At 34.8% G+C, this 55,300-nt stretch overlaps 6 protein-coding genes, 3 non-coding genes and 2 pseudogenes across 11 annotated transcripts; 4 read left to right on the forward strand and 7 right to left on the reverse strand.

Moving 5' to 3' along the window:
* Positions 1-3,878: 3,878 nt before the first annotated feature.
* Positions 3,879-3,952, reverse strand: TRNAW-CCA (transfer RNA tryptophan (anticodon CCA)). Its single transcript has one exon. It is a non-coding gene; the product is annotated as a tRNA-Trp (tRNA).
* Positions 3,953-4,126: 174 nt separating this feature from the next.
* TRNAP-UGG (transfer RNA proline (anticodon UGG)) lies at positions 4,127-4,200 on the reverse strand. The gene has a single exon. It is a non-coding gene; the product is annotated as a tRNA-Pro (tRNA).
* Positions 4,201-11,296: 7,096 nt separating this feature from the next.
* Positions 11,297-13,311, forward strand: LOC125198047 (glycosyltransferase BC10-like). Its single transcript, XM_048096508.2, has 2 exons — positions 11,297-11,955; positions 12,572-13,311. Exons 1-2 carry the CDS (start codon positions 11,320-11,322, stop codon positions 13,208-13,210), a joined length of 1,275 nt encoding a protein of 424 aa, XP_047952465.2. The 5' UTR covers positions 11,297-11,319; the 3' UTR covers positions 13,211-13,311.
* Positions 13,312-15,138: 1,827 nt separating this feature from the next.
* On the forward strand, positions 15,139-16,692 carry LOC125206770 (glycosyltransferase BC10-like; annotated as a pseudogene).
* A 64-nt stretch (positions 16,693-16,756) lies between these two features.
* On the reverse strand, positions 16,757-19,005 carry LOC125203752 (putative leucine-rich repeat receptor-like protein kinase At1g68400). The gene is made up of 2 exons (XM_048102183.2): positions 17,657-19,005; positions 16,757-17,474 (listed from the first exon to the last, which is right to left on the reverse strand). Exons 1-2 carry the CDS (start codon positions 18,945-18,947, stop codon positions 16,888-16,890), a joined length of 1,878 nt encoding a protein of 625 aa, XP_047958140.1. The 5' UTR covers positions 18,948-19,005; the 3' UTR covers positions 16,757-16,887.
* A 2,850-nt stretch (positions 19,006-21,855) lies between these two features.
* Positions 21,856-24,438, reverse strand: LOC125208491 (LEAF RUST 10 DISEASE-RESISTANCE LOCUS RECEPTOR-LIKE PROTEIN KINASE-like 1.2). Its single transcript, XM_048108123.2, has 4 exons — positions 23,638-24,438; positions 23,514-23,546; positions 23,049-23,282; positions 21,856-22,823 (listed from the first exon to the last, which is right to left on the reverse strand). Exons 1-4 carry the CDS (start codon positions 24,347-24,349, stop codon positions 21,982-21,984), a joined length of 1,821 nt encoding a protein of 606 aa, XP_047964080.1. The 5' UTR covers positions 24,350-24,438; the 3' UTR covers positions 21,856-21,981.
* A 12,834-nt stretch (positions 24,439-37,272) lies between these two features.
* On the forward strand, positions 37,273-40,612 carry LOC125204019 (uncharacterized). Of its 2 annotated transcripts, none has more exons than XM_048102555.2 (6): positions 37,273-37,886; positions 38,456-38,667; positions 39,413-39,683; positions 39,767-39,852; positions 39,935-40,026; positions 40,100-40,612. In XM_048102555.2, the coding sequence occupies exons 1-6, from the start codon at positions 37,626-37,628 to the stop codon at positions 40,330-40,332; spliced, it is 1,155 nt and encodes a 384-aa protein (XP_047958512.1). In that variant the 5' UTR covers positions 37,273-37,625; the 3' UTR covers positions 40,333-40,612. The 2 variants fall into 2 exon arrangements, with proteins under 2 accessions (XP_047958512.1, XP_047958513.1); XM_048102556.2 differs by having other exon boundaries at positions 39,416-39,683.
* A 559-nt stretch (positions 40,613-41,171) lies between these two features.
* Positions 41,172-43,799, forward strand: LOC125204021 (aerobic coproporphyrinogen-III oxidase (DUF1218)). The gene is made up of 3 exons (XM_048102557.2): positions 41,172-41,384; positions 41,469-41,677; positions 43,361-43,799. Exons 1-3 carry the CDS (start codon positions 41,292-41,294, stop codon positions 43,665-43,667), a joined length of 609 nt encoding a protein of 202 aa, XP_047958514.1. The 5' UTR covers positions 41,172-41,291; the 3' UTR covers positions 43,668-43,799.
* Positions 43,800-44,296: 497 nt separating this feature from the next.
* LOC148923747 (non-specific lipid-transfer protein 2-like) lies at positions 44,297-44,820 on the reverse strand. The gene has a single exon (XM_089060819.1). The coding sequence runs from the start codon at positions 44,757-44,759 to the stop codon at positions 44,466-44,468; it is 294 nt and encodes a 97-aa protein (XP_088916945.1). The 5' UTR covers positions 44,760-44,820; the 3' UTR covers positions 44,297-44,465.
* A 1,772-nt stretch (positions 44,821-46,592) lies between these two features.
* On the reverse strand, positions 46,593-46,664 carry TRNAT-CGU (transfer RNA threonine (anticodon CGU)). The gene has a single exon. It is a non-coding gene; the product is annotated as a tRNA-Thr (tRNA).
* A 909-nt stretch (positions 46,665-47,573) lies between these two features.
* On the reverse strand, positions 47,574-49,729 carry LOC125203652 (UDP-glucuronic acid decarboxylase 6-like; annotated as a pseudogene). The gene is made up of 7 exons (XR_016132236.1): positions 49,643-49,729; positions 49,204-49,277; positions 49,018-49,107; positions 48,631-48,722; positions 48,022-48,194; positions 47,881-47,921; positions 47,574-47,803 (listed from the first exon to the last, which is right to left on the reverse strand). The product of XR_016132236.1 is annotated as a UDP-glucuronic acid decarboxylase 6-like (transcript).
* Positions 49,730-55,300: the final 5,571 nt, after the last annotated feature.

Consider the following 55,300-nt stretch of genomic DNA (forward strand, 5'->3'; position numbering starts at 1 on the left):
ATTCCTTATGATAAGCAAGTGAAACAAGTCCTTGCTAATGGTAAGAAAGGGGGTTTGAATGTGGGGGCTGTTCTTATTTTACCGGAGGGGTTTGAATTAGCTCCTTCCGATCGTATTTCTCCCGAAATGAAAGAAAAGGTAGGAAATTTGTCTTTTCAGAGCTACCGCCCTAATAAAAAAAATATTCTTGTAATAGGGCCTATCCCCGGCCAGAAATATAGTGAAATCACCTTTCCTATTCTTTCCCCTGACCCCGCTACTAAGAAAGATGTTCACTTCTTAAAATATCCTATATATGTAGGAGGAAATAGGGGAAGGGGTCAGATTTATCCCGACGGAAGCAAGAGTAACAATACAGTTTATAATGCTACAGGGGCCGGTATAGTAAGCAAAATCATACGAAAAGAAAAAGGGGGATATGAAGTAATCATAACAGATCCATCGGATGGACGTCAAGTGGTTGATATTATCCCTCCAGGACCAGAAGTTCTTGTTTCAGAGGGTGAATCCATCAAATTGGATCAACCATTAACGAGTAATCCTAATGTGGGTGGATTTGGTCAGGGGGATGCCGAAATAGTACTTCAAGATCCATTACGTGTCCAAGGCCTTTTGGTCTTCTTGGCATCTGTTATTTTGGCACAAATATTTTTAGTTCTTAAAAAGAAACAGTTCGAGAAGGTTCAATTGGCCGAAATGAATTTCTAGACTCGCGGATTTATTGACACCAGGTTTGTAAAAAGAACAAAATTTTTGTTGTCAATTTTATATGATCAAAAAAAATAAATTCTGAAAAACCTTTTATTTATTTGCTCTTTTTCTACCAACTTCGGGGACTCCCTTGTAGCGCAATCTTAGTCATAACGCACGCTTAGTCATAAAAGGTAGATTTTTGTTTGAAGAAGACTATTTTATTTGACTTTATGGCTTTACCACCCTTTATCTTTGTTCAAATTGAATTGACAGGGCTGTGTTACTATTGCCATATTTCAATGCCATAAAATTGGGATAGAGATTAGCATAAATAAGCGGGGAATCGGATGAACCAGAAGCGTGGGGAACAAAAAATTCTAGGAGGCATTATTTGTTTTGTCTTCCTAGTCTTCGACACAAGAAAAGGAATTTTCCAAACCCCCCTTCTTGTGTCGAAAGAGTAATCTGTTTGTCAAAAACTCCTAGTCTTGTTTTCGTTTTTCCAGATGTATCGTAACTTTACTTTTTTTTTTGATTTATTACGTATAATAAAATATATAAAGTAGTGGGCAAACCATTGAGATACTCAAATCTAAAAAATATAGGGATAAGTAGGGTAAGAAAGAGTATCGAAAGTATTTGTGCGAGATCTAATCTACCGAAATAAAAAATATAGAATAATTCTATATATAAAATAGAATTAGAATCCAGGAAATTGAGTGATTCCCCCTTTGTTCTAACTTGGAAAGTACCCATAGATACTATCAAGATCAAGGAAGAGGTGTTCTGAATCAACCAATGAAGTTCATTTTTCAAAAGCATCATCAAAAAAAAATAGAATGGAGTTTTTTGAACCAGCAGAAAAAGAAATCCACTTTGTCATTTAGACAAAAAAAGACTCTGATTCTTAAGAACCCAACGGGCCCTTTCCGCTCGAATTAGACAAACTAAAGAAGGGAATCCCGTTGAGTTCCTACGCTTTCATGTCACAACTCCATTCATCCGATTACTACGGGGATGAACCTAATCCGGAATATGAACCATAAAAGAAAATGCCTACTAAACCGATCACAAGAATACCAGTTACAGTACCTATTATCCAAAGAGGAATCCTTCCAGTAGTATCGGCCATTTACTCCACTTCCCTCCAAATTTCATAAAGTGGTCGTGCTAGAGACATAAACAGTCAGGGATAATTATGAGATCCTTCCGAACGGGCTAAAAGAATGCCTAGAATTATTAGTTTTTTTCTTTCATTTGCCTAATTGAAAAAATAATTGGAAAATAAAACAGCAAGTACAAAAATGAGTAATAACCCCCAGTAGAGACTGGTACGATTTAATTCAACACTTTGTTCATTCGGGTTTGATTGTGTCATAGCTCTATAATTCGGGATTAGGTTTATCGTTGGATGAACTGCATTGCTCATATTGACCCCAAAAAAAAGACGGTAGGTACAGCCAGGCCATGAACAGCCAACCATCGCACTGTAAAAATAGGATAGGTTCGGTCTATAGTCATTTGATTAGGGCCTCCTAAAACGATCTACTAAATTCATCGAGTTGTTCCAAAGAATCAAAACGGCCAGTTATTAATGGAATTCCTTGTCAGCTCTCTGTGAAATACTCGTTTGGCCGAGGGCTTCCAAATACATCGTAAGCTAAACCGGTACTGACAAATAACCAACCCGCAATGAATAGGGAAGGTATAGTAATGCTATGAATGACCCAATATCGAATACTGGTAATAATATCCGCAAAAGAACGTTCTCCTGTGCTTCCAGACATGCTCAGCTCCACATATTCTTGTACAGTCAAAGGGGATCGATTCCGTAAAAGATGAGATCAGTAAAAGGCAATCACTGAAATGGGATCTTTGTAGGATCGTCAATATTGTACCAAGGGCATCTTTAGAGTATACCGAATCAGTATAGCTATGCTTCTTCTGACACAGCAATGCAATTTTAATCAGTATCGAAAGGAAATGCTAAAAGATTTATTTTTTCTTTTCCTTTACCTGTTGATGTAAAATGATGCTGTATTTAATATAAAATTCTTACAATGAAAGAGATTCTCATATTTCCACAATTCTATTTTAAGTGGACTCGAGATCTAGCAATTTATTTTTCATGGTTGTAGAGGCAGTTTTTGTTCGAATCCCTCCTTTTATTTTAATGAATTTTTTAATTGTCCGGTAACAAATATGATTCGATGAAGGAAAGTGAAGAAAAAATAATCAATAGTTGTAATGAATTCTTGGATTGGATCTCAATCCAAATTTGGATCTAGCTACAAGGAAGAGGCTTTATTTTTAAATATCGAACGAAAAAAAGGAAAACATAGTATTCCATAAAAATGGAATTCAAAATAATAATTCAAAAAGAGTTTCGTTTTTGAATGAAGTTACACGATCCAGTTCGTTTATTCTCGAAGGCTTGGTTGCTTGGTTGATAGGAATCGCGAGATGGCTAGATCTTAGAAATGAGGAAGCGGTTTCATTTTATATGCCTGTCACTTTTCTCTTTGTTCCTGCTGTCTGTAATGATAGATGAATCAAAAATTTTCAATTGAACTTATTCTTTCAATTGGTATTTTTGTATATCTTCTTATTTTAGGAAAATGGAAACTTAGGTAAATGCTTTAGAAACATATGTATAAAAATACCAGATTTCATTTAGCCCCTTTATGCTTACTCTAACTAGTTATTTTGGTTTTCTACTAGTGGCTTTAACTATAACTTCAGCTCTATTTATTGGTTTGAGCAAGATACGACTTATTTAAACTTTCTATTTAAAAGAAACTATTTAGAAAGGAAATCCTTCTGTGAGATTCTGTGTATTCTAGAGTTACTTACCATGTCAATTATCAATTCTTGGTCATTGAGATTCACATCAATTCGGATTAATATTTAGGTATAGATATTACCGCTTTTTTCTCCTTTTCAAAAATAAAATTGAAATGATTGAAGTTTTTCTATTTGGAATCGTCTTAGGTCTAATTCCTATTACTTTGGCTGGATTATTCGTAACTGCATATTTACAATACAGGCGTGGCGATCAGTTGGACCTTTGATTAATTCAAATTTGATTGGCCTCCTCCTTTCTTTAATCCACAGGAGGTCCAATTTGAATTGTTGTGCAAGCGACTGAATTCATTTCATTTTAATTGGATCCATGAAGAAAAAATCACGCTCTGTAGGATTTGAACCCACGACATCGGGTTTTGGAGACCCACGTTCTACCGAACTGAACTAAGAGCGCTTTCTTATCAGAATAGAAAAGAATGTAAAGAAAAGATTCTTTTTTTTTTAAAGAATCCATTTTTATTTTATATGCATATATGCTATAGTTTCATAAAAATGAACGATTCCGCGCAACGCAATTTGAACCGATCTTGGTTGATTCCTCGTTACTGCTCAAAGGGTCAGTAATAGGTAGGGATGACAGGATTTGAACCTGTGACATTTTGTACCCAAAACAAACGCGCTACCAAGCTGCGCCACATCCCTTCAATTGTTCTACAGTATAATTGTAGAGAATTCCTGTCTTGTTTTCCACATCCCTATTTACTGCATTGAGAAACAAAGTTTTCTGACCATTTCGTCTTTTTTTGGCCTCATTTAACATTTTTTAACATATAATAATAACAAAGGGAAATCTTATGGATCGTTGTACATTTCAATTGGAATTAGGGATTCCGTGTACAACTCTAAGTAACCCTTAACTACATATACATCTGATTATATATGCTTTATGTATTAAAAAAAAAAGGAGGTTTTTCAATGCGAGATCTAAAAACATATCTCTCCGTGGCCCCAGTACTAAGTACGCTATGGTTCGGGGCTTTAGCAGGTCTATTGATAGAGATTAATCATTTTTTCCCCGATGCGTTGACATTCCCCTTTTTTTCATTATAGCTATTGACACCGGAAGGAATGAAGAAGATTAGAAATACAATCAAATACCTTTGACTAATCCCCCCTTATTTTCTCTTTTTTCCCTTTTTTTCTAATTTAGAATAAGGGATGAAAGAGAAAGAATAAAAGTGGATTCAACCTCTGCGAGACTCAGTCTCAAACTCGAATTAAAAAAATGAAAGGTGGGGGTAGAGTAGGAAAGTCGCGGTCTAGGGTAAGAATACAAGATCTTTAACTGCCCTTCGGATTTAAATAGATTTTTGAACTCATTGTCTTACTTATTATTTATTATGTATGACTTTGGGCTTTGATTTCATTTATTTTTATCTTTTAAAGGTGGATTTCAAGTTAATAACTTCTATTTTTTCCTTCCTTTCTTTTTCTTCATTTCGAATTAAAATAGAAGAGTTGAGTAAATAAAAAATCCAAAGGAGGTTCATGGCCAAGAAGAAAGGTGCGCGGGTAACGGTCATTTTGGAATGTACCAGTTGTATACAAAACGGTGTTAAGAAGGTATCAACGGGTATTTCCAGATATATTACTCAAAAGAATCGGCACAATACGCCCAATCGATTAGAATTGAGAAAATTTTGTCCCTATTGTTACAAACATACGATTCATGGGGAAATAAAGAAATATATTGAACCAAGGATGTCTTATCCTTGAAAGGGGAGAAAAATGACACTATATAGAACACATTGAAATTGAAATAGAAGATATTGCATTTAAATAAAAAGAATCCTATTTGTAGTTCAAATGACAATTAAGGAATAGGATTTTCGGGATAAGAAATAAACTAAACAAACAAACCATGGATAAATCCAAGCGACCCTTTCTTAAATCCAAGCGATCTTTTCGTAGGCGTTTGCCCCCGATTCAATTGGGGGATCGAATTGATTATAGAAACATGAGTTTAATTAGTCGATTTATTAGTGAACAGGGAAAAATCTTATCTAGACGAGTGAATAGATTGACCTTGAAACAACAACGATTAATTACTATTGCTATAAAACAAGCTCGTATTTTATCTTTGTTACCCTTTCTTAATAATGAGAAACAATTTGAAAGAATTGGGTCGACTACTAGAACTACCGGTCTTAGAACCAGAAATAAATAGGCTTGTTTTTTGTTCACTTCAATCAGAATTCCAATCCGAACTCAAACATGGATTTGTTTTTTTTTTTTTTTTTTGACAAATCTTAGAATCCAGATTTTTGTGTCGTAAAAAAAAACGAATCGGAAAAAAATATTTTTTTATTGAACGTGTTCATTCATTTTGACTACTTTAAGCGCATTCTCAGAGTCATTTTGACTCCAACTCCACCCTCCCGGAGTGCATTCTCCGGGGAACCTCATTTAAATTATTTCGGTGTATTCTTTCCAATCCACTTTTTCTCTAATTTCGTTGGAAATCATATAAAGACAATTCCTATTTGATATAGCTATTTGGGCCAGTATTTTACGATTAAGAAGCAACTGCCTCTTATATAAATCATGTATTAATTTACTATAACTATAGGATACTCCCTTTTCTCGAATTACTGTGTTTATCCGAGTGATCCACAAACGGCGAAAATTTCTCTTTTGCTTATCCCTATCCCGATGAGCTGAAACCAAAGCTCTTATTTTCTGTTGAGTAATAGCTCGAGTAAGTCTTGAATGAGACCTCGAAAACTTGATGCAAATAAACGAATTTTTGTTCTACGTTTTCGGGCTATATATCCGCGTTTAACTCTAGTCATTGAATAAATAAAATTTTGACAAATAACTAATTGATTTTTTCTTTCAGTTATTATTTTTACCGTCATGGCCTATTAATAACCAAACGGATTTTTCCAATGTATAAAATAAAAATTCCAATGGCTTTGGCTACTATAACCTTCCCGACCACGATTTTTTGGTATTTTACTGCGAAATAGCAAAGAAATAATAAAATTTCTTTTACTAGGTGTCAAAAATTTAGTAAAAAAAAAAAGAAATAGAAATTAAATGAATAAAGAAAAAGTGGGTTTCCTCGTTTCTATGGTTACTTCTTAAAAGGCGAGGTCTTCTCTATACACCGGAGATAATTGTATTTGTATATACTCTAATCGGTGAAGAAGACTTCCCTATAAAATTAAATGCGGGAGACTTTTGACAATTCTACTATGATTGTTGATGGTTAAAATTAAACTCAACAATTAAGGTTGAATTGCTAAAGGTATCCTCAGTTTAGTTATCTAGAAACATCTCCTTCGCCGACTAAGAGTATATATATATATACTATTTATTTACATTTATAATTTATTGTTTTTTACTTCAACTTTTTTTATTTAAGTCTTTTGATTCTTTTGTAATTTCAATTTTCAACATTTGTATTTGTAATATTGACATTCACATATCGTTCAAATTTGTATGATTGTATGATTGTTTCAATAAAATTCCAATTGTTCCAACTCCAATGTCGACTTCTACTCCATTTGTCAATTGTCATTCTCGTTTTATTTATTTATTCGATAGTACAAGACTACAACTACAACTACAACTCTACAATTAGTACTATACCGGAATAAAATTTTTTAAAAAAAAATCGGCATTGAACCGGCGGTCCGAACCGGAACCATCTGGAAACCGCCGGTTTTGAACCGGCTTGGAACCGTGACTGAACCGGAACCGCCTGACCTCTAGGCGGGCCGGTTCAGGTTCCATATTTTTTTGAACCGGGAACCGGCGGTTCATGAACCGTGGTGACGTCTAGTTGCGGGTAGTTCGAAAGGGGATCCACTGGGGTATTTCAATTCTCCTCTTTTGGTGCTTCGACTCTTACATAAAGTTCTTGTTTGGATAAGAGTGAATGCCAAAATTGGTTTTGAACATATGATCATATTACCTTTTTGGTCCTAAATTTTATCTTTTGAATTTTTTTGTCCTGCACATTTGGAAATTTGATCATTTTGGTCCTCCGTCAATAGTTCCGTTAAAAACTAACGGTCAACCCGATTTTGACCAAATTAAACTTTTAATTCTGATTTTTACTTAACTAATTAATCTCCTAATTATTTTAACAAATATTCATTTAAAATTAAAATTAAAAATAATTCTAATAGAAGGAGATTAATTAATGAATTATTGACGGAGATCGTAAATGGATATACTACTCTACATTCAGCAACAGATTGATTGATTACACACCAAATTAATCTCGTAGCTAAGCTAGAGCATTGTTTATTGAAGTAAGAATTGGAAGATGGGCAAGAGAAAGATGAGCTTCGATAAAGATGAGGCTTCAAATTCAAGAGAAACGAAGTTAGCGAGAAGAAACCCCAATCAAGAAGAAGCAGCCCCAATTCCAGCAAACACCAATCCAGAAGAGGAAGCCCCAATTCCAGCAGAAGAAGAAGGCCAAATTCCAGCGCAAGATTTGTTATTCGAAAATACGCTTACAAATTCAGAAGCTACGTGCAGCGGCAGTCAGTTGAGGATCACCGGAGCGAACAGAGACGCGTTGATGGCGTTTCTAACTGACGCAGAGAGAGAAATATTGGCGGAAAATGATGGTGCTCTGATGGTTGGGACGACAATTGGAAATGGAAATGGAGTTGAATATGCATTGGAATTAAAGAGAAAGAAGAAAACATTTTTCAACGGATGGGCGGAGGTGGAGCGTGCAAACCGAATCAGGATGGGGATTCAGTTCAAGGCTTTGGGTATCGCGTCGCCGGTGAGTTCCGATTGCGCCTAATCAATCAATAATTCACTAATTAATCTCCTTCAATTAGAATTATTTTTAATTCTAATTTTAAATAGATATTTGTTAAAATGAATTAAAAATCAGAATTAAAAGTTTAATTTGGTCAAAATCGGGTTGACCGTTAGTTTTTAACGGAACTATTGACGGAGGACCAAAATGATCAAATTTCCATATGTGCAGGACCAAAAAATCCAAAAGATAAAGTTTAGGACCAAAAAGGTAAAATGGTCATATGTTCAGGACCAATTTTGGCCTATACTCTTTGGATAATTTAAAAGTGGGAGAAGGCCTTTTAATTTACTAATAAATCGATATTCAAAATCATTACATTCAGGGGTTTTTTATTCTATTAGAGCGTTGGCTTTCTAAATAACGAGCCAATAAATCATTTTCGTTTTGCCATGGAATCTCCCAATCAATTTCATCATAACACTCATAACGATCAACTTTATGAAGATCCCATTGTATTCCCCAGCACGTAGCATTGGCGCCGATAAACCCCAATTTAGTGCTTCTTTCTAAAACATGAACTATTCTAGAAAGCTACATGCATAATGCGACAAAAAATTGGTTGCAAAGTTACATTCTCCATACACATGACAAAGCACAACAGACTCGAAATTTTGAAGTAAGTCATGTGCACTATGGATTAGCCGTTGACAGAAATATCAAAACATCCTATAATGTCACTCCAATAATGCAATCACTATCCATTTCTAGCTTCTGAATTTCTCAAGACTTTGTCCACTGAATCTATATAATAAGCACCAAACTTCCACATTCAAAATGGAACATATTCCAACATTATTGACAACAAACCCAAACTTTCATGCTCCGAGAATCACAAAATAAACCGCGTCTAAATGCTCTTTCAGTGACTTCTCCAAGAGAGGCATTTGTATTCGCCTTTAGAGTATCATTTAATGGATGGAGGTAGCTAGCTTATCAACATATACGATCGCAGGATCCCATGCATGCTTAACGCTTTGCTAAAAATAATTTAATGGAAACCCACTCTTTCGTCCATTTTCCTCTGTGTAATTAGAGGTGGATTCAGAATTTAATAATGGAGAAGGCTGAATAATAGATACTCTATTTTACACAAACCAAAAAGAGATAAATCCAAAAAATTTGTGAAAAAGTGACTTATTTGGCATTAAAAATGTTTCCTAAAAAGTCGCTTATTGGAAAAGAGGAAGGAATAATATTTTCTAACAAACTTAGAATATTCTTCTCTTGATTTGTTAGTTTTTAGAATTTAGTCTGAAAAAGTAGTTACGATTCTTTATTTTCAATATTCAATTTGTATTTGATTTTTAATTAAACATTATAATTTATTAGTATTTTGAAACAAAGAAAATTTTTCTTTATACTGTATTACTTTTCTCAGATTTAAAATTTTTCAACGATTCGGAGTTTCCAACTTTTCTTATGTACTGTATTATTTTTCTAATATTTAAAATTTATATTTAGTTGACTATTTATTAGCACAATTTTAATTAATTTATACATTAAATAATATTAATAAGAAATAAGTAATAATAATAATAATAATAATAATAATAATAATATTATTATTATTATTATTATTATTATTATTATTATGTTATGAATAATATATATTTTAAAATTATTAATCACACTTGATTATACTCCCTCCGTCCCACTTTAGGAGTCCCGGTTTACCATTTTTGGATGTCCCACTTTAGGAGTCCCGGTTGGAATATTCCATAAATGGTATTAGGCCCCACATTCCACTAACCTTTTTACACTCACATTTTATTAAAAAACTAATATAAAAAAGTAGGATACATATTCTACTATCTTTTTTCACCAATTTTCCTTTGCTTTCTTAAAACCCGTGCCGAACTCAATCGGGACTCCTAAAGTGGGACGGAGAGTAGTTGTTATTATTAACTATATATAACAAAAAGATATTATTATTTAATAATCTATTATGATTATTATAAACAATTATTGTATTTACATAGTAGTAATATTATTATTATTGATAATTTTGAAATTTATGAATTATATATAATAATCAGAATACCAATTAATAAACTTTAGTTATACAGTTATATTTTTATCATAGTACTATTAAATTAATTATTATTACTATTATTATATTATCAATTAATAACTTATTAAGAAATTATTGATGAAATTTTTAAAACTCTGAACAATAATTATTACTATTATTCTAATATAATCACCATTATTGTGATTTCATCCATAGTTTAAATTTCATTTACTTTTATCATTTAGGTACACTCCAATAAATAATTATACATACATTCTACTAAAAACAAAAATATATAGGTGAGAGACTCACTTTATTCTTCTTCTAACTTTTTTTTCATGATTTCTTTCATTGAGTATTAGTTAAAATCTGTGTCGAGTCAAACAGAAACTTTAAATCGTGGATGAGATATTAAGAAAATCTTATGTAATTATAAACGTATTTATAATATTCTAATAATAATATTTATTAATTATTTTGTCAATTAAAAAACGTCTTACTTTAATTATTACATCAATAAATTAAAGTCCTATTGTCAATTACTAGCTGTTTGCAATTAATTCATTAACATAAATTCTAACAATTTTTCTTTATATTTTCAAACACTAGTACTTACTAAATAAATTTTTTTATCAGAAATAATATTTCAAAAAGTCATATTCTCTCTGTTCGTGAAAAAAAAAGATTAATGTTTTAACTTGATACGGAATTTAAAAAATTATTTGAGCTTATAAAGAAAATAAGCAAAGAAAATTTAATGAAAATAATAAATGTGGGAGTACCTTTTATTGCAAACTTCCCAAAATGTGAATTTATTCACCGATGAAGGATTAATTCTCAAACAATATTCTTTACTGACATATAAATTGCGTTTTATTCCCATCTCTAATATATGTAGAATAAACCTTCCTCACATACTTGTGTAACTCCATTGCATCAGAATATTCATTCCTTCTCTATGTCAACCACGCTTCCAATGAAGAACCATTTTCCGACAGCCGCAAAACACCCCATCTCCCCTTCCCCGCTACCGAACTTCCTCTGCCACCTCTTCTTAATCGTCTCCGCCCTCACATTCGTGTTTCTCCTCTGCTTCCATAACAAGACCTATTCCTTCATCCTGCAAATCTCGACCACCCAATTCTCCTTCCTCACCGCGCAGTCGCCGCTCCAGCAGCCGAGCTTGGCGCCTAAAATCCAAGAAATTTCGTCCTCGCCACCGGACTTGTCGCATGGGAAGAGCGATGAGGAGCTGCTAATAGCGCCTAAAATCCAAGAAATTCCGATCCAGCTGCCTCCGCCGCCGTCTCCGGGGGCCGACGTGGATCTGCAGGAGCCGCTGGACTTGGCGCATGGGATGAGCGATGAGGAGCTGCTGTTGAAAGCGTCCATGGCGCCTAAAACCCGAGAATCGGGCGTGCCAAAGGTTGCCTTCATGTTCTTGACGAGGGGGCCGGTGGTGCTGGCGCCGCTGTGGGAGCTTTTTTTCAAGGGGAGCCGCGGGCTTTACTCGATTTACGTCCACTCCAATCCGTCGTTTAATGGATCCGAGCCCGAGGATTCGGTGTTCCATGGCCGGAGAATTGACAGTAAGGTTAGTTCAATTCATTCACAAACTTTATTCTTTTCCAACTATGATACCACTACACACATTTGGTTTTCTTTAGCTGTTAATGTTATGTTTTCTTTTCCATGGAAATTGCATTTAATGATTCTCTTCATGGTTAATGAAGCAAATTCTATATTTGCAGATTAATCTTTTGTTAATGAAGCAAATTCTATATTTTGAGATTAATCTTTTGTTACTTAGTGGTCAAAGACCAGGCACAGCAATAAATCCTTCGTTGATTTTTCAATGGGGATATCAACGGTAGAATGGTTGAATGCTGCTTGTGTGAAAAAAAAGGGACACAACACATAAATTCTATTCTAGGATGAAAATGCTTTAATTTTTCCTTTTTTAATATGTTTATTGTGATTATTTGTTAAAAGCAATTTGCCAAAATGTGGAAAATAGTAATGTGATATTATATGTGAATTGCACCAATCAATGCATTCATCATGCCATATCCTACTAATACGTGTTATGAGTCAAATATTTACAGTATATTACACGCCCAAGTTGCCCAACACCAAATATAGGCAGTATTTATGAAAACCAGAGTATTATTTAATTTTTATTAAAGAATTATGGCCTATGACTGATGCAGGAGGTAGAGTGGGGGAATGTGGACATGATTGAGGCTGAGCGAAGACTACTAGCAAATGCCCTTCTTGATTTCTCAAACCAATACTTTGTACTCCTCTCCGAATCATGTATCCCTCTCTACAATTTCTCTACTATTTACTCCTATTTACTCAACTCCACCCACAACTTCGTGGAGTCTTACGATTTGGAGGGGCCCGTGGGGCGCGGCAGATACCATCGCGAGATGGGCCCCACCATCACACTGGACAACTGGAGGAAGGGGTCCCAATGGTTCCAAATGGAAAGAAGTCTCGCCTTAGAGGTGGTTTCAGACAAGACGTATTTCCCGATTTTTCAGTACTACTGCAGCGGTTCGTGCTATGCGGACGAGCACTACCTGCCGACTTTTGTGAACATGAAATTCGGAGAGAGGAACGCGAATCGGACGTTGACTTGGGTCGACTGGTCGAGGGGCGGGCCCCACCCCTCCAAGTTCATTAGGCCGGATGTGACCAATGAGTTTTTGGAGAGGCTAAGGAGTGGGAGTAGCTGCGAGTACAATGGGAGAAAGACGAATGTTTGCTTTTTGTTTGCGAGAAAATTTACTCTCAATGCTTTAGATAGGCTGTTGAGGTTTGCGCCAGGGCTTATGCATTTCTAACAAATAGAGAATTATTTGGTAGGAGGATTCGGAATCCTGCATTTTACATATTCTTTTTGTTAAATTTTTAGTACTCATTTTTTTAAATAAATTACTTATTCTTTATTACTACCTGGTATTGGTGTATGATATTTGAATATCTTTGTTCGAATTGGGAATATAAATATTCTCTTTATTTCGAATTAATTGTTAATTCCATAAATATGAGAGAATTTCGAATTAAGTGATTCATGCCATCAAGTATAGTAATAGGGGAAGACAATCCAACTTGTTAATAACAAGCCATGGCAATTCAAATTCAAGTAAATTAGATGTAGAAAGTTGCCTCATTTAATTCAGGAATGTTCCTTGGAAATTAAATTGATGCTAGTTGAGTCCGTGCATTCTTTATGAGTGTCTTGTGACTCTAATCTCAAATTTATTTCCTTCAATTTTGTCTGTGACTCTCAGAAAAAAATAGAATAATATTGATAGTTATTTATGACAGGTGCTAATCAGCGTTAACCACACATTAATTTTTTTAAAAAAAATTGGTATAATTCATACTCCATACTAATTGAATAGAATCATCAACACATTTTAAAAATAAATACTACGTACTAAATTAGTTTGACGTCATTATTAAATAGAACTATCTAGGGCTGGCAATTTTTGGCACGACACGATAACACGACACGAACCCGCACAAAATTAATGGGTATGTGTCAAAGCTTATTGGGTTCGTGTCCTTATCGTGTCGACACAATAAGGACACGAAAATTTCGTGTCGTTTTCGTGTCGTGTTTGTGTTACACGTTAAGTATACTATAATATTATTTTGTGTCGTGTTCGTGTTACACGTTAAGTATATATAATATTAATTTATTTTAAAATTTTAAAAATTTAAAATTAAAATTTAAAATTTTATATTAGAAATAATATTAATATATTATAATATTATTATTATAGTGTTGTTATCGTGTTGTGTCGTATATGTGTTGTTATCGTGTCGTGTTGACCCGAAGTGGTTCGTGTCGTGTTCGTGTCGTGTTCGTGTCTGAGGGTAGCAGGTCGTGTTCGTGTTCGTATTTGGAGTTTTCTTAACGGGTCGTGTTCGTGTTTGTTGTTATCGTGTCGTGTCGTTATCGTGTCGACACGATAACGACACAACACGCACGATTTGCCACCCCTAGAACTATCATTCTATTTGCATTTTAAAATAAAAATGAATTTTTATTCAATCAACACATGTCTAGAATGAAATCTTAAAATTGTCAAAAATCTAAGAGCATCTCTAAGGCGAGATGTAAATGAAGTGGTAAACTCTTTATAATTATCATTTGTTTTTATGAAAAATCATTCTTCAAGGGGAATGATATTTGAGAAGGTATTTTATATTTTTCCATTTTGAAGAGGCATCCTTACATTTTCTTTAATAGAGAGGTAAAATATAATCTTATAACTACCATATTTGTTTTTTTTTATGAAAAATCATTCTTCAATATAGAAGGAATTTGAGAATGTCTTTTTAATGTTTAGGAATGCATTTTGTACTGTTATTTTATTTTAAAAATAATTTATCTTTTAATATTTTTCTTTTGAAATTTGTTAACTTATGAAAATGTATATTTCACTTTTTGAGAAGGTAAATAGATTACTTCTTTTATCGAACTTTCCTTTTTGAAGATGCTCTGAGGCATAAGGAAAATAAAATCTTGAAAATATTGTAAATCTATAGGCATAAGGAAAAAGGAACAAATTGGCGAAAGTTTATCAAGTTCAGACTTATTCAGTTAATACATTAATTTTTAAATAGCTGATTATATTTTTTCTCATTTATTTTATACCTTATAAACGGTGTTTTATTCTCTTCTCTCTTATATATATGAATCATTCCTTGTCTGTCAACCAAGGCACCACCGTCGCCGCTTTCCACCCTCCCGGCGGCGATGAAGAACCAATTTCCGTTACCGAACCTCCTCGGCCACCTCTTCTTCATCTCCGCCCTCACACTCGGAATTATCCTCTGCGTCCATACCAATACCTACTCAATCGTCCTGCAAGTCTCGAGCAGGCAGTTCTTCATCTTCACAGCGCAGTCGTCGCCGCCGAGCTTGCTGCATGGGATGAGCGATGATGAGCTGCTGTCCAAAGCATCAATGGCGCCTAAAATCCATCAATTGCGCGTGCCAAAGATAGCGTTCATGTTCTTGACCAGAGGGCCGGTGGTGCTGGCCCCACTGTGGGAGCGCTTCTTTAAGGGGAGCCAAGGGCTTTACTCGATTTACGTCCACTCCAATCCATCTTTTAATGGATCGGAGCCTGAGGGTTCGGTGTTTTATGGCCGGAGAATTGCTAGTAAGGTTAGTTCCAATCACTCCATCTCAGACATTAGCCACATTATGAACCTTATTTCTAACTTATTGTCCTCCCTAAACATCTACTTACGATAGCTCAGCAATTTTATTTAGCTACCAAAAACAAAATTAAGACAAATTTACTAGTCGAAATTATGATAACTATCATAGTTGTAATCATAGGTGTGTGATCAAATACTAATTAAGTTACAATAATAACTAATAACTAATATCAATTTTGTATGTTAAAAATATCAACACAAAGACATAAATTTATCTATCTTCTTGTGTTGATAAACTTATGACTTTGTGTTGATATTTAAATTTACATATTGTATTGATATAATTATGTCATTGTATTGATAATTTTGATACACAGAATTGAAAGTCATGGCCAATACTGTTAACTGATGCAGGAGGTAGAGTGGGGGAATGTGAACATGGTTGAAGCAGAGCGAAGACTACTAGCAAATGCCCTTCTTGATTTCTCAAACCAATACTTTGTCCTCCTCTCTGAATCATGTATCCCTCTCTACAACTTCTCTACTATATACTCCTATTTACTCAACTCCACCCACAACTTCTTGGAGTCTTACGATGAGGAGGGGGCCGTGGGGCGAGGCCGTTACAGCCCCGACATGGGCCCCACAATCACGCTGGACAACTGGAGGAAGGGGTCCCAGTGGTTCCAGATGGACAGAAGTCTTGCCTTAGAGGTCGTTTCAGATAAGACGTATTTTCCAATTTTTCAATACTACGCAGTGGTTCGTGCTACGCGGACGAGCACTACCTGCCGACTTTTGTGAGCATGAAATTCGGAGAGAGGAACGCGAACCGGACTTTGACTTGGGTTGACTGGTCAGGGGGCGGGCCCCACCCTTGGATGTTCATTGGGCCGGATGTGACCATTGAGTTTTTGGAGTGGCTGAGGAGTGGGAGTAGCTGCGAGTACAATGGGAGGAAGACAAATGTTTGCTTTTTGTTTGCAAGAGAATTCACTCAAAATGCTTTAGATAGGCTGATGAAGTTTGCGCCTAGGCTTATGCATTTAAGCAATTAGAGAGATTATTTGGTAGGATGCATGCCGGCCCCTGCATTTTGCATATTCTTTTTGTTAAATTAGTACTCATGTTTTTAAATGAATTATTCTTTATTACTACCTGGTATTGAATCGTATTTGAGGAGTAGTATTTTTTTTTCGAAATAGATCAACCCCTTAAATTCAATTCATTCTCAAATCTCAACAACCCTCTTAGCTATTTAAGTGAATAGCTCTCACAAATGAAACTACTTATGAAACATTCAAAATCTTACAAAGAAAGTTGAAAACAAAAACTTCCATCACTCACTCGGCAACGCATCGTGAGAATCCTCCGCCGTCCCCCGTCGCAATTCGTCAATCATCTTGACAACATACCCCATCTTAGGCCTATGCTCCGGCGAAGCCTGCGCACAAGCCAACCCAATCTGCAGCAGCCCCACCATCTCCTCCTCAATATCCTTATACCTCATCAGCTCCAAATCAAACACCTCCGCCGTCCACTCCTCCCTCACCACCGACTGCACCCACCTCGGCAGCTCCGACGCCCCGCTCTCCACCATCCCCGGGCACTTCCCCGTCAGCAGCTCCAGCAACAGCACCCCGAACGCGTACACGTCGCACTTCTGCGTCAGCTTCCGCCCTTCCGAGGCCTCCGAGGGGCGGTAGCCGTTCGGCTTCGGGTTCCCCGAGAGAGCGGCGAGGCCGGTGTCGGATACTCTCGCGTTGCCGTCTGCATCGATGAGTATGTTTGTGGATTTGATGTTGCCGTGGACGAGCCTCAGAGATTTGCAGGTGTTGTGGATGAAGGCGAGGCCTCGCGCGGCGCCGGCTGCAATTTTTAACCGTGTTGCCCAATCTACCGGCCTTCTTCCCGGCCCTCTGTTTCCTGTAAAACCATATTAGTTTGATATATATTTTCCGCTTTGGATTAAGCAGCAAGAATTTGTATTTTATCAGTCAACATTTATATACAGTTCCAACTTCCTTTGTAACCCAAATAATAAAATCTTACATAACGAAATTAATTAGTAATATTGAAAAAAAGGAAATAATTAAAAAAATTGATACCGTGGAGAAGCCAGAAAAGGTTTCCATTAGGCATGTAATCATAGACCAACAATTTTTCATCTTTGGCAAAGTAATAAGCTTTGAGTTCCACCAAATTAGGATGCTTCAGCTTTCCCAACACCTCCATTTGCTGCTCGAATTCCTTTTTTCCGGTGGCCCCCAAATCCTTCAGCCGCTTCACCGCCACCACATTGCCGTCGTCCAAAACCGCTTTGTACGCCGTCCCCAATCCACCTTTTCCGAGCATCTCCGCCGACGCCCTCAGCAAATCCTCCAGCTCAAACCTCCTCGCCCCCTCAAAAAACACCATCTGCCCCTTCTCATGGCACGATTGGGCCGGGTTCGGGTACGGGTACGGGCTCGACGAATAGGCCATCTTCTCGCTGCTCTTCCCCGACGGCGAGGAATCCAGCTCGTTAGCGTAATTTCTCCAGAAATAGCAGTAGAGAAGCATGGAAACCAGTCCTAAAACCAAGATATCGCCGATTATTATTCCGATTATCGCCAGCGACCCGAATTTCCCTCGCTGGTTATCGCCGGGCTTTATTTCCGCGACCATTCCGGTCGGGGAGGAGGAAACGGTTGTATTCGGGCTGGCGCAGTTTTTCAAAGGCGGGCCGCATAAAGCCCGGTTGTTTGAAAACGAGGAGGGCGGGTAAGCCGAAAGTGAGTCGGGTATCCGACCCGCCAGCCCGTTTCCAGACACGCTGAAATCATGCAGGTTGAGTATTACCAAACCCGGGAGCGGACCCGAGAACCCGTTACCATCTAGCCGCAACGTGAGCAGACGGGTCAGCCCGTTTAGGGAGGCGGGTATGGAGCCGGTGAAGCTGTTGTGGGAGAGGTCGAGGCGGTAGAGGCCGGGGAGAGAGGTGAGGGAGGAGGGGAAGGGGCCGGAGAAGCGGTTGTGGGAGAGGAAGAGGAGCTTGAGGGCGGTGAGGTTGGAGAGGTCGGGGATTTGGCCGGAGAAGTGGTTTTGCTTGAGGCTGAGGACGCGGAGCTGGGTGAGGGAGGAGAGGGACCGCGGGGGGAGGCTGCCGCGGAGGCCGAGGTTTTCAAGGATTAGGCGGGAGACGCGGCTGTGGAGGCAGGTCACGCCGAGCCAGGAGGCGGTGCATAGATCGGTGGAGGCGTTCCACGAGGTGAGGACGGCGTTGTCGGGGTCGGCGGCGGATTTTAAGAGGAAGAGGGGGCGGAGGTCGGGGTTCGGAGGAGCCACAGCAGCGGCGTAATGGATGAGGAGGAGGAGGAAGAGAGCGGTGGTAGTATAATTTAATTTTGAGAGTGACATTGTTGCGAAGAGTTGTGGATGTGAAGAAGGTATGGGAAATTATAATGAATGTGGAATGCAGCTTCTTTTGATGTTATACATGAGTATTTATAATTTTAAATTTGTTAATATGTTATAAATTCACATAATTGATTATAAGTCACACATAAATTCAGTTAGCAACTTAGAACTCATTAAAGAATTAGGTAGTATATAAAATAAGGTTGAACGCATGGCATATTTGCAATCGAATGTAAGACATAATAAATGCCAACTGCAAATTTAGGACCGTTGGCGCCAGTAGAGTGAAGATAGTGATCCTCATGCTTGTTTGTTTTTTTGCTGTTGTTATAGTAAAACATATGTATAAGATTTAATCAGTCTAAAATTCGTTTTACGTGTAACAAATTGTCGTCCATGAGAAAGGTAAATAAAGAATTCGATGAGATGAACTCTAATAACGATTTTGTATGATGCAAATTTGAGACATTTACACTATAATTCTACAAACACCTATATTGCCCAAACAAATCACTCACACATTAATACTCTTTTTTCAGCAGTAAGATAAACTAATAAATACTTTATGGAGTAATGTTTAAAAATGATTCAAACTTTTGAAATTCATATTCTTATTTTGAACTGCAGTCACGTACAGTCATTATGGTTCAGCTCAAATAAATAATAAAACAATGCATATAGTTAAAGCTATATATACACATACAGAGTACATCCAATAACCGTACATTTCCAGTATTTCCATAACATTATTTCTATTTTATGAGACAAGTGGAGAATACAACTTTTGATATGCTCATCTTGAGTCTTAAGCAAAGGTGCCTATAGATATATAGTGTATGGTTTTTTACAGTACATATATCATGAATAAACTAAAGGTAATTAAGCTAAATTATAACAATATTGTTAGAGGAAAGAGTTTGAAAGAAGAAATGAAAGCGAATATAATGATGAGATTCTTAAGGAAGCTCTCCTTCTCCAGGAATATCTTTTGCGTTTTTCAATGTCCTTTTCTTCTATAGTAGTAGCTTCAAAAGGTGCCATCTTGTTTGAATACTTTTTTCCTTCTGGTTTAGTATTGTATATTTATTCAAAAATTTAAAAAAAGGATTAAAAGTTAATAAAGAGATGTAATTGAAAAAAAGAAGATTTGAGAAGAATTTGTGTCTGAATGGAAGCACGTTTTCCAACGGAAGTAAATTGAAGATTAAAGTAAAGTTATAAGTATGCTTGTCTGGGAGCCTCTCGGTTGGTTGGGTTTAGGATGAGAGAGTAGCTAATTATCCCCTAATAAAGTATTTAACTATATTATTTGCGGTCAAAAACAATTTTGTACACAATGATGATATTTTAATTTATTCTAGCTAGAATTAAAAACTGTTCAAAAGGACTTGAATTACGTGATTTATGTACTTAGTATTTTGTAAAACGAACGACATTTAAATTTCATGCAGAACAATTCAAGTTCATGTCTCTATGAAACATTCTAACTCTGACACTCCTGCGAGAATATCTGAATATGTGTCACATTAATACATGTAAAAACTCATACGTTATTTTTTACATGCATTTTATTATTTAAATTTTAACGTATGAGTTTTTTTTTATCTTCATGCAACTTCACTTTGACAAAAGATTCTCCCACGTCCCATATTTCGAAATAAATTGAAGAAAAGAATATGGTGGGAAACCGGTCAAAAGACATGAAGAAGAAAGCTTAATATATAGGGAGATGCAATATAATCTTTCCAACTTTTGCTGATCAAAAATATAAATAAATACATAGAAAATCAGTTATAGTGGATCGCTTATTAGTGTGTCAACTATCAAACCGATTTGAAATGAGTTTTAATCAAATTGGCATATTGGGAAGTGTCTGAATTTTAAAGTGATTGACGTATTGCAAGAAAAGAAATAGTTTAACAAATAGTGTTAGTATTTTAACAATTCTAATAAATACTCCCTCCATCTACACAGATCATGTCACATTTGTGAATATGTAGGTTTTAGTAAGAAATTAGTAAAAATATGAGAGATGGAGAAAAAAGTTGGTAAAAATATATAGATAAAGTAGAAGAGGAAAACTTTCCATTTTTAAAAATAAGACTTTTTTTTTACATCCTAAAATGATAAAATGAGAATATTTTCCGTGTGCAAAGGGGTATCAAATTTGCATCCTCGAGAATTTCTGCTAGTTTATCAAGCCAAAATTCATTCAACACACTAAATTCAAATATCAAAAGTGCTTGTTCGAAACAAGCTTCAATTAAACAAGTACTGTAGTATTTGTATTTCAAATCATTTCACTTTTCAAAAGTGATTCTTTTTTTTCTTTTTTTTTTTATGTTATCCATATAGGCTACATTCTAACTATCAGGCCCAATTTGAAGCATCCAGTTTTGTAATTGGGCTGGGCAGAAGAAGCACGGCTCAATCTGAGAAACCAACGTAAGCCCAAAACTCATGTAGGATAGAGCTTCAATGGTAATCTCACTCTTCCTTGAGACTTGTTGAGTTTTTCACGAATTTTTAATTGTTTTAGATCATACCATCTTCGGATTTACTCAATAAGCTCTCTCCCACTTAACCACATTTTACATGGCGAATATATGGGCTATGTAACCTTATTCACTCCATTGACGTCATATTCTCCAGCACACAAGACCATGATAATTGTGAATTTGTGATACTGTAACTTCTTCAAAACAATTACTCTTTTCATACGTATTTATTTCACCTACAAAATGAGTAATACATAATAAAAGAGTTGAGACGCCGGCATCTTACTTTCGTTCACAAATGTTGACGCGCCTCAGTTAGTTTGGCGGAACATTTTTGTATATATTTAGTAATTTGATTGACATAAAAAAATACTAGCATGATGATTCGGCTAGATTTGACAGACAACACAAGTTCAATTTCAATTCAAACCTTAATTTCATCACTGAAAATTACAAGCGATAGGTAATCATCAATACAATTGATGACTTCATTTATATCCGGTCAAGAATCATATAGTAGTAGTAGTAATGTAGTATTATAAACTTGATTCACTTTCAAACTGTAGAGATGAAGAAAAAATGTCATCTCCAAATTGGTAATGGCCTTCACAAATGTGGTTCAAAACACTCAAAACCTCATCCATGCACGGCCTCATCTCCTTCTCCACATGCAGGCACCTAAACGCCAGGTCCGCCACCGCCGTAATCATCCTCGCAACCTCCCCATCGCTCCCAAATCCAAGAAACTCATCAACCAGCTCCACAAACGCCCCCCTCTCAATCCAGCTCACAGCCATGCTCGCCAAATTAATCTCATCACTCCTCCTACTTATATCCACCGCCGGCCTCGACGACACCAGCTCCACCAGAACCACTCCAAAGCTATAAACATCGCTCTTGCTACTCAAATGGTAGCTCCTCTGGTAGCTGGGGTCCACGTACCCCGGCGTCCCCTGCGGGGCCGTGGACACATGCGTGGCGTCCACAGTGGACAGCCTCGAGATCCCGAAATCCCCGAGTTTGACCGACAAGTTGGCGTCTAAGAGGATGTTGCTGGTCTTGACGTCGCGGTGGATGATGTCGGATTTGTGGAGGAAGGCCAGGGCTCCGGCCGTTTCTAGCGCGATCCTCATCCGGTCGGGCCATGTCAGAGGCGATCTGCCGCCGTGGAGATGGTCGGAGACGGTGCCGTTGGCGACGTACTCGTAGACGAGTAGCAGCTCCTTGCTGGAGGCGGAGGTGCATCCGTAGAGTGACACGAGATTCTTGTGCCGCAGCGATGTAAGGATCTTGATCTCGTTCATGAACTGCTCCATTCTTCTGTAGTTGTGCTCGTGTAGCCTCTTCACCGCCACTTCTCTCCCGTCGCTCAGTTTGCCTGATTATATCATCAGATCAAAAGAAAAACATCCTTAACTTGAAGATACAATTGTCAACTAAATATTTTGCTTTTCAAGGACGTTTCGTTTGTGTACCATTAATTTTAGTTGAAATACTAAGATTGATGACGTTTTTTAAAGTGTAGGTGATATATTTAAAAATACTCATAAATTAGCATCTTTAATTGATTAAAATTGGCCTTAGACATTTTTTTTAGTATTACCGTAGTATACAGTTCCGTAGCCTCCGTCTCCGACCTCTTTTGATGAACTGAAGGAATCTGTGGCCACCATTAGTTCTCTGTAAGAGAATATCTTGGCTCCCAAGTAGAAGCTTCTAGATTCCTGAATATCCGAGTTTGTGGTTTGGGGTCCACTTTTCGATCTTCTCTTCTTGCATTGCCAGATCAAAAATGCGATTAATATGCAGAGAAGGCACACTGCACCTCCGAATATAGCTGTCACCAAATGAATCTTGTAAGGGTTCGGCAATGCACGTTCATACTGCACATTAGTATAATAATATCCATTTTGAACCAAACTCTTACGGTTTTGTTTTTAGGACACCCGCAAAGGCCAAAAGGCTTTATTTATAATAATGGAGTAGTGATTGCACTAATATATTTAAATTTATGATTTGAATCCCAACAAATGAGTACTACGAGAGTGAGGTGAGAGCTTTTACATACCGGCTGGCATTAACAATCTGGGCCTATCCTTTTCTGCATATGATATGAGAGCTCAAAATTCAAATTCAAGAAATTTAATTAAAAATCAAACACTCTCTCCACTCTACTCCAAAATCCAACTCACCGGATCTGCACAACCAGTAGCGAGGCCGGTTCGGGCAGAAGCACCTAAACAAGTAGGTGGTCTCATTGAAGCCGCAGCGCCCCCCACTCCGCTCGCACGCGCCGCACTCACTCGCTCTCCATTTCATCACAAACCCTCTCCTCAAAACCTCCACCACCTCCCCACCAGTACCCTCCACCGCCGCCACCGTATTCCTCCCACACCTCCTCAGCGCTTCTCCCACCAACTCATCCCCTTCATACATCGTCACAATCCTCCCACCTCCATCGCAGCCAACACCACCCTCAAACATCGAGCCGCTGCAGTTGGAGAAGAACCGGAGCTTCGTTACGTTTTCACCGAAATCGAACTGTGCTGTCGGAATCGACACGTTTCTGATTGTCGGAACGCAGCCATTGCTGTCGGAGTTCAGCGCTGCAGAATCGACGACGCGGAGAGATCGAGTTTCGTAGGATATCTCCTTCACTATGAATTCGGTTTCTGAGATGTGAAGAGATGGGAATCCGTTGCTGGAGCAGTTGAGCATGAATCCGGGGAAGCCGCAGTAAGGTTTTTGGAGGCCTTTGATGTAGAAAGGGAAGCTTATGTTCGGGCCGTTGCTGCAGCTTCTTGGCCAGCATGCCTCGTATCGGTAATCGATAGCTGAAGAGCTCCCTGATACGAGTATAAACCAGAGTGTATACAAGTTGAGATGTATTATGAAAGTATGCATAATATATGGGGATTTGAAGAAGTGGAAATTAATATTGTGCCTTACTTCAATTAGTATACTGCGATTTGGTGTTTGAATATAAGTGGATGAGAGTAGTTGAAGAAGAAGAATATAGACATTAATTATAATGATTTGTGAGAGAAAAATTGGATGCGTTGCCAAGAAAATAAGATTGACGGCGTGTTTCATAGTTGCAAGAATTGACCGACCTCATTTTTTGGGAATAGTGGAATTGAATGGAAATAAGAGTTGAATATCTTCTCGAATAGAAAAGGGAGTACGTTGATTGAACTTGCTCTGTATGAATTTAATATTCAGGTGGTACTGTTAATTATTTTTCTTCCCGCCAAAATATTAATACTATCTCTATCTCATTTCATAAACTCATACTTTAGCAAATGTTTTGAATGTTTAAAATTATGTATTTTTGTGTTTTGTAGCACATTTTTGAGTTTTCGTCTATTATCCTCTTTTAGTGTTTTGATAAATTTGTCGAGTTTTTGTAGTCACAACAGGTGGAAATAGACAAAACGGCACCAAAAACCTTAGGGCGGGCGTTTCACTACAACTGACTGGTGTATCCTCTAGGCTGGGTGTATCCACTGGACCCGGCGTTTTCCATAAAAATATAGACATGGAGTATAATATAACACAAGAATTAAAATGAAATTAGTAAAATAAGAAAGAAGAGGAAAAAAGAGTTAAAGTATTGTTAGTGGATAATGGGATCCTCGTTATTATTAGTGTTTTAATGGTGATATAAATTATAAATAATTTAATATATAAATCGGAATAACTTTCTCTGAATGAAAATGCTCATATTTTTATGGGACGGATGAAGTATTATTTTGATGACATATGATTAATCTCTAATTTTAGATATTGTAAAGTAAATTGCTACTATCATTCGCAATTATCATGTGAGACTAATTTTCGATTAAAGAATTGGCAGTTTCGTGAAAGCTAGGTATATTTTTTGACGTAGACAAATCGATTCTCTAACGTCTATGTAGACTAGTATAAATGATGTAGTTTTTGACGTTTTAATCAATTTTAGAGTTTTTATTTTCAAGAGTTAACTTCAAAAATGGTCCCTGGACTATGGGTTTATCTCGCTCATAGTCCCTGGATTTTAAAAATATCGCCAATAGTCCCTGAACTAAGGGTTTATCTCAAAATTGGTCCTTTTGGCCTTTTTTTGTACGAAAATGCCCTTTTAGGGGGTTTTGAGAATTTTGGGCAATTTGGTCTTTTTACATTGTTAACATTTTAAATCTGATATTATTTCAGTTATGTACTAAATTTGATATTATTTCAAAATTATCATTCTTCTTCCATTTTGTCATCCTTCACTTTCTTTTTTTATTTCAATTTTATATTTAATTTTATAAAATTAAATTTTAATTTTAATTTTTAAATATCAATAAAAATTTTAATGAAACTATTAATTCATGGACACTATAAATATTGATTAAAACTATTAATTTTTATTATTTAATATAATATTCAGCTGAATTGAAGAAGTACACACAAATAATATTAATCATGATGGAAAAATAAGACCTATTCTATTTAGCCTTCGTTCGGTTGTTATAATTGCTTGTGATTGAATATTATGAAGTTGACTAAAAATTTGATCCTACTAAAAATTTTATATAGGAGTATTTTTGTTGAAAATTACTACCTCTGTCCCTGAAAATTTGATACAGTTTACCATTTCGGTCCGTCCCTGAAAATTTGATACACTTCACTTTTACCATTTTTGATAGTGGACCCCATATTCCACTAACTCATTCCTACTCACATTTTATTACTCCCTCCGTCCCAAGATAAGTGACTTGTATTCCTTTTGGGGGTGTCCCATTATAAATGACCTATTTCCATTTTTAGCAAAAAGTCATCTCTCTTACTTTATTCTCCACCTACTTTATTCTCTCTTCTCTCCTCTACTTTTCCCTCTCTCATACTTTACTCTCTCCACTTTAACTTATTTAAATACCATTCCTTAAATCCCGTGCCCAAAAGAAGTAGGTCACTTATCTTGGGACGGAGGGAGTATAAAACTAATACTTTAAAAGTAGGACCCACATCCCACCAACTTTTTCAACTCACTTTCCATTACATTTCTTAAAACCCGTGTCGGGTCAAAGTCTAGCAAATTTTGAGGGACGGAGGTAGTACTAGTAAATTTTGATTGTTTTCGAATTAATAAACAAAAATTATATTAGTCTTACATTAGATGCATATTTATTTCAGAATAAATCGTGTTATATGATATATTTATGATTAAAGCTATTAAATATTGATTAAAACTAAGTCGTTGTCATATTGATTAAATATTATACACTTTCAAATATTGATTATGACTATTAATTTTTTTTATTTAATAATTTTTGTAATTAAAAAAATTTATTGATATTTAAAAATTAAAATTTAAAATTTTGTAAAATTAAATCTAATATTGAAATAAAGAAACAAAGTGAAGGATGACAAAAGGGAAGAAGAATGATAATTTTGAAATAATATCAAATTTAGTACATAACTGAAATAATATCATATTTAGGGTGTGTTTGATAGCATAAGTTGGAAAATGCTAGAGAAGAAACTATGTCAGAAAATAATCGAAATTATGTTGGCTTTTCTTTTTCTCGGTTATTGTTTGATACCTTAGGAAATGTAAGTGTCTTAAATAGCACTCAAGTTTGATACCCACTCAAGTTTCTTAAACAGCCAATTAGAGAGATAAATTCGTAGTAATTGAAATTGATGTCTTAAATTCGTGTGGTGTGGTGTGGTGCTGCGCCTCCATGACCGAAAAGCAGAGAGGAAAAGGGAAGAGATGGTGTAGTGATGCTACAATTCCGACGGGAAATCAAAGAGCAAAGGGGAAGTGGTGCTGCAAATCTAACCAATTATCAAAGAGAGAGAGAGGGGGAAGAGAAGTTTGTGAACTCTGCAGATCTGAACGAAATGAAAGAGAGAAAGGGAAGAGAAAGATGATAGAGAAGAGAGAATTGAGCATGAGAGGGATAATTTTGGAAGGCACTTTAGTTTCTTGACCCAAATTTGAAAGCTGGAAAACAAACCTCAGCTTCTTCAACGATAAGTTTCGTCCGAAATAGTGGTTTACATTCTTGGGCCTTTGCGGGCAGGGTTATTTCGCGGGCTTCTGCTCCAAAATTGAAAATGTATCAAACATTAGAAAAGCCTAGGAAAGGGGTCTTTTTCTTGGTTTTCCTTGGCTATCAAACACACCCTTAAAATGTTAAAAGTGTAAAAAGACCAAATTGTCCAAACCCCTCAAAACCCCTCAGAAGGGCATTTTCGTACAAAAAAAAAACAAAAGGACCAATTTCGAAATAAACCCTTAATTCAGGGACTACTGACGATATTTTTAAAATCCAGGGACCATTTTTATAGTTCACTCTATTTTTAATTTGCGTCATCGACGTTTGAAGTTTAGAGCTTCATTATTTGGGATTTGCAACCGCATTTCAAGACTAGTCAACTACAGTTGTTGCAACTCATTGTTGGGTAGAAGCCGCATTAAGGTTCACAACTCCCAAAACGGCAATTCGGACATTCACATAAATAGGGGCGTGATCAAATGAAAACTCTAAATATTGTACAAACTCAAAACTGTGATCTGGACCATTCAAAACTATGATCTGGACCATTGAAAAATGTCAATAGATCACAAAAAAATATCAACAGGAAAATGTCAATAGAATTTCAATGGTAGTCAATGATTGATGTTGTGTTGATATTGTATTGACATTAAAATCTTGAAATTTTACACTGTGTTGATATTGTATTGAAACTGTGTTGAAAAGTTTTGAGTTTGTACAATATATAAGTTTGCATTTTATCACTACCCCACATAAATACATAATTACCATGGTTTGAAAGTTATTGGAATATTGTCAAAAATAAATCAAAAGTTATTATTGAAGTGATTTTTCCCAATTATAAAATACATGACACTTTAAAAACTATTTGTTACAAATCACAAAATATTGATCTAAATTGCAAAAATTTAAAGTTTGGATCTAAGGTAGACTAATGTATGCCCAAGATTGCGATTTAATATATGTAACTTCTTGAAATAAATTCAAAAAAGAGCAATATTTCAGTAAACGGAACATGAATAGTGTTTGAACCCATACCATATGAATTCAACAAAAAGATTTCAAACCCACCGTCCATTTTCGTTCTGACTTCATAATTTTGATTTCTAAGCTTATGACCAATTGATCCTCTTCATATTCTTAGTTTCCAAAGTCAACAAATTTTATCTATTTAAGTAGTAGTAGTACTTTTTTTCTCAGAAGAAAACTTTTACAGAAGTCGTTCTAAGAAGGTTATTCTGCTTGTTTTAAGTTTCAAATATTCAAAAGTCCATGTATTCATTTTTTTGCTTTCAATAAATTAAGCGTATGGATCTTCCTAGGTAATCCGAATTAGAATAAAGTTTAACTAAACGTCCCACTTTCAATTCTGAAGAAGCATAGATTAAGTTGGTCAAAAGTGATTCAAGCAAAATCCTACATAATATTTGAATAATGTGAGTTGTTGAAGTCTAAAATATTTAATAAAAATGACGACAACATTTACTCTATGTAATTTTTTTAAACATCATCAAGTGTCCCACCTTTTGTATGGAGTATTGTTTTCCAATTGGCCTTTAGGCTTATATTTTAAGTGATGAGGACTATTAACTCAAAAAAGTGGATTAATGTTCAATAGTGGAGTACTAAAAACTAAAAAAAAGTTATACACCTATTTTAATCAATCTGGGCCTGATCATCCATTTCCTGGAAATTTTAACTGGATTATAACCATATGGATTTAGGATTTAAGTCTAGCTGGCTCCAATCTATCGCCCACCCAAACACAATATTAGAGTCCAAGACGCAATTGAAAGAGTTGTACCATGAATTGTCATGTATCAATTGGCATGAATATTTACCTGCAAAATTCGATCAAATGTTTGAAACGAATAACGGAACATGCTTTTCTACTACTGTGTTAAAATTGCTCAACATATAATATTCATCATGAATCTAGATATATAAATATAATTTTGTGTGTTGTTTTCTGTTACATGTCAATAGATGATGATAAAAAAAATTCTAACATGGAGTTTCTTACTGTAGCACTAAAAATAAATTAGCCAGTCGGAAATAATGACAAGCTGCACTCACCGGATTTTCTACCTATTAATAGGTCGTCTCAAGGGGAAATAACTCATTTTTATCCATATTTGGTCCCTTTTCCCCGACACTGAAACATGTAGGCTCGTAGAATTGATGATCGTTTAGAATTAATCATTCAAATTAAGACTATTATTATTATTATTATTATTATTATTATTATTATTATTATTATTATTATTATTGATGTTGTTGTAACAACTAATGTCGCTCTATGTGAGTTGTACTCGCGCTTCGAACGTGGAATAATATCTTTCCACTTTAATAAGTTGGTTTGTAATTTGTACATTGTGGTTGTGATGTTGCACCACACTCAATGACACATTTGACACCACTTATTTTACTTACTCCTTTTCCGTTCTTTTCTTTTTCTTATTAAAAAAATCATCTGATCTCAGCCTAATCAGTTCCCAAATTAATAATGAGATTATTTCCTTTTATTCATCATGAGCCAAATTAAAACTCACAAACCCGACCACCTCCTTAACCCTACACGAAATATTATTTCCCAAATCGACGATTATCATTAAATGACTCCTTATATAATGCGTCCTATTCATGTTATTTAATTGAATAATTGATCGTTATTCTCTATTCTCACTGTCAAATGGCCCACTAGTAGCAGTCGTGGGCCATTAATTCAGTAATGTTAGTGGGCCCAGCATTAGATTTAAAAATAAAAATAAAAAGAAAAAGAAAAAAATATTTTTTAATACTCTCAAAATGAGATACACCTGTATAAATTTCAACATGCATAATGGCCAAGCAGTTGATTTAATATTGGAAAAAATAAAGAAAAATAATATAATTTTTTAATGTTAAAATGAGATACACCTGTGTAAATTTCAACATGCATAATGAGTGGGACAAGCTACAGAGACCCATCATTTATTCATTTCAATAAACTACACAGCTTCCTCATCATTTCTGTCCAATAAAATTATCATCCTAAAATAAGTACTACTAGTATCTTATGTTTATTGTATAATAATGGTATAAATTGTGCAGAAATTGCACCAAAAGTGATCTAGTAGTACATTTTTGTGTTGCACTTGAGTAATTGAGTTGGCATAATGATTTTATATACTACTACAACTACCATCTTTAACACTTGGACCAAAAATATAACACGTGAAAGAATAACAAAGCTCTTTAATGCTCAATTAAATTACAAAGTCATCGAACTTTCAATCAAGGTCACTTAATTCTTGTAGCTCTCGCTTGAAAAAACTCGACGAATGAGCGAAATTTTAAGTGCATTTTAGTAGTTTGCACTCAATTTTAGTATGCAAAATTTCAATTTCAAACTGAATACCAATAATCAGGCATTGGCATCATTACATGCAAAATTATTGTTACTTCTAGCCAAATTTGTGCCAAACTAATTAATTTGCCTCTAGTTTGGTTGTCTATTAATTAGGTACTGTATTTAAGTTTACTAATTATTGCTTCACATCACATGTCAACTGGATCAGGATGTAGTGTGTGTAGTACTAGTACTATTTGATTAGACTTCATATAGAGATATTTTTAGACGCCATGGGAGCTTGTTCATCAATTTGACGTAATTTCATTATAATTTGAAATTTCACTATATAAAATAGTTTACAAAGAAGAAAGATGGAGTGTCATTCTGTTCCAATGTGCGTGTAATATTGTTTGTTTAACAGTTTAAAAACCCTTCGTTATAATTCTAATGACATTCTACTATGATAAAGAGATTCTCTAGTTTTATAAAGTCCCAATCATTTAAGTTTTTCCATTAAATTAACCACTAATTCAAACCCAAAACAATAGTAATAATATAGTACGTACTAAATAAGTAAATACTCCCTCCGTCCTAGATTAAGAGTCACTTTTTGCCATAAAAGTCCGTCCCAATTTAAGAGTCACTTTTAGAATTTTTCATATTTGATCATACAATTTTACCTCATTCTTCATCAAAATTACATAAAAATGTCATTATCTACATTAAAATAAATCAAAACAAAAATCAAAAGTTAAAAGAGACCTACCTTCAACCAACTCCACCATCTCACTTCATTTATTACACTCTTCAACTCTTTCTTAAAATTCGAGTCATAACAATAAGTGATTCCAAATGTGGGACGGAGGGAGTATGTATTATAAGAAAACTAGAGATAAGAAATTTATCATTTCCTTTTCTAGTTTGGTTTTCCATAGAAAATTTTTTCAGTATTTACCATTTTCACTTCAATGAATATTAATGAGATATTGGTCCGATATATTTCTCCTTCAAGTGATATTGAGAAAGAATAAGTAAGCACGAATTTTTCTTTATAAAAAATATTACCTCCGTCCCTCAAAATTTGCTACACTTTGATCCGACACGAGTTTTAAGAAATGTAATGGAAAGTGAGTTGAAAAAATTGGTGAGATGTGGGTCCTACTTTTAAAGTATTAGTTTTATAATAAAATGTGAGTAAGAATGAGTTAGTGGAATATGGGGTCCACTACTAAAAATGGTAAAAGTTAAGTGTATCAAATTTTCGGAGACGGACCGAAATAGTAAAGTGTATCAAATTTTTAGGGACAGAAGTAGTAATAGAAAGAAAAAGGATATAAAAGAATTTTTTTTGTAAAATTCATTTTTGTCATGATATATCTTATCTTATCTTATCTATAATAAAAATGCAGACCTTAGATTGGAATTAATTTCAAAACGTGTTAAAATTATACCAACAAATTATATTACAAAACGACATGCACCGCTTTGGTTACTGAAAGCTATATTCATGCATGACGATTTTATCGGACATGCCAAACTCCATACGGAATTATTCAATTGGAAATTCAAAAAATTTCACCTCTATTTTAACTGAATTCAATGCACAGTTTTGGCTGCTAAATAACTTTTCTCTATAGAGAAAAAAAAACACATCTGAATGCGTTTGACACCAAATTCAAACTCATTTTTAAATATACGTCACACTAAAAAGTAGTTTTACTTTAACCATTCAGACCAAATTCAAATTTTACACCATTTTTAAATTTTTGTCTCACAAAATTTTTGCAGTAGCACCATATTTGGTGTTGTTTCAAAAAAACACCAAAAATATGTTTGAGTTTGGTGTCTGGTTGAATAAGATTTCTACACCAAAACTCATTTATAGAATACGGTTGGAGATGGTCTAAATAACTAGACTAATTGAAATTAATAAAACTTAATTACATATTCATATATCAAATTATATTTATTCAACGTGATTCGCAACATATAGATGCACATCTTTTGCTAAAAATAGGCCTCCGATTTTGATCAGAAAATGAAATTGAAATATTCTCCATATACTAATAAAAATAATTGAATCGAAACTGTGATCGAACTCGGTGAAACGACCAAACCTTGAATAGGATATATTAACCGTAATAATATAAAACCATTAACACCAAGAAAATCCCTAAATATTCAAGCATTAAATTGAAGAACTAAAAACAGCAAAATAATTTATACTACATATTAAAATAAAAAATTTGAAAATAAAGAAAAATTGAGAAATATGAGTTCACGACACGCGCCTTGAAGATGGTGTGATGAAGACACGAATCAAAGACAGGTATCAACGTGTGGCGAGACAGCCACATACCCAACTTGTTTCGGACCCGACGCGCCACCTCACGGATCGCAATCTCGATAAGAAAGCGACGCCCCCCTAAATCCAGCCATACACGTGTCACTCTAAGTGATTAGTTACGTGAGATTTCTCATTTGACTAATCTCCTGGGAACCAATCACGTTCGCGCTTAGTTTGAATTCAATGCTTCCTCAATCCGATAATGTTTTCATAATCCAAGTGGTCCGTTTTGATTTTTGAATTTACATAATTACCCTCCATTATTATATTTACATATCTACCCTCCGTTATGATGCATGAATGATGAGGATGCTGCATTCAACTCAAATCAATTAATCAATGCTAATCTTCAACCGTTGCTGTCCACATTCATTAATGGTCGGTCGGCACTCGGCAGTGTGATACATACTGCATATGCATATCAATATACCATCTCTGCTAAATTAATACAATGAAATGTAGGAAATTAACCTCTAATTTAGGAATAGCTTCCCAAAATGAATGGGCAAAGAAAAGTAATTTAACCAACATGGATGCGGACAGACTAAATGTGTGTAGGATTGTATGAGGGATTAGTATTTATCAATATTTCATTATAGTTAAGTTTCAATTTATGTCTGATTGATTATAGATCGCATAACGACTCAAGATTTGTCAAATAACCTTACAGTACAAAACTATTACTTAAAGAAACTTACCTTTTTTTCATAAAATTAATACAGGTAAACTTTATAGTAGTTTATCACCGATTCAAAATTATTGGGATCATCGACTGCAAATTGGTTTGATATTATCCGCTTTGGATGGAGCTAAGCCCGCACGAATTTGTTTTTGGGTCACCCCAAAAGGTCTCAAACTAATTAGGGATGGATAGATTATATACTAATCCAACTTCCCTCACTATAGGTTTGCACCCAACAAACCTCCCCTCAAATCGAGACCATATCGGGGACACATAGTCAATACATCGAGACATTATGGGCCCGGCTCAAACTAGAGCCAATCCAGGGCCCCACTCGATCATGGTTCATCCAGGCCCGACCCAAAGCCACCTTGGCTCTGATACTAGTTGTTGGGATCATCAACTGCACATTAGTCTGATATTGTTCGCTTTGGATGGATGAAAAGGCCTCAAACTAATTAGGGATGAATAACACTTATATATTAATCCAACTTCCCTCACTCATCCAATGTGGGATATGTTTGTACCCAACAAAAATTAAGAAAACAAAACTCTAAACGCGATTGAATATTTTATAGCAATGTCTTTGTCGATAAATAGACAATACATATAGCTATGAAGGGATCAATTCTAAGTGATTAGGTTCGGTTTGAAGGATACATCCCAGCTTATATTTGGGTCATTGGAATAATTGATTTGAAACCGTAAGGTCACATTTTAATTAGGATTTTAAATAAACTCTTGGATGATTGTGATTTTTTTTCTCCAATACCCCAACGGCCCAACCAAAGTACAACCACCTTAATTGCATGTACACTAGCACAATATTGTAGTACTAATGAATTTCTTGAATGTTGAATATATTTACTTGCAATCAATAGATATTGTGTAGGCTGCCCAAAATCCATGAATTATTTGTGGTTTCAGATCAGGACTAAATTAATGATTTTCGCCTATAGGCTATATACATGGCTATGATCTACTATTAAAGAGGCATTGGGTAGACAGAGTACTATTTACGAGTTTTAGTCAATGTTTATGCAAAGCAAACTACGTTCTATAATCAATAAATTTCCCTTGATTGTATCTTGTCAAAGAATTTAGTTTTCGATTTTGACAAACAAAGAGATATTTCTTTTAAGTACATATTAAAAGTGACGGAGTACCTGTTAATTGGATTAAATTAGAAGAATTCCAGAAAAGCAATTCTTGAGTTTTGACCAAGCTAAGAATTTACTAATAGCGTTTGGCTTTATTTGAACGAATCTAAGGGTGGGGTTTCACATAAAAAATCTCTATTATGCCCCGTAACTGTGTTTGTTAGTAAAAAACAAAATAACTAAATTGATAATGAGTTAATAAAAATATTATATGCATGCATGCTACATACCTTATATGAGCATCGTCCGCGAACATCATTTTCATTTAGCCAATATTAGCATCAAAATAATAAATTGAACTTTGACTTTTATGCAATTTGTAAATTTTAAGATAATAAAATAAAATAAATAATATTGACGTAAATTGCGTAGTAACATAATTGTACGTACATAACCGAACTTTTTAAAACATTTTACGTTGAAGATTGTTTTATAAACATTAATTGTTTTAAAATAAATTTCATACTAATTATTTTGCAACACTTCGTAAATTTTTTAAAATTTTTACTTAAATATTTGAATATTTAAGCAAAAAAATATTTTCATGCTAAATATTTAATTCAAATCAAGCTAGAAATCATGTTACGATTCGACATAAAATTTCTATTATCACTTCTTTCTTATTGCTACATATAATACAATAAATAAAAAACTAATTTTTAATTAAATTCACTTAAATTTAAAAATTTAAAGATATTGTGTACATGTATGTACATTTATCTCTTCTCTATCTTATTATGATATGGAGTATTACACCACAAGAATTTATGTAAGAGCACTCTCAGTGCTCTCTCTAAAAACTCCCTTATTTCTCCCTAACTCCTGCCACATCAGCGCCACATCAATACCAAAATTTATCCCCAGTTTTTAGCCAACTTTTAGCCAACTGCTCCAATGGTTTCTCCCTTATTTCTCCCTAACTCAATATTTCATTTTTACATCATCATTTTTAATATTGTTTAATTTTCCCTACAAATGTGTTTAATAAATAGATTTATAATGAACAATTCATCGTTGTATTAATCATTGGAAAATATAATACAACGAGAAAAAAAAACTACAAATAAAAACCATAAAAAACAAAGATTTAAAAAATAAATATTTAAAAAAAACTACAAATAAAAACCATAAAAAACAAAGATTTAAAAAACAAAGATTTAAAAAACAAAGATTTAAAAAAAACTACAAATAAAAACCATAAAAACAAAGATTTAAAAAACAAAGATTTAAAAAAAAAAAAAAAAATTATCGCCGATTTATCGCCGAATCGCGCCCACAGTGGGCGGCGATGATTCGGCGATAAATCGGCGATAATAAGGGAGTTGGCGATGAATCGGTAGATTTATCGCCGAATTCACTCCAACGCCCGGCGATAATCCGGCGATAATCGGCGATTTTTCGCCGGATTTAACGCCGACCCATTGGGAGTGCTCTAAGATGATCAAGATTTGTTAGCAAAAACCGTATCCAATTCTGATATGTTGGAAGATGGATTCAATCTTAGAGCATGTAGAGTAAAGAACTTCATTAATATTGTGTACTTATTGAATATACATATTTATATAGATTATAGAGAAAGGGAAAAACACATCAAAAGAGAAAAATAACGAAAAAAACATAGCTCATGAGCTGCATGTGCGGCCAAATCCAACAATTAATATTGTCTTAGTGGACGAAATGCCCAACGATCAATGAAGATTTGTTGTGGATGCACTAATATGTCAATTTAGTGAGAGTTTTTTTATCGTTAAAGTCTAATTTGACGACATAATACCATGACACGTAAAAGTATAGTTTCTACCTTCTGCACAAAGTGTATGCTAAATTTATTTTAATTACTTACTAAATATATTTGTAACATAGAACATAACATTACCATAATAAAAAAAATGTATATTTGACATTGTAATCCTAATTCGATCTACACTGATACTTTCCCTCTTATATAATTTTATTTGATCATGACAATAAATAATTTAATTTAAAATATAAGAGTATTACGTACATGTAAATTTATGTCAATTATATTTATTCACCATATATCTAATTTACGTTACCTTCTTATCCATAATACCGTAACGGCGTAACCATGAATCCAGTGTTGAGGGCTTGTTTTTAACCTTAACCTTCATTAAAGAAAAAAAATCTAACCGGTGGCAAATGTGTCATTTCAGTGACCCATCCCCACCAAAAACAGCGTCGTGTTTACAGCGCGCAATAAAAAACAATTTTCCCCATAAATTTCACCATTTCCCCTTGTTTCAAATAATTATAATCAATTATTTTAATTTAAGCGTTTCTTCTCCTCCTCCTTTCTTCTTATACCCATCCATTTTCCTCCCATCTCTTTCTCTCTCTAACCTACACCCCCATTTACATACATTCTGCATAGCAATTTGGATCCCAGTTGGCATCTCAACATTTCGTCGACGTTTAATAGCGGGATTTGATCGGCGACATTGACTCATCTGCCTTTTATTGAGATAAAACTCGGAAATTCCAATAAATTTGACATTTATAAATCGCAGGAAAAGGAAAAGGTTTTTGCGTGGATAGAGCTGTGACCCCTTTCTGATAAACGCAGATAATTGCGTTTCGATAAATTAGGGTTTTTGGTTCGGAAATATGTTGGGGCCAGGCTTGCAGTTCAATAGGAGTAGAAACGGCGAAGATCGGTTTTACAGCGTGGCGAAGGCTCGACTGAGTCGAGATTTGCGGAGGGCACAGAGTGATGTCACGCCTAGCCGTTCAAAGAGCCAGCCAGATGAGCCGCTGCCGGAGAAGTCGGATGAAGATATTCCGGTGTCGGAGCTCTCTCCTTTGTGCAATCTGGAGAGGTTCTTGGAATCTGTCACGCCATCGTTACCGGCGCAGTATTTACCCAAGGTTTGCTTCTTCTAGACCTATGGATTTGATTGAATTGGGAAAAACCCTAACTTGTTCTCTATATGTCGTGAAGTTACTATTTTTGTTATTTAGCCGATTTGAGCAAATTTTGAGTGTAGTGCTATTTTGGTATTTTACCTGCCGATGATGAATTACTATTACTTTATGGTTGGGATTCTGATTTCACTTGCCTGAATAATACTACTTGGAAAGATGAAGGTTTGAGTTTTTTTGAGGATTGTGATTGACGATTTTTTTTGGTGCTATGCTTTGATATGCGAAATCATTGTAAATACATATTAGTACTACTTTTCTTTCTTTTTTATTCCTGCATTTGGTAGCAAAGATATTATACTTAGGATACAGAATTACAGACTACAGTCTATGATATTGTTATTGATTGAGCAACGAACGCCTACTGCATAATTTGTATCTCGAAGATATACTTAGTTCCTGTACTTGTGTTGGGTCCTCTTTCTGCTATTACACTGTTGGAAATTCTACAAAAGATTGAGCTTTTACAAAAAAGTGTTTTTTTCGTTGTATAAATATTTTGTCAAATGTAACAGATGAAAGTGAGGAGTTGGAGAACAAGTAATGCAGAATCTCAGCCCTTCTTTGTGCTAAGTGATCTGTGGGAGTCGTTTAAAGAATGGAGTGCATATGGTGTGGGAGTGCCTTTGATACTGAATGATCGTGATGGCGTTGTTCAGTATTATGTGCCCTACCTGTCGGGCATTCAATTGTACGCTGACCTTTCAAAGAGCACGGTAAAATTAAGGTACCTGTCTTTTGGCTTGTGATGTATTGTATGTAAGGTAACTTTGAGTGCATTGATATTACTTCATGTAATGGATGTATTTTAATTGGCTTCATCATGGACAAATTTCAACTTTGAGGATTTCCCGGTTAGTGTTGTGCACTATCTTCACGATTGGGAGATGCACTTCAGTCACAACTCACTTTGTTGCTAACATATTTTGAATCAATTACCAAAGATCTTATCACATCAGACTCCTGGCTAATTTTTGCAACAATTTGGTCTGCTCTGTACTCATTCTCTATTAATGTCTTGGTGTTGGTAAGTCCTTAGTGTAGTTATTTTCTTATAGTGAGATGTCAACGTCTCCAATAATTGAAGAACACGGACCTCTCTGCCATACCTGTTTCCTTTGAAATGGATGCATTTATAAGCCTGTTTAACCTTGAAAAGATTGATGGGTAAATGATGAAAATTGTGATTGCACACACAAAAATATATATTTAAGGTGTTTGCTTGGAAACTCAAGCACTACCATGTTTTTTTTATATGCTGAAGAATGAAGATAGATGAAAAACTGCTGCTAGATATTATTTCCTTGTGTTTGTGACTAAGTTGATATTCAATGTTCTCATCATTCTGTCTGGGTTTTATCCGTGTAGAGAGTGTCCTTCATACTCAATGTCTTAACTGTATGAATTCATTTGTTACAATTTTAATTCTCTCTGTAGCTATGTCTCCAAGTCTGATTATTGTTTTGTTTTAGGAGATCTGGTGAAGATAGCGATGGTGAATATTTTAGGGATTCTAGTAGTGATGGAAGCAGTGATAGTGAGCAGGAGAGGGGTGGGTTGAACTATTCTAGAGAGCAACCAAGTTACCTCCAGAGCAGTAATAGTCCTCTCACAGTAGATCAAATGGCATTTCAAGAAGGCTTCTCTAGCGACGAAGGTGAAACTGGAAGCTCTCAGGGATGCTTGTTGTTTGAGTATCTCGAACGTGACCCCCCCTATTCTAGGGAGCCTTTGGCAAACAAGGTCCCATGTGTATCTTATCATAAATATTTTTTTATCATATCGTGTCAAGATCTTTGTTTTGGTAAGCAATTCATTTTTCACAGATATCTGATCTTGCTCTCCAATTCCCTGAATTAAAAACGTTGAGGAGCTGTGATTTACTTCCATCAAGCTGGATTTCAGTCGCCTGGTATCTTTTCTAGACAATGCCTCGTTATTTCTTGATTCTGCTTATTTTTTTGTTTCTCGGATAAGGAGTATTGTTACTGTAGGTACCCGATTTACAGAATACCTACGGGTCCAACTCTCAGAGATCTGGACGCTTGCTTCTTGACCTTCCATTCTCTTCATACACCCATGACAGGTAGCTAAACTAGTAAGAGCCATACATAATGATTTCAGTTTTTTAGCCCGGCTCACTTCTTTGCTTGTCGCAGGAAGTGAAGTTGTGCATCCCCCAGTTGTGACATACCCTAGTGGGAGCGATGATGACCCTCAAGTTTCACTTCCGGTATTCGGGCTGGCTTCGTATAAATACAAAGCATCGCTGTGGACTCCACTGACAGGGCATCAGCGGCAGCTGGAAAATTCTCTGCTGCAAGCTGCGGATAACTGGCTAAACTTGGTCCGAGTGAATCACCCTGATTTCTCCTTCTTCTGCCGCAGATAATAACACTATGTTGCCCATTTAACCTTAGGTTGTTTTGCTCTGTTATAATAATGTATGTGATGAATATTTAAAGAAAGTGAAAAATAATAGTTGAAAAAGGAAAAACAAGGGTGTAGTTGATAATGTTATGAAGACAGAGCAGGATATTTTGGTGTGCTGATGATCAAGTGTAGGATGGAGTTATTTGCATGAGGATTTTGGTAGATAATGTTATGTCATGTATATGTACTATACTACTATTAGTATATTTGACATATATAGAAAGTGGTGTTTAGTTTTATATTGGAAATATAAGATAGTAGTAATATTCACATTTCCTTTTCGATTTCAGCAATATATGAATATTTCGTATACAGTGGAATTGAAAACAGAATCAGACGGATGGCCGCCGGCAAGCACAGATAGTGTGACTATTTAGAGCTTCCTCTCTTTTTTAGCTATTGTTTTAAATTAAATTTTAACTTATTAAAATATTACTAGTACTAAAAAATATATACAATATCATAGAAATTTATACAAAGGATGTTCTTTATTATTATATATTCTTCTATCTTTATAGCAGTGAAAGTTGGGGGAATGTCTGAATGTGTTGGGAAAAAAGTGTATGGAAATACGTTCGAGACACTTAATAATACTACATCATTCCCCACTAATTGCAATCTAATGAGAATGCTAAATCAGAATTCAATATTTCATTTTTGATTAATCAGCATGCACTAAATAATGTGATACTCAAATATCGCAATTACACGTATGGTTTATTTATTAAATTAAAAAGCAGGTGTCAATTCTTTTCTATATTCTGTTTTGGTATTAAAGCGGAGTAAAGCCATAAATTCCTACTACTAGTTGCTTTTCTGATTTCTCACTCCAGCAATCAGTTAAAAGTAGAGTTCACACAGCTGGAACATTCTCACACCAACTATACTGGAAATACACAGTGAGAAATATCTCAAAAAATGGGGATTTCAGTTCCCATTCTCGCCATCGCCATCTCTCTGCACCTCATTGCCTTCGTGCTCGCCGTCGGCGCCGAACGACGCCGTAGCACGGTGCTATGTTATTCCTTTTTTTTAATTTAATTTATGTTTTTTAGCGGCGATTGATTTGATTTCGATTTGTTTGTGCTTGTGAAGGCGACGGTGAAACCAGATCAGTACGATGAGAGAACGTACTGCGCGTACGACACCGACGCGTCGACGGTGTACGGGCTGGGGGCGTTTGGACTGCTGCTGATTGCGCAGGCGTTGATTCACGGCGTTACCAAGTGTTTCTGCTTTGGGAGAGGGATGATGGGCGGCCGCCGCTCTACTACTCGCGCCGTCGTCTTCTTCGTCCTCTCATGGTGAGTTTTACTCCCTGCTCCTACTGCAGCTATCTTATTTACCATTTCTACCACTTCTGCTGCTGCAGATGTGCTTGTGTGTTGTAGGTCCTACGCACGTGCTGGATTCTGTTGTGATTGAGTTAATGTTTTGATACAATTCTGTTGTGTGTTCTAATTGCAGCAAAATTGACATTTATTTTATTTAGCGCCTGAGATTGTTGCTTCTTTTTGTTAGTGTTAGTTTGATGGTTATAAGTTCCTTTCAACTGCAGGAATATATTTATTGTGAATCTGTGGTTTCCTATTAATAGGGCTAGAAAGTGTGTATAGCTTACTGCTAACACAAATTGAAGTTATTATCCGGTGTTTTGGACTTAGTTTTGCCACAATTCTCTACTATCAAGAATATTAGCATCTGTTCTGTGTAATTAAAATCTGGGCGATGAGTTGCAGTCTTGTCTTGCACAAGGACCCTGTAAATTTCAATGATCCATTATTTGCATCTTCAAGTATCCCTGACTTTTGAATGTGTACCCTGACTTAAAGTAAAGAGTGGCATTTAAATACGTCAAGAAATTTATGCAATCCAAGCTTCAACCAATAGATTTTCTACTTATGGATTTAAGTTCACCTTCATGTAATATCCAACTGCAACCATGGTCTCACTCTCATCTACTCATTCTTACTCAATACATTCCTTATTTACGTTTAACGTCACTTGGCTTTCCTAATTCATGCTTCCAGGTTTCGTCACAAAAGTCTGAAATTCTTAGCTTTAGATCTACCTTTTCGAACCAACTGAATATTGCATTGCAATTTGATTCCAAGTATTGAAGCTAGGATTTTCTATGAACTTTTGCTCATTAAGAGTGGGTAGATTTGTATCTTTTCTTAATTGTCTTGATCTCTTGGTGAATGCTCAGAGCATAATTACTTGATCATTGAATGAGTAAAGGCTTTCTTGATCTCATTACTCTGCTCAAATTGAGATGGTAACTTTTGATCATATTGTAAAGTATAAGAAATAAGAGATTACCTAGATGGGGAACAAGCAAGTACCTTCACCAGTTTATCCAACCTAAAATTAAAAACAAGAAACTTTGGAAGTTCACATGTCATGAAATTTATGAAATGTCAACAACGACAAGCCAAGTAGGAGTTGAGACTGCCTACGAGAACTACCCCTTTGCATATATGAAAACCAAGTAAGAGATGAGATTCCTACTAATGGAGCTATGTTTTGTACACTACCTATCATTTAATTGACATAATAACAAGCAATGAAATCAGTACCCACCCATTACTCAAGAAAAAACAGTCACCGACATGACAATAATTGGTGAACGTATTACTTGTTTCATTTCTAGAACCCCTTGCTTCTGATTGTTCTCTAGAATATATAAATACAAGATATGATATGGTGTGTCCTCTCTTTTGTAAAGAGTGGGATCTAGGATTCAAATTACTACTTCTCCCCTCCCCAATGTAAAATAAGTAAAAACTTCAATGATGTGAAGCTTCTTACAAAATTGTTCTTATGCCCTTTTTCTGTAATATTATTCATATGGACTGGCTTAACCATACATATATGTTAATGCGAGTATAGGGAGGTATTTGTATTCTTATATTTGTGTAATTCATACAATTAGATATACTCATAAATCTTCTATTCTATTTGGATTGAAATGGGGAAAACAACAGGGTCATCTTTCTAGCTGCGGAGGCATGCTTGCTGGCAGGATCAGCTCGGAATGCTTACCACACGAAATATCGAGCAATTTTTCATGTAGAGCACTTATCTTGTGCCACTCTTCGTAAGGGTGTGTTCGCTGCAGGTGCTGCCCTAACATTGTTAGCAATGACGGCAACCACTTTTTACTATTGGATGCACACCAAGGCTGATACTGGTGGATGGGAAAAGCATCAAAACGAAGGAGTCGGATTAACCCCCTCACATTTTGCAGAGAATCAGCATCAGATGAAGACCGGTGAATTTGACAAAGTGTAATCTTTGATTGTTAAACAAAGGTTTTAAGTACTGTTGTTTGTCATGTCTGAAATGATACAAAGATGTCTGCACTGTAATGTGCTAACTTAAGTGCGGTATATAAATATCTGTTGTAGAATTTCTTTTTTGTTACTTTTGATCTCCTATAATTGCAATTTAGATGTAATCTTTAAAGCATTTTAAATCCGAAGAATGTCTCAATTTCTCGTTTTGTTGCAAATTCATTCCCTCTAATTTCTTTTTCAAATTTGAAGTTGAGATTTACATATTTACCTAATATTGGAACTCCAAATTGATTAAAGATTTTTGAAGCTCATCACATGAGTTGTTTTACTACTACACTATTCAAACAAATCGGAATTGTAACTCAAATACTACTAATCTAACATTCGGAATTGCAACTCAAATAATCAGAAAGTTGGAAGATATGCGTTTGAATTCTGTTTTTTTTATGTGATATCTAGAGTTACTCCACCTCTTCCTATAGTTTATCCTCAACATTCTTATGAATTGACAAATCATGTCTTCATCTCATGGCTTCATCATTTCAATGCAGATAAAGTTCATACTCTGTAATTTGCTGGTAAACAAGGTTCAAACCAAAAGCAATGTTGTAAAAGAACCAAAACTGGAAGCATAGTAAGTAACACATTTTCATTAAACATAAGCAAGTTTACAAGCAACATAAATACTCATACATACTGTTTAATTAAACAACAGACTCATGCATTACATTAGGGCACTCAAACACAACTTAAAATTCAAAACATATGCAAACATAGAATGTGATGATAGAAATTAGCATTTTGGAAAAGGAGTCCCACAAGAGGTGGCCACCTTCTTTGCACCAGGTGAGTTGATGAACTTCTGCAGGTTAGGGTTCTTCATATACTGGCAGAGGCATGGGCTCTGCTCCTTTATCTTGGCGCAGCAAACAGCGGAAGGGCTGCCAGCTGTCGTGATCGCCACCGCGCAGGGGGTCAGCTGCAGTGGGTTGCACGTCACTGCAGCCTTTGCTACCTCAACTTCACCAATTGCAAGGACCACCACTATTGCCACAAATATGGCTACACACCCTACTTTGCTCTTCATTTTTTGGTGTGTGTGTTTGAAGTGTGGTGGGAGAATAGGAGGAGATGTGTTGGGGAAAGATTTGGTTTGCATCTCAATTTATAGGGAGTGCAAAGGAGAGATGAAGTAGAATACTCATCTCTTTTAATGTGATGCATGTGTTTGTATAAGACGTACTTACTATATTTACTGTGTGTGCGTGTTGGTCTAATGGTGCAATAGTTTAGGGAATTAAGGTCTTGGGTTTAAATGTACGACTCAATATTGAAATATGTATTTCTATCCGTTCTTGAATAAGTGTTTGTTTCAAAACTTGTGATATAAATATTAGTAGTACTAAAAATCTTGTTTTACTCTTGTCCTCAGTATAGCAAGATTCATTGCTTTATTTAGTTTCAAATTTAGTATTTATAAATAATAAGAGTAAAATTGCTTATTTTATGGCTTATGTCAGCATCGATATGGAATGGAGTTTATAATAGATTCGAGGTTTATTTTAAATCTAACTAATGTTCTTTATCTTTTGTGTGTGTGAGATTTCAAATAGAGTGGTGTATATGACCACTTTTCTAAATTAATTTTATACATTGACATGTTTGTATATTGAAAGTGAATGTTGATCCATGTTAAAGAAATCTGAATCAGATTTGAGGCTGACTTCAATTCAGGAAATGCAAAATTATTCAATCATTACATCACATGGCTTGTGAGCATCAATGTGTGATTGGCACAAGCTCTTTATTTGGTCATATATAAAATCATATTCCTTTTGTCAAGAAATATATAGTGGTCATCGGATCATGTATTTGTCAAGAAATATATTTTGTAGTTGTATTTTGCTAATTATTATGACAATTAAGGTGAATGAAATGAAAAATAAATTGAAGGGCATTGGGCTAGTCACGCTTGTAAAATTAAATGATGCATGCTGCTATCATAATCATTCCATGCTGATGTGTGATACTAATCATTGGAGTCAATTTTTCTAAATAAATTTTACCCTACTTTACTATTTCTTGCTTACTTTATTGACTACTTTAAACCATTTTCGTTTTATTACTTATTCTATGGACCACAAGGTTTTCTTTCCATTTATTTTAACAGTAAATATTAGTAATATGGTTAGTAGAACATGTGACCCATTCTATTAGAAAAGTTACTAGCATTAAAAATAAAAGAGGATTAATTAATTTTAAAGAATAACTCAAATTGGTAAAGTGAATTGTTTTTAGGACTGGGAGAGTATTAATTAGTGATTGCTCAATGCTAGCTAGTATATGGTGAAGCGGTTGTTTTAACTAAAACTAGAAGTATTACTACTTGCTAACGTGATTTAAATAAAAAAGACAGATGTTAGTAATTAAGATCAATAAAATTATAGGATAACAAATCTTTTAAAGGGCAAGGATAAATGAAATTGGTTGGCTTACTCTTTTCGGTGATGCGATGTGCATGCGCCTTTCTCTCTCTAATCATACCATCATATGAATAACTCCATATATGCTCTCTTATTCTCCCTTTTTCTCAATATTTAGTCTCCAATCATTAATGCCCCATGCGATTCCCTACTTTTTATACTAGTACTATTTATTTATATACTTTTTGGGGATTTGCTAAAAATCGGATTTTGAGTAATATATTGTGGAATTTGTGGTATTAATTAGTTAGTACTATTTGTTTAATCATAAGCATAGATATGAGTAAATGATTGTGAGGATATATTTTTAGAACTTGCCTATATACTCCTATTTTTCACTATATTTTCTTAGCATATTAGATGTATTTTTCATTTAATCAATGTAATTTGAGTGTCAATTCCGTAAAGCAAAATAAAAAAGAAATTAAAGCACAATAAGCCCCCGGCGAGGATCAAACTCACGACCTTTCGCTTACGAAGCGAACACACTACCACTATGCTACGGAGGCGATTGTTGATCTCTGAAAATCTCGCTTTTATTATTAATATTATGGTAGACGTATAGAGTGTAATTTTCTCGATCATAGTACCCTTGCACTAGTTCAATCGAGCTAAATCATATAGTAAAAAATTGCTTTCAGAAAACTAAGATTTCAAAATTATGTTTGATTGTCTTTAAATCGAGGTTGATGATAATTAGTCAAACTACTTTGAATTCTTTTTAACAAGATTTTTCTCATTCATCCAAGAAATTAGCTGATAAGATCTTTTTTTTTTATTCAATAGGCAAAGGCTCGAGTCATATTAAGATAAATGAAGAACTTTCATCGATCATCTAAAAAAAATTCGTCTCATCGACCACCTCAATCCCCATTTCAAATCTTGTCTCATACACAAAGAATCATTTGTTTGAGATTCTTATCAAACCTACCCGCGCAATGATGAATTGAAATTTTGCCAGAGATCAATATTTCTATAGTTCGAGTTAGAGGTGCCCACGGTTCAGGAACCGGCGGTTACGGTTCAGAACCGCCGGTTCTGGTCTTGGAAATTGTTGAACCGGAACCAAACCGCGAGGGTGTTTCGCGGTTCCGGTTCCGGTTCCGGTTTCGATTCCGAACCGGCGGTTTTTTACGGTTTCTCACGGTCCCGAACCGTCGGTTTTTTTGCAGTTCCAGTTTGAAACCGTCCGGAACCAACGGTTCTGGCACGGTTTCGGTTCGAAAATTTTTGAACCTAAACCGAACCACGGTTCAAAAATCGACGGTTTCGGTTTTAACCGCCGGTTTGATAAACCTTGGGTAGGTCATACTCGAGTTCGTCAAAGAATGCACCGACCACAACACTAGAATAAATTATTTTCATCATCAAAGATTTCAAATTCCACAAAATCGAGAGCAGGAGAAAGAAAAAAACTCAACCTTAATTTATTGAAACCAAAAACCTAGATTCAATTAAGTGAGTACATTGATCGATAAACAATAATGCCTTGATAACATTAGATTCATGACGCCACGATTTCAGGCATTGGGTAAGAAACAACGTCGAAAAAAAATTCAACAAACAGAAGTAGGAAACGTTGAAACAAAATTCTCCTCCATAAGGGGTGATTCTCAACCGTCATGATCTTCACATTCGGGTTGATCATCTAGCATCAACGTTGAGTTTGTGATCAAACTATATGTACAAATACGAGTAGAATAATGCAAAGGAGTAAAGATTTACCTTCTTAACAGTCTCTGCCAGCTCAAGCATTGTGAATTCACCTGATATAATACATCTCTTGAGTAGTTAGATAAGAAACGAGATGGAAGTGATATGAAACAGAAGAAATAAAGTTTAACAATCAAAGTAAATGGATATGACCTGGACTGCAGATGTTGATTGGCCTTGTATGATCTCCTTCCATTAGTCGGATAAGAGGGATGTCAATTCAACTCGAAACCCGTGGCAAGTCCTAACATGTTCTCATACCTTGCTCCTACTCGCTTGGCAAGTCCTAACATGTTCAGTGTGCCGATTACATTAGTCTTTATCGTCTATTGTGTATCATGGAAGGGACAAGAACTATCAGAAAAAAAACAAAAAATTTTCCAACCATTGAATCACAAATTCTACTATGCAACTAATGAAGACACTATGGCGGCGTTCGGTTTCCATGACTAATTATCATGAGACTATCCATCTAGGATTAAGTTGTGGGATTATTTTAGTTGGAGAGGGGAGGCTATGACTAATAATCATGAGACTATTCATCTAAGGGTCAATCTTATGAACCAAACATGATACATATTTAATCATGAGATTTAGTCTTGCCAACCGAACACCCCCTATGTGTACGATCTTATGCTAGACAATGTAGATAAGATAGTTAAATGTCTTCATCAACTTTGTAGGGAAAGGCAAAGACAAGAGCTTTGTAGGGAAATGATTAGAGAAGGAGATTAAGGCAGAGAGCCGTGACAGCTGACTGACCTTCACCGGATTGTATTTGTAAAAGATCGGTGAAGCAGGACAAGCAAGACGGTAGATCCGGTCAACTTCGACTAACAAAGGCTGTGTCACATCTGCAGACGAAAACATAGTACAAAATAGGGTGGTCTAAGAGACATAATACTCTCAACAATATGATTTCTAGTTTCAGAAACTTATTAATAAAAACCATAGTCAGGAGTAAGACGAATATATATAACGTATTTGGACAAAACGAAGCCCAATTCAGATATCAGAAGCCTAAATGCAAAACAACAGATAGTGATGATTCCATTTGATCCCGAGTGGGAACTTAAGCTGTTAAACTTAATCACATCATGGAACCTTATTTAAGATATGTATAACTAATGAAGCATAAAGAATGCTCACCGTGTCGAATAAGAGCTCAAATCTTGGATGGCCAATCCATTGGCTCAAGCTATCCTTCGAGCCAGTGAAGTAGTTATCCACAACAATCACCTGAGCAACAATTTTAAAATATTGTTCGTGATACACAATGAGAAACAAAAAACATTTTGCATCAAACACTCTCAAAAAGACATTGTTATGGCCTACCTCGTTCTTTTCATTTTGCATAAGTGGGAGCCAATGAATCCAGCCCCACCGGTCACCAGAATTCTCATGTTTGCCTGTCATCAAGTTGGTGAGTTAGTACTTAGTAATGAGAATATATGCATGATCTAAGTTACAAAGTGACAGAAAAAAAAAAAAAAAAAAAAGAAAGTAAAATCACACAACAAAAGCAAGTCCCTTCTTCATGCTACTGGCATTTACAACATTGTGACTAATTTTCAAAAGTTCAATTTGATTAAATGGTAAAATCAAACAACCTATGTCCATATTTTAATCAGTTTACATCATCTAATTGTTAGATTTCCTAGTGACAGTTATCAATAAGTAGTACTCCACTTGTTTAAGCCATATAGGCATAATGAGTCTATGCAAAGTTGAGCACTTGGAAGCTCGATCTTCGAGTATGAAAATATTGCGGAACCTGAAAGAACTTTGCTTTTCGCAATGGTGAAGGCTCGGGAGGTGGCTTGGTTGATACATGGCTCCCATTTGATGCTTCCTTAGCCATTTCTAGGATTTCTGAATTCAACAATTACATAAAGAGAACATAAATTTCCTATGAACAATAATGACATCGTATTCAATTACACATGAGTAATCCCTTTTTCTTTCAGCTGAAAAATCATATCTTTAGTGAGAATAAGTAAGCATCAAACTCAAGAAAGCAAGAACAACACATAAATTAAAGGTTTGAATAAAATTTTCTTTTACATTGATATTCTTTGGAGTTTAAACATAGTCTTCAAACTATTACTATCATCTATCAAAAAAATAATTACTCCATCCGTCTTAACTTAAACGAGGCATTTAATTTGATGCAAGAATTAAGTAAAAATATATCTAATGAGTATAATGGGAAGATAATAACGTATGAATGAAAATAAAGTAAGGGAGACATGAGTACAATATTTTTACTTTTAATATTTAAAATCATTTTACTCCAATTTTTTGTTTGAACTAATCCTTATATAACGTTTTAATCAACCTTTCCATTGCCTAAATTACACATCACGGTCTATGTTATAAATAAGTTCCACTGTGGGTCTTTTTTCTCTTTCCCCCCACTCATCGTTGCATGCCCTTGATTCTGCCCAATTAGGATTCAGTTTAAAAAATCTGAACCGCTAATTAATAAGGTTAGTGATACAATGCAAGTATGCATTATTATTTTAAAGAATAATTAATATTGATATTCAACTAAGTTTGAAATGTCTGAAAAAATAATTTCTTTTCTTTATCTGATATAAGGACCGAAAAAACAATATTGAACCTTAGCCCAATTGACCCAAATATAAAAACAGGCCTAGTCCATCCAACCACAGGCTCTATATTTAAACTAAGCTACATCTGACACAATAAATAAATAATATAGTAAAGCGACATCAACCAACCAATTTATACTATTTTAGTTATTATTATCATCATCATATTCACATAAAATTAAATTTGTAAAAGAATTCAAGAAATCAACAAATGTCCACATTTGGGTGTGGAGCAGGCAACTTCAAACCACGGGTCCACATAATTACATCCCAATCTTTTCATGTGAAAATTGACATTTTCTCTTAAATTTAATCCGAACATTTTTATTTTTATTCTAAAGTAAGTCGACATTCTCGACGAAAAATGTCGAAGCAAACTACCTCACGTATTTTACCATCACTATGTGACAAAATAGAGGGCTTGAATCTCATTTAAAGGGTGCGTACTTACGTCCATCATCAAGTCCATTTTCATGTCATAAATATTTGCACGAATTTTGTCAGCCAAAGAATAAAGTTTTCTTGCCATGTAACTCAAAATAACATTGAAAAGTTAAATCACAACCATTAAATATAGGCTACGTAACAACAATATGGGACAATAGGACCACATACCAAATTAGCAACTTCTCAGTTTCAAAGAAATCAAAAATATCTCTACAATTAGTTGGGGCCAATTTTAATTGCTTGTGCCACTAAATGTTCAAGACTTTCAAGTATTTCGGAAAAAACGTCACTAGATGACAAATAAATGTAGAGACTACATTTTTATGCTACCGGACTGAGAGTGACATGGATAAAATTCAATTATTACGGAAATATTGTTTTATTATAATGGTTGATTTTTGACTTGGGAAAGAAATGCAGTGAGATGTGTAATTGGAATTTTTTTTCCTTATATGCTATTCGATATGATGAAATTTTTCATTGTAATGTAACATTAACCCATCTATCCCTAATTAGGTGAATTCGGTGTTATTTTAATTTTTTGAATTATAAATGTGGGTCCCATTTCAATGATCCAGATTTACACATAATTTTCACAAGTTTGAGATTTCGTACAATCAATCAAACCTATATTAGATTACCATCTAAAACAGCAACCATAATATAAAAATATATCAATCACAAACATGAGTATGGTTACCAAAAATTAAATGGGCACTAGGAAAATCAAGTGTGGATGTTAGGTACTGATTTATACAAGACACAGAGCTGCACGTGCGAGAGAGAGAGAGATTATTTATGAGAAGGACAATAAAAATAAGGTATAATTATCTTGAAATGGTTTAGAAATGGAAGGTATAATAAGACAACCATGATTGTACTATAGATAAAATATAGTGGATTAATTCCAAAAGGAAGGAATCCTTGAAAGAAACATATATTGGTCCAAACATTAAAAACAAATAACCAAATAGGAATATTACTTTTTTTTTACTATGATTCGTAGATTGCTCTCATTAGTGTTTATCCAATTTAGTTATACCCTGTATAAGTATATAATCGTTTTTACATGATTTGGTGTTAATTTGGTTGAATTATGGAAAAAAGGAACAAGGATCTTTCTTGAAGTAGGTGTACCAACAAATTAGAATGCAGTTAGCTAGTTAGGCGAAGTTTTTTTCAATTATTTGGACAAATTCATGCACCAAGTTAAATCGTTACTAATTACAACCAAATAGTAGTAGTAATAATTAACCACGATGAAGGCCGGTTCCAAATTATATAGATGACATAAGGATGACTAGAATTGAGAAATGATGATAATTAGATGAAAAGGATCTTGCTTATTGTTTGTTCAAGGATTTAAACTAGTACTAATAATTAGTGGATTTTATATAGATTTTCTCATGTCATTGGCCTATTAAAATTTAAGGTAAAATGTTGCTGTCAGAAAAAATTTCATAAAAATAAAACCATGTTTGACTTTCATCTCATCTTATAAATACATAGTTTAAAATAAATAAATAACTCATCCCACAAAATCTAGTGCGGATGTATACAACAACATATCCATTAGTTTATACATGTAGTGTTTTAGTCAAATCATGATTTAATTAAAGAAAACTAAGTGGTGCTAAATTTCTTGGAGAATTATTCATAACCTTATTGAATAATCATTAAATATATGTCCACATATTATTACAACTGACAGAAATATAATTGAACTTAGAAAAGGATTTTCCTTGTATGTAGCAATATGAACAATCAATTTAAATCTGGTGTTGTTTGCTAATTCATTCGGCACAAACCAAATGTTGTGAATAAAATGGCCATTCATTTATTTGTGTCATACTATCTAGTAATTTTGATTAAGCTTGCGTTTAATGTAACATCAAATACGTGTCGAAACATCCATAATCTAAGATTATGCCTAATGGGGTAGCATAAAATGTCCCCAACTAGTATTACGTCATCATTGATTATTTCATGTTGGCCCACAATGTCTAGCAACTTGTGCATGAACTAACCTAAATAATACAACACCATAATTTAATTTCCATATCACATGATGTGCCCAAAGATTTTCAGCCATTGAAAATGTATATAGAGGGAGAAGGTTAAGCTAAAAGCATAAAGCTTACTTTAAAACAAATTATAAATTATAAATATATGAAGAATTTTCTATGATACATGAAAAATTTATTGTGAAAAATAATAAAATTCTCTTTGAAATCAATGAAATTAAATTAAATAAGACGGAGTATTAGTCATTTATGGGGATAGGTTTAAATCTGTGGGTGTACAAAAGTAAATAGAAAAAGGTGAAGAAAACCAGAAATGCAATAAGAGGGTTGATTAATGACTCCCAACTACTGATGGTCCAAGCTTACTGCGAGAAAAGGTCTATGTAAATTAAGTATAATACAGAAATCAAAACAACATTGAACAAATCATCTTTTTCATGATCTCTGCAAAGAAACATATGCATTTAGTATAATTTAATTTGCAACTGAGGTTGTACAATGCCTCGCTGCTCACAAGACAATGATGGGCTCCTTTTCTACTTTATGATATATATATTCTCACCAATATACACAGTTGTATTATATTTTAATATACATAAATACGTTTTCTTATTTGGGATTGGGTGAAAATGAAATGGCTATATATAGCCTGCCTTAAATCAAGAAGGGTCGAAGTTGCAAAGGTTATGCCAAGTAGTGATGATCTAATCAAGGGTGAACAATAGGTACTCCATTTTTCAATAGAACAATGCATGCATGCACAATAAAAATTGTAGTATGAAGATGTTAAGTCATGATTTTGAGTGGCAACTAGGTTTATTTAAAAATGGAGACATTATTAAAGTAGTTTATAATATTTGATTGGAGTTTTAAATCGAGTAAATTGTCATGCATTATTTGAAAATCGACCCTTTCATAATTCTTTCACCTATTTAAAAATCGACCCCTTCATAATTCGTTCACCTATTTTGTTTGTTATAACTAATAAGGTGAATAGGTTGGGGAGAAACACTGTTTATAGATCATGCTTTCTTGAATCGAAGGTCCCATGTAATATTTGAGGCTCTGATAATGCTATGATTCCTGAAATAGGGTTATATAATTAGAAGTCTTGATTTGTCATGATATGTGGGGCTGTGATCATTAGTATTTAGTGGGGAACCCCCAAACACACACATACACACACAATGTATATAGTACCATATATAATTAATGTTTTACTTTGAAAGCCCCTCTCTATTTCTCCACTGTTGGTTGATATTGATGGGTTGAGATGCCTTCATCTTTGAGATGTTGATCATTTTTAACTTTTGGTGGTGGAGGTTGGGGGAAAATTAATGAAAGCAAACATGATATATCTTGTATACATATGTGACATAAAGTTGGTTTCTTGAATAGAATATATATGGACTGAAATGACATTATTACACTTTCACATTGGTGGAGAGAAGCAGTTAAAGACAGCAAAATTAGAGAGACTCCCTTGAATGGTTTAGTTGGTAGAGTCGGATAACTTATAAATTTATAAATATATTTTGTCTATCTTTTCTTCATCCACTAAAAGTGTGAAAACTTCAAAATGACACGTATCTTGACAAAATCGTAAATACTCCACAGATAATACTCTCTCAGTACTCATTTTTCTTTTTGGGACGTCTCACACTAAATGACATATTTCTAAAAATATAATTAATCATCACTCACTCTCTATTTTTCTTTTCCTCTCTTTTGCTTTTTTCTTTCCACTTAACTCACGAAAAAAAAGACTACATAAAATTCCTCCGGAATAGAAATGCTCCATTTAAAGTGAGACGAGGGGAATAGTAGTATTTGGTTAATGAAAAAAATGTTTCATTAAAGGAATATATCGATTTGCGATAGTAGGTCATGAGCATGTTTTGTTAATACTCGTTTTTGTTTGGTAATTAACTGTAAAGAGGGTATGTTCCAAAAATAGAAACTGTATACTCCAGTCTGTCATTTAAAATAAAAATTTAGAAACGATACATATTTTATTATGAAATTGAATGAAAAAGAAAAAACAGTTAAAGATTTAAAATATCTAATGTTAGTGGAAAGTTAGAAAACATTCTTATTAATATATAGATAATATTTCGGATTATAATATTTCGATTTTGATCTTTTAGGATTTTAACATATTTGATTTGAATTGATGCGAAAATCCAAAATTTGCCTAATTCAATCCAATCTGAATCGAAAATCCAAAAAATTCGAACTGAATTTTATATTCTAATTTGATTTGGATCGAATTATGCACAAATAGTAAAGATGTTATTACTCGTTCTAGAAATCAAACATCTAATCTTTGCTAGTGGAGATTTGCAT

Source organism: Salvia hispanica, chromosome 6 (assembly GCF_029641045.1).
Source record: "Salvia hispanica isolate PSC_SH4W2 chromosome 6, Shi_PSC_v1, whole genome shotgun sequence".
Classification (NCBI taxonomy): Eukaryota; Viridiplantae; Streptophyta; class Magnoliopsida; order Lamiales; family Lamiaceae; genus Salvia; species Salvia hispanica.

Excerpts from the sequence above, each read along its gene's own strand:
- LOC125198047 (XM_048096508.2), top strand. The coding sequence starts at position 11,320 with ATGTCAACCACGCTTCCAATGAAGAACCATTTTCCGACAGCCGCAAAA. Across the intron at positions 11,956-12,571 it reads GCCGGAGAATTGACAGTAAG|GAGGTAGAGTGGGGGAATGT; the intron begins GTTAGTTCAATT and ends TGACTGATGCAG.
- LOC125203752 (XM_048102183.2), bottom strand. The coding sequence starts at position 18,947 with ATGTCACTCTCAAAATTAAATTATACTACCACCGCTCTCTTCCTCCTC. Across the intron at positions 17,475-17,656 it reads CCTTTTCTGGCTTCTCCACG|GAAACAGAGGGCCGGGAAGA; the intron begins GTATCAATTTTT and ends ATGGTTTTACAG.
- LOC125208491 (XM_048108123.2), bottom strand. The coding sequence starts at position 24,349 with ATGCATACTTTCATAATACATCTCAACTTGTATACACTCTGGTTTATA. Across the intron at positions 23,547-23,637 it reads CTACTGGTTGTGCAGATCCG|AAAAGGATAGGCCCAGATTG; the intron begins GTGAGTTGGATT and ends TATCATATGCAG. Across the intron at positions 22,824-23,048 it reads CTACGGAACTGTATACTACG|GCAAACTGAGCGACGGGAGA; the intron begins GTAATACTAAAA and ends TGATATAATCAG.
- LOC125204019 (XM_048102555.2), top strand. The coding sequence starts at position 37,626 with ATGTTGGGGCCAGGCTTGCAGTTCAATAGGAGTAGAAACGGCGAAGAT. Across the intron at positions 37,887-38,455 it reads CGGCGCAGTATTTACCCAAG|ATGAAAGTGAGGAGTTGGAG; the intron begins GTTTGCTTCTTC and ends CAAATGTAACAG. Across the intron at positions 39,684-39,766 it reads GGGAGCCTTTGGCAAACAAG|ATATCTGATCTTGCTCTCCA; the intron begins GTCCCATGTGTA and ends CATTTTTCACAG.
- LOC125204021 (XM_048102557.2), top strand. The coding sequence starts at position 41,292 with ATGGGGATTTCAGTTCCCATTCTCGCCATCGCCATCTCTCTGCACCTC. Across the intron at positions 41,385-41,468 it reads CCGAACGACGCCGTAGCACG|GCGACGGTGAAACCAGATCA; the intron begins GTGCTATGTTAT and ends GTGCTTGTGAAG. Across the intron at positions 41,678-43,360 it reads GTCTTCTTCGTCCTCTCATG|GGTCATCTTTCTAGCTGCGG; the intron begins GTGAGTTTTACT and ends GGAAAACAACAG.
- LOC148923747 (XM_089060819.1), bottom strand. The coding sequence starts at position 44,759 with ATGAAGAGCAAAGTAGGGTGTGTAGCCATATTTGTGGCAATAGTGGTG.